Source organism: Emys orbicularis, chromosome 24, assembly GCF_028017835.1.
Source record: "Emys orbicularis isolate rEmyOrb1 chromosome 24, rEmyOrb1.hap1, whole genome shotgun sequence".
Classification (NCBI taxonomy): Eukaryota; Metazoa; Chordata; order Testudines; family Emydidae; genus Emys; species Emys orbicularis.
In genome coordinates this window covers 9,687,917-9,760,005 of record NC_088706.1, presented here as the reverse complement: position 1 = coordinate 9,760,005, position 72,089 = coordinate 9,687,917, and positions in this window count along the sequence as shown.

Below are 72,089 nucleotides of genomic sequence, written 5' to 3'. Positions count from 1 at the left end.
CTTATTAGGGAACCTTTGAAGATTCATAAACTACAGAGGATGGAGCAGTTTGACCTGAACTAGGGCACAGCTCTAGAGCTGAACTTCACAGATCAAATGTCTCTCTCTACGGATGAGCCAGAGCGCTGGCAGCGAGACCTGCTTCTGTGCTCTCACTCACACCAGTTTTACACTGGACCTATTCCACTGCCCAGTTTCATGGAGTTACTCTCACTTTAAGCCTGTGTAAACAAGAGTATGATCAGACCTAGCAAATCCAAACAGGGAAATTTGGGGATGCTCCAGCCTGACTTAAGCCCACCATGTGTGTGAAAGCCTCGCAGTGTGTCAAAAGTCTTATATTACTTATAGATAGGATCAAGTTCTGAATCCTTCCCCGTCTGCCACAGAGTGGCTGCAAAGCTTGTCATCACTTCAGCCATGAGTCTTAACATGCTCCTCTGTGGAACGGGAGGACATTGGGTCCATGCCGTGGAGGGGCTTTCCACCATCTTTGCAGCTCCCTCATCTCCTATCTTACACATCCCCCGTTGGCAGGGACTCTACTGTAAGGTCTCATATTGGTAACTCAAGGAGGTGGGGCTTATTTTGTGGGTGGAGCTTAGAGTACCAGTGCCCCTACCTGGCCAGAGGGGACTGTTACATCCATGGAGAAGTAACAGAAATTGCCCCGCTGTTAATAGGAGTACACTCTAAAAACAGTAATGAAAGACACAACCCAGAGATGGGCTCTAGTCAGATTTCTTAAGCCAGATCCAAACTTTTCCAGAGTTTCTAGCATGCCTAGATACCAGTTTTCAGGTCAGGGCCATCCTGAATAAATTCACCAGCTACATCATAAAACTTGCACAAACCACCTTGCAATGAATTTAAACCACATTAATTAACTAAGAAATCAAAATGTATTAGTCTAATTTAGAAGGCTCTCCAATCGCAGCTACCTGTCAATCACTGTGACTGACACAAGCTGCCTGTCTCCAATCACAAATATCCAGTATACGTTTTCCCTGTCGCTCTTCCTGCATTCTCTTTCTGCCTTGCCATCACTATGTATGCCTCTGTTTTGTCAAATCTGTGGCTTTCTTGTGACTCTACATGGCATTTAAAGTCCCTGTTACACCAGCGCAACTCCAGAGAAGACAACTGAATTGCGCCAGTGTAAGGGGAGAATTTATCCCAGTTGGGTTCAGAAAGGCAAGGTACAGCTGCAGGCTGTAAGATGAGTTACTGGGGTGAGATTGCTTGGTGGGACACAATCCAATTTCTACTAGACAAAAATCCATCATCCCAATTGGCATTTTACTGGCCTCTTTGTTGGCAGGCCCAGCAGAGAAGTCAGGGATAACAGGAAACTTAGAGACTTCACTCCCCTATAGAAGTCAGGTCAAGATGGAGGCACATTGTCCCACCAATGTATGGAAGCATGCCCCGCCCCTATTCTGTGCGCAAAGGGCCACAGTTCCCAGGGCTCTGCAGTCATGGCTAGCTAGGTTTTAAACATACATAGCTCCTATATAGACAGGGCCTTTCATCCATAGATCTCAAAGTGCTTCACAAAAGAGGTCAGTATCATTGTCATCCTCATGCAGATGGGGAAACTGAGGCACAGGAGGGGGAAGTGACTTGTCTACAGTCATCCAGCAAACTAGTGCTGGGAATAGAACCCTGGTCCAGTGCCCTACCCAGGAGGAAATACTGCCAGGAGGAAGGAACCTGCACAGAATCGTTTTTGCGCAACTCTCTTCCAAGGATTTTCTCTGTCACCAGTTTGCATCACAGACAGGTCTCCTCTTGGCCCTGCATTTGCTCCGCGCTTTGTAAAAAAGGGACAAAATAATCACCACTCAGCAAACAACACAAATGAACCAGCTGCGTATTGGGGAGACCTGCAGAATCCTGTGCCGGGAACAGACGACAGGAGCAGCCAGGAACCTCTGTTGCTGCTACACTTCCGCTCCCTCTCCAACTTAGTGGATCCATTAAATAAGTTGGTATTATGGTCCTAAGTATAGTACCAATAGATCCACCAGTGCAGAGGGGCACATTGGGAGCAGGCTATGGGGGAGGTCAACAGAAGGGCTTCTGGGTTCACTGGTTCACTCTTCTCCATGCTGCTTGACCCCAGACCCAGCCTAACCATAGAAAATATAATTATGTAACAAAATGTAATGGATCCACTAGGGTTTCTAAGTCAACATTCATGTAGACCCAAGGGGGCTAAATTCCCCACACAGGGGTGCAGAAGGACTGCAGGCCCTATTCCAGCCCAGAGTCTGGATGAGCATCTGCAGACTGGCTATGTCAGACGCACGGTGCTTCCCTGCAGTTTGGGAGTGGGGGGGGGGGGATCATTCTCCCAACCACACCCAGATCTTCATGGAGTTCCCTGCACTGATTACTCCGCCTTTGTGCTGCGAGGGGAAGGGAAGTAGCAACCTTCATCCTTAATTCTCCCCTGAAATCAACCAAAGGCACCCAGTCACTTCCCAAGGAGTGAAGGAGCAGCCCCCTGGCTGTGACATTTTCAATGCATTAAGTTTAAACATTTTCAATAAAGAAAAACAATCCATTCAGACCTGCTTTATGATTCATAGTAATTGCAAATAGAAGCAGTTAATATAATTGTCCAGCTGAGACCAGCAGGCTGGGAGCATGCAGCAGTGAGATGTACAATCAGGGAAGGTTAGGAGGGAATTTAAGTGCAGGTTAAGCAAATGAATTGCTTTAATAACATACAGAGACAGCCCTTGTAGTTCTAAAGAGGACAAAATAAATATTGTACCAGGAATCGACAGAATGGGAGGTTTTATCACTAAGAATTGCCCGCTTGCTATTTACTTTCAATTTAGATTTTCCGAAAGCCGCACTTGGCATGTTTTTCCTGTACAGAGGAGAATGACTCGCACTGAAAAATGACGTTATTTCTCCACCCGTTTTAAAAGGGAGCCTCAGTTTCTCAAAGAAAAATAATCACAATCACCAGCATTTGTCCTGGAGAGAGAGCGAGAGAGAGATGCTCTTCCCTCCAGTAAGAGAATAATTCAAAAAGGAGATGGTGCCTCTGATTCTCTCTCAGTCTCTGGGAAATGGGCCAATTTCTTTGACTTCAAGCCTTCTCCCAATCATGGAGAAAGAAGCATGCTGTCTCTCCAGTGGCTTTCAGTCAACCCATCTCCCCAGCTTCTATCCATCTCTCCGCTTCTAATGCGGCCAGAACAGCTAGGCAGGCTGGTGACATTCAGCCCCGTGCAGAGGACCAGCACAAGGTCTATGCACCTTTTAAGGCCCTATTCAGCCCCCAAAATAGCAGGGGTGCATAGGTGTCATGCCGGCTCTCTGCAATGAGAGCAATTCCATCCTCACTGCATAACTCAGGCACACCGTGAATACTGTCTGAAGCAGGACCCCTTCCTTTCCTTTAGCTATTGGTAGCCAAACATTGCTGGGCTGTCTATCGCTGTAGATGTGGCAAGACTTAGCTTCATCCTGATCTCCACTAGCCTAGTAAGAGAACAGCCTAGATGCAGCATAGTGAGCTCTCTGGTGGACACCATCTTGTGATCATCTACCAGCCAACATAAACTCTGTAATGACTCAAGGCCAGGCTTTTTTTGGCTCTGAAGATGCACGAGACCCAGTTTCTTCTTGGTGGGACACAAACTTCCCCCCGCCCCTCCAATGACCTGGTATGAACCATCACAGATCTCTTCCGTTTTTGGTGTGAGGATGTGGCGGTGCCTCAGTTTCCCCACCACAGTGGGTCAGTTTCCCTACCTCAGTCTTGGGTGGTTAGGTGATTTAGCCCCCTGGCAAAGCTTCTCTCCACCCTTGTGGAAGAGCAGGGAGTCCAAACAAAACACAGTCCTTTTCCCTCCCTGGCCCGCAGTTCTCTTTCCAAAATCCAGGTGTTCTCTCCCCTTGATGAGGAGTGTTTCCTCTCACCCCATCTGGAAGCTATAGGCAGGAACCCCCCCTACAGGAGGAGGCACTTACACCAGGCCCCAGGCCCACACTGGTTTTCTCATGCTAGACCAGAGAGCCCTTCTCCTGCTTTCACTGCTGATCTCAACCTTCATCCCTTAGCGCAGTGCTCACGAGCCATCTCTTGCTCCCCTGAACTACGTTGCCTCATTTGCCTCTTCAAGCTTCCTTCTCCCTGGTTCTTCACAAACAGCTTCCTCCTTGGCCTTTCCACATCCCTCCTCCAAGGCCTTCCGTTTCTTGGGCCAGGCCTTGAGCCACCCCCTGGCTCTTTTGCACAGCCTGTCCTGGGCTACTTCCTGGCTCTATCGGTGGACTGCCAGGTCTTGCCTCTCCTTGGTCTCTGTCCATCCTCTAGCAGGGCTGCTCCTTATATTCCTTGGCATGCCTTGCTGCCAGCCTGCAATCACATGACCCCAGCGTGGGTGACAATTCCCCAGGTCCCTCTAAAATCCACACTGTCCAGAAATTCCTTGGGCCACCGCCTCTCCCTTAAAAGGCCCGCACCTCATTACAGACCCCTCAACCCCACCTAGAAGGTGGAACTGTGGGGTTTAACCCACTCCCGTTTGTCAAACCCTCTCCTAGCAGAGGAAACCCTTCCGACTCCCATCCCAGACATGATCCTTCTCCCCCAGTTGCTAAAAAAAAATAAATCTTTACATCCCCCTGATGTGAAACACCCCCACCTGCCACGTCACCAAGCCCTCCCACAGCAAGGTGTGCGACATAAATCTGCTGGGAGCAGTGGGCAGCTTACTCTGTATAGAGCCCTGCAAAGAACTGGAGTGCAGAGTGTGACACCTAGCTCCATCCAGTCATCCCGAGGAGCAGCCTTCTGGCTCCCTATTGCTCTCACTGCACTGGCATTATTCCCAATGTCACCACTGGGAGAGAAGAAACAGTCCAACCATAATTATTTATACTGTTGGTAGCCCTGCTCCACCCCCTTATTATGCCAACCCTTATAAACCCCAACCAAGAGCAGAGCCCCATCTGTGATGGGTTCCCCCCCTCAGGGTGCCACTTGGAACTGGGGTACCACTGAGCCTGCCTGAGCCACCAGCCTGGTCTCCATCTCACACTATGCTGCTGTGAGAAGTTGCTACGCTGTCCACACTTGTTCTTTCATCAGCAAGCACACAAGTAGGGATACACCCAGCTGCAGCACTACACACACACTCTTCAACCAGCCCCTGCTTAGGAAGGCACAGCTAAGGCACCCCCCAGTCCTAAGTCATGCAGTCCCCTTCGGAGGATAAACCCAAAATTGTACCATCTTGCACTGCACAGGGAACTGTACAGCGTAAGCGCGTAAAATTTGCCCCCTCCTCAATGTGGAGAAAGAGATGCAACAGCTTTCTGCCCCCAGTTATAATTTACACACACCGGTTTTAGACAAAACAAAAACAAGTTTATTAACTACAAAAGGTAGATTTTAAGTGATTATAAGTGATAGCAAACAGATCAAAGCAGATTACTTTAGTAAATAAACTCAGTTTGCGGTTTTGTTTAACACACTAGATAGGTAGGATATGAATTAGCAAATTCTCACCCTGCGTGATAAACAGGCTGGCAGATTAAGGCACAAACCACCTTGGTTTAGCAGCTTGGCTTTCCTAGGTTCTCTTTCACAGGCTAGCAATCCCTTAATCCAGGACCATCACTACCCACTTGTTCAGGCTTTGTTCCTCAGGTGTTTCCAGCTGTGTTGTTGTAGGGAGAGTGAGGTACTATCATGTCATCATTTCACTCCTTTTAGATCTTCTTCCCAGTTGCTGAAAAGCTCTTTTGCTGTGACCTGGGTCAAACAGTTCCCATTGTATAGTGCTCTCTCTGAGAGGTTTCTATTGTACACAGTTCCTGGGGTAATCCTTGTGCTTGTGTGCATTTCCTTAATAAGCCATTAAAAAGGCCAACCTATGTTAGTGTTGTACCTGAAAGGCTGCATGTGGGTGTTTTCAACCTCACAACATGTTTCAGTAACACATACGTAGCCAAACTTCATAACTTCACATACGCTGGTAGCACATACAATCCAATGAGATATTAATGTCTAGCAGATCAAGACTTTTAGAAGGACACCTCACAAGGCATACGTTGTACAAGACATATCCTAATTACATGACAGTGGTGAATAGTGGGGTGCCGAGGTGTCACACCATTATTATTATTATGGAGCATTTGTATTACTGTAGTGCCTAGGAGTTCCATCAGGGACCAGGAGCCCATGTTGTCAGGCACTGCACAAACACAGAACAAAGGGACAGACCCTGCTCCAAAGAGCTTACAGTCTAAGGGCTTGTCTTCACATACAGCACTACAGCAACACAGCTGCACTAGCTATGTCGATGGAGACGTTCTGGCATCAACAAAGCGATGTCTACATATTGGGGGGGGGTCAGTCGGTAAAACTGCATCACTCAGGGCTGTGGATTTTTCACCCCTTTGACCAATATAGGCCTCTAGTGTAGACCTGGCCTAAATTGTGTTAGGCGCTGTATAAACATGTAGCAAGGGAGACAAGCGAGTAGAGCAGGGACTATCTAAATAGATAGACAAAAGGTGAGAGGGGTAGACAGCAGGTCAGGGGTAGAATGAAGCCCAAGTCTCCTGGGTTCTTCCTCATAGTTCTTGTTTCTATTACTCATTGCACTTGTTTTCCACAGCTGTCCATCTCAAAGGAGGATTGAGAGAGCATTTACACCTCGTTAGCATCCCCTTTAAATAATTAACTCTGGACGGTTGAGTTTTAAGCATGTCCAGGGGCGGCAGGGGGTGGGGGTGGGGGGAGGGGGAGAGAAGAGAAGCTATTGAAAGGCGTCATCATTTTTACGGCCTAACCAACGCCTGGCTCTCCAGAGAAGAACGCCAGCGCTTTTATTTATTAAAAGATATTTCCGAGGGCAACATTATCTTAAAGTATCTTGTTCACAGCCTCCCAACTTAACAACACATAAACAGCTAAACAAAACAGAACGTCGGCTCATTACAACCATTTATAAAATATTAAAGGATTGAAAAATAAATTATTCACAGGCACCTTCCACTAGTTTATATGGGGCATATTAGGATGCAGAGGATGGCATGGGCCACTGACAACTCTGGAAGAGAAATATCATCTCGCAGTGGGGAACTTCTGCTGGTGTTAGCTGGAATCCCCGGATTATTCTGCTGGAAGATGGTGTTATTAGTATTGTTCGTTGCTATTACAGCCCACCTGAAAGGCGACATTCACTCCTGTGCAGAGCGCCGGGGCACCACTGAAGGCCTCAAAACAGGGCCAACGCTGGACTTAATTGGTGCAGAGACTTACTACGCTGCTCCTCTGTCCAGGACTGAATTTCACCTACAGTTCATGTCCACACTGCAGAGTTAACCTCGGCTCTAGCCTTAACCCCGCTACTGTCCACAGAAAGGCCTTGGAGGTGCCTTAAGCCAAGGATCGCTTACCTGGCTGGAGGTGTGGGTTAGACCCGGGCTCGGCTTTAATTCAGGCTGGGACCTGCTCCCTTTGCAGTGAGGATACAAGCTAAACTACTCAGTGCCCTCCACAATTCCCCCGAATTCTCCCAGAGCTGACAGGGAAAGAATCCTAGTGCACAGAGCCATGGGACATGCCCCCAGGCACACACACGGGGGGCAGGAACAGTGAGGACTCAGTAACCCAGCAGATGCTCATCCCCAAGCTAGGCAGACCCAGGTGCCAATCACCCACCTTAGCCATGCAGCCGTAGCCAAAGTTCCCAGGACAGGATCAAGGCCCTGTTGCCACCCATGAACTAAGGGCCAGGTTTGGACGCCCTAGATTGAGTTGGATCTGCATGAAATCAACGAAAGCTCTGCTAGGGTGACCAGAGAGCAAATGTGAAAAATTGGGACGGGGGAGGGGAGGGTTAATAGGAGCCTATATAAGAAAAAGACCCAAAAATCAGGACTGTCCCTATAAAATCAGGACATCTGGTCACCCTAAGCTCTGCGGAGTAAGCTGCTTCTCAGCACGAATCAGGGTTTCACAATCCAGCCCTTAAATCAGCACAAAATGGAGCCTTCATCACCTCACGTGTTAACCAGAGCTAAACACCAGGGTCAAACTCTAGGTCCCACTGCGCAGCCTAAGGAGCCAAATTATACTCGAGGAAGTCCTGCAGGTTATGGATAAAGGATCCTCCTTCCTCCCCATGCCAGCCAGGTCTTGGAGTATCAGTGCAGCCATTTCACAGCGGTATCTCCAGCAGGAGTCCTGGACTTGCCACAGCTTAAGCCAAGGAAGGGAAAAGGGATCCCGACAACAGGGTGTTAACTGGCCCCTCTCCTGCCTCTCCCACAAATCCCCACTGCATGGTGGCATGCCCAAAGCTGGGTTCTACAGTGCATAGGGAGTGTACCCCTCCTCTGCAGCCTTCGCCAATCCTTCTTCCGCACAGACAGTGGAAATGCAGCAGGTCTCGCTCCTTGGCAGCCAGATTGGAAATTAGAGGATTTACCCTTAGCTGGGTTCCCTCAGTTCCCAGCAGGTAACCCGATGACCCTGATTCTCCTCTCACATGGTTGAGAAATTGGAGTAACTCCAGTCTCCAAAAGGAGTTGTCACTGGTGTAAAACCCATTGAGAAATCAGCTCATATCTTCCATAGCCACCCTAGTATGGAAGTCCTCTGATGGACCGCAACCTCGTCGTGGTGAAGACCCTCAGAGCTATATCGTCCAGAGCTTTTATACTCCTAGTAGAGTCCCCCTTGGCGAGCGGATCTGAGGCGAGGCTCCAAACTAACTGGGGTCCAAACTTCAAAAGACCCCAACGGTGGATCGGGTGCATACAGAGGACCTTCTAGTGCTCTGTGGCCACGAAGGCGGGTGAGGGCTGCAGCATAAGGGAGACCCCTGGTTGTCTTGGATCTCCTTGCCACTGGGTCAGGGTTTTCCTCCTGTCAAGTTTCGTGTGGTTACCGCCTGCGCACCGGTTTCCTCAGGTTAAACGATTTCACACCCGCACAAAGTCCTGTGGTGACAGACGAGTGGCGGGGAAGACAGGAGCAGTGATCGCTGAGAGTCTTTAGTCACAAATCTGCACGCAGGCAGCAGCCGCGGGATGGTCGTCTTGGGCTTGGTTGAAACAGAAGTGCATTTCGGCAGCAGCGTCTGTGACTGAGCAGGGCCTTTTCAGGATCCCCTCTGCTCACCCCAAACGGGGAAGGGGCTAGAAAAAGGTGCCCCAAACATAGGCTGCCTCACACTCTTCCGACTGGATGGCCATATCCAGTGGGATCACTCTACTCCGCGGCCGAAACAAGAGCTACAAAACAACGAATTTCTCCACCTGGAAAGTCCGCACCCTTATGGACTCTCAGCACGGTGAATGCCCAGAAAGAAGAACTGGCAGAGAACTGGCAAGACTCAACATTGACATTGCAGCACTTGGTGAGACCTGCCAGGCCAATGAGGGCCAATTAAAAGGATGGAGGTGGCTTACACCTTCTTTTGGAAAGAACGCCACATGAGGAGAGACGCAGTCATGGGATTGGCTTTGCCATCAAAAATAAGATCGCCAGTTGGCTTTTGGAGCTTCCCGTGGGGATCAACGAGCATCTCAAGACTCTTCGGCTCAAGCTCAGCAACCACCAATATGCCACAGTCATCAGCGCATCCGCCGCAACACTCGATGATGAGGAAGACAATAAGGAGCAGTTTTATAGCGCTCTCGATGCAGTCCTCACAATCACACCCAAGGCAGACAAACTCATCCTCCTGGGAGATTTCAATGCCAGAGTCAGACGGGATTCCCAACTCTGGAGAGGCACAATAGGCAACGAAGGGGTGAGAAATGTAAACCCCAATGGTATTCTCCTCCTCAGCAAATGTGTGGAGCATGACCTGCTCATCACAAATACCATCTTTAGGCAGAATAACAAATTTAAGACCATCCTAGGTCCAAACACTGACACCTCCTTGACTCGGTTATAGTCAGAGCCCGAGACTACACCGACATCCGTATAACATGAGCTATGAGAGGTACCCATCACTGTTGGACAGACCATTGATTAGTAAGATCAGTCATGTACCTGCAACTTGCTGCACCACATCGCAAACACTCAAGGACTAAGCGAAAGCGGTACAACGTCAAAGCACTTCAAGACCCAGCCAGCTGCGAGACGTTCCAGCAACATCTGTTGGAGAAACTCTCTAGCCTGCCGGACAACATCATTGACATTCGAGAGCACTGTGATCAACTTAAAAACACCATTCACAATGCATGTGCTGAAACCACAAGTTATTCCACTCATCGGCACCAAGACTGGTTTGATGAAAACAACGAGGAAACCCTAACATTAATTCAACAGAAAAGAAATGCATTTTGTAACTGGCAAAATGATTCCTCTAACAAATGAGAACATGAGGCCTATCACCTGCTTAAAGCCAAAGTCGGCTACGTGCAAGAGAAGGCGTCTGAGATCCAGGGTTTTGTAGACCAGGATGACATGAGAAGCCTTTTTCAAGCAACAAAAGCTTGGGCCAAGCTTCAAAGGCCCAATCCCCTTACGTTCTCAGGATGGCTCCACCCTCCTCAAGGACAATGCAGCCATTAAACAACGCTGGAAGGAGCTCTTTGAGAGCCTACTAAATCACGAATCCACGGTCTCTGAAGACACCATCAAGTTTATTCCACAACGCTCAGCAATGGAAAACCTTGCTGGTCCCCCATCTTCTGAAGAAGTCTGATGTGACATCACTCAGACAAAAAAAAAAAAAAAAAAAGCACCAGGCCCAGAAAGCATCCCAGCTGAAGTTTTTAAAAGCTGGTGGAACAATGTTCTAGCACAAAATTTTGCCAACTCCTCGACAAAATCTGGATCTGCAAAGAAATTCCACCTGACTTTAAGAACACCAACATTGTTACAATATTCAAGGAAGGGGACAAATCTTTGTGTGGGAACTACAGAGGTATTGCCCTCCTCTCCATCGCAGGGAAGATTCTTGCCCGGATCCTACTAAACTGCCTCCTCCCCCTTGCCAAGGAACTCCTCCCCGAATCACAGTGTGGCTTCAGGCCATCCCGAGGCAAAACCGACATGATCTTTGTGGCACAACAGATTCAGGGAGATGTGCAGAGAGCAACACCGGGAACTGTTCATGGCATTCATTGACCTAACCAAGGCCTTTGACTCTATCAACCATGATGCCCTGTAGGTTTGGCTGTCCACAGAAATTCATTTCCATCATCAGACTACTCCATGATGGGATGACTGCCACCATTTTGTGCAACGGCTCAGAGACCGAACCATTCACACTGGTGTCAAGCTGAGTTGTGTCATTGCTCCAACAATCTTCTCCGTTTACCTTGCCATGATTCCGATTCTCATTCGCGACCGCCTTCCCGACAGAATCGGGATTGAGTATCATATGGATGGCCAACTCCTTCGACGTCTGCAAACAAAATTTAAGATCAGGAGAATTGGCATCACTGACCTTCAGCATGCAGATGACAGTGTCATTCTTGCACACACACACACACACACACACACACACACACGCTAAGCACCCTAAATCTTTTTGAAGATGCCTATTACAGCCTGGGTCTCTCTCAACATCCAGAAAACCAAGGTACGCTACCAGCCCAAACTACTCTTCGTACTCCACAAATCACCATCAGCGGAGAACCCCTAGAAAATGTGGACCATTTTCCGTACCTTGGCAGCCACCTCTCCCAAACAGCCAACATTGACACAAAAATTGAATACAGGATCCACTGTGCCAGCACATCTTTTGGAAGACTACTCAAACGAGTCTTCAATGATAGGGATCTACAAACAGGCACCAAGATCTTGGTTTACAAGGCAGTTGTCATCCCCACCCTTCTCTATGGGTGTGAGATCTGGGTAACCTACAGACAACATCTCAAGCGGCTGGAGTGGTTCCAGCAGCGCTGCCTCAGGAGGCTTTTCAGCATCAGCTGGGAAGACCGGCACACTAACATCAGTGTTCTCTCTGCAGCCAACATCAGCAGTATGGAAGCGCAGGTCACGAAACACCAACTCCACTGGGCTGGCCACTGTGTACGTATGCCTGACACTCTCCTCCCGAATCAAGGACTCTTCTCTCAGTTAAGTCAGGGAAGAAGGGCTCGCGGAGGGCAGCGGAAGCATTTCAAAGATGCATTGAAAGTACATCTTAAAAAGGGAGGCATCAACCCAACAAACTGGGAGGACTCGGCCCGGAACAGAACACGGTGGCGCCACGCCATACACCAAGTCACAGCTCACTTTGAGGAGAAGCGATGTGTTCATGAGACAAAGACGTGACAAAGGAGGAAAGAAAGGGCACAACACTCCAGCCAACAACAACGTCTCCTCCAAGATCACACCTGTCACTTCTGTGGGAAGATCAGCGGGGCACGAATTGGGCTCCTCAGCCACTTAAAAACTCACCAATGAGCATCATCCTCGCATCGACTCTGCTCTCAGTGACAGAGATAAATCTGGAGTCACTCCATTGCCTTCAGTAGGGTGACTCTGGATTTACACGAGTGTAAATAAGAACATAAGAATGGCCATACTTAGTCAGACCAAAGGTCCATCCAGCCCAGTATCCTGTCTACCAACAGTGACCAATGCCAGGTGCCCCAGAAGGAGTGAACCTAACAGGTAATGATCAAGTGATCTCTCTCCTGCCATCCATCTCCACCCTCTGACAAACAGAGGCTAGGGACACCCTTCCTTACCCATCCTGGCTAATAGCCATTAATGGACTTAACCTCCATGAATTTATCTAGTTCTCTTTTAAACCCTGTTATAGTCCTAGCCTTCACAACCTCCTCAGGCAAGGAGTTCCACAAGTTGACTGTGCGCTGTGTGAAGAACTTCCTTTTATTTGTTTTAAACCTGCTGCCCATTAATTTCATTTAGTGGCCCCTAGTTCTTATATTATGGGAACAAGTAAATAACTTTTCCTTATTCACTTTCTCCACACCACTCAAGATTTTATACACCTCTATCATATCTTAGTCTCCTCTTTTCCAAGCTGAAACATCCTAGCCTCTTTAATCTCTCCCCATATGGGACCCATTCTAAACCCCTAACCATTTAGTTGCCCTTCTCTGAACTTTTTCTAATGCCAGTATCTCTTTTTTGAGATGAGGAGACCACATCTGTACACAGTATTCAAGATGTGGGCGTACCATGAATTTATATAAGGGCAATAAGATATTCGGTCTTATTCTCTATCCCTTTTTAATGATTCCTAACATCCTGTTTGCTTTTTTGACTGCCACTGCACACTGCATGGACATCTTCAGAGAACTATCCACGATGATTCCAAGATCTCTTTCCTGATTAGTTGTAGCTAAATTAGCCCCCCCACCCCCCATCATATTGTATGGATAGTTGGGGTAATTTTTCCCCAATGTGCATTACTTTACATTTATCCACATTAAATTTCATTTGCCATTTTGTTGCCCAATCACTTAGTTTTGTGAGATCTTTTTGAAGTTCTTCACAGTCTGCTTTGGTCTTAACTATCTTGAGCAGTTTAGTATCATTTGCAAACTTTGCCACCTCACTGTTTACCCCTTTCTCCAGATCATTTATGAATAAGTTGAATAGGATTGGTCCTAGGACTGACCCTTGGAGAACACCACTAGTTACCCCTCTCCATTCTGAAAATTTACCATTTATTCCTACCCTGTGTTCCCTGTCTTTTAACCAGTTCTCAATCCATGAAAGGATCTTCCCTCTTATTCTATGACAACTTAATTTACATAAGAGCCTTTGGTGAGGGACCTTGTCAAAGGATTTCTGGAAATTTAAGTACACTATAGCCACTGGATCCCCTTGTCCACATGTTTGTTGATCCCTTCAAAGAACTCTAATAGGGCAGGTCCACACTGGGGCAGGGGATCAATCTAGGAAACACAACTTCAGCTACGAGAATAGCGTAGCTGAAGTCGACGTTTCCTAGATCGAACTAAATTTACTTACTGCAGGTCCACGCGGCGCAGGCAGGCTCCCCCGTCGACAGCGCTTCCTCCTCTCGGCGAGCAGGAGTTCCGCAGTCGACGGGGGAGCACTTCTGGGATCGATCTATCGCGTCCAGATGAGACACGATAAATCGATCCCAGAAGATCGATCTCTATCCGCCGAATTGGGCGGGTAGTGTGGACCAGCCCATAGATTAGTAAGACACGATTTCCCTTTACAGAAACCATGTTGACATTTGCCCAACAATTTATGTTTTTCTATGTGTCTGACAATTTTATTCTTTACTATTGTTTCAACTAATTTGCCTGGTACTGACATTAGACTTACTGGTCTGTAATTGCCGGGATCACCTCTAGAGCCCTTTTTGAATATTGGTGTTATAGTAGCTATCTTCCAGTCATTGGGTACAGAAGCTGATTTAAAGGACACGTTACAAACCATAGTTAATAGTTCTGCAATTTCACATTTGAGTTCTTTCAGAACTCTTGGGTGAATGCCATCTGGTCCTGGTGACTTGTTACTGTTAAGTTTATCAATTAATTCCAAAACCTCCTCCAGTGACACTTCAATCTATGACAATTCCTCAGATTTGTCACCTACAAAGGATGGCTCAGGTTTGGGAATTTCCCTAACATCCTCAGCCGTGAAGACTGAAGCAAAGAATTCATTTAGTTTCTCCGCAATGACTTTATCATGTTTAAGCGCTCCTTTTGTATCTCGATCATCCAGGGGCTCCACTGGTTGTTTAGCAGGCTTCCTGCTTCTGATGTACTTAAACATTTTATTACCTTTTGAGGTTTTGACTAGCTGTTCTTCAAACTCCTTTTTGGCTTTTCTTATTACATTTTTACACTTAATTTGGCAGTGTTTATGCTCCTTTCTATTTACCTCACTAGGATTTGACTTCCACTTTTTAAAAGATGCCTTTTTATCTCTCACTGCTTCTTTGGGTACGTCTCCACTACCTGCCGTATCGGCGGGTAGCAATCGATTTATCCGGGATCGATATATCATGTCTCGTTAAGATGCGATATATCGATCCCCGAACATGCTCACCGTCGATTCTGGAACTCCACCAGAGCGAGCGGCGGTAGCGCAGTCGACGGGGGAGCCGCGGCCATCGATCCCGCGCTGTGTGGACCCCAGGTAATTCGATCCAAGATACTTCGACTTCAGCTACGCTATTCGTGTAGCTGAAGTTGCGTATCTTGGATCGATCCCCCCCCAGTGTAGACCAGCCCTTTTACATGGTTAAGCCACGGTAGCTCTTTTACTGTGTTTTTTAATTTGGGGTATACATTTAAGTTGGGCCTCTATTATGGTGTCTTTGAAAAGTGTCCATGCAGCTTGCAGGGATTTCATTTTAGTCACTGTCCCTTTTAATTTCTGTTTAACTAACCTCCTCATTTTTGTATAGTTCCCCTTTCTGAAATTAAATGCCACAGTGTTGGGCTGTTGAGGTGTTCTTCCCACCACAGAAATGTGAAATGTTATTGTATTATGGTCACTATTTCCAAGCAGTCCTGTTATAGTTACCTCTTGGACCAGATCCTGCGCTCCACTCAGGACTAAATCGAGAGTTGCCTCTCCCCTTGTGGGTTCCCGTACCAGCTGCTCCAAAAAGCAGTTATTTAAAGTATCGAGACATTTTGTCTCTGCATTTCGTCCTGAGGTGACATGTACCCAGTCAATATGGGGATAATTGAAATCCCCCACTATTATTGAGTTCTTTATTTTGATAGCCTCTCTAATCTCCCTTAGCATTTCATTGTCACTATCACTGTCCTGGTCAGGTGGTTGATAATAGATCCCTACTGTTATATTCTTATTAGAGCATGGAATTACTATCCATAGAGATTCTATGGAACATGTGGATTCATTTAAGATTTTTACTTCATTTGATTCTACATTTTCTTGCACATATAGTGCCACTTCCACACCCCACCTTCTGTCCTTCCGCTATATTTTGTACCCCGGAACAAGAGCAGAGTCTGGCACACTCCCATAATATGGTGCTTATTGAAGATCTGAGCTGGTTTCTCAATGGCTTTTACACCAGTGATTACTCAGAGAGTGGAGTTACTCTGAATTTATACCAGTATCAGAGAGAGGAAAATGAGGCTTTATGAATTTGGATCATAGCAAAAAAAAAAAAAAAATAGGGGCACCTACAGTATCTGGTGACTGGACTCAGTGAGCCAGGAGTTCCCTTCCAGACCTACGTAAAACTCAAGTGAATAGTCTGCTCTCGCAGGGTACGATTGTGCTGTACATTACGGTGCCTGATTAGAAATCTAGTAAACCTCTGCGTGGAGGGTACAGCATGAGCAGCGCTAAGAGAGAGAGAATGTAATTTTAAAGTCACCGAACTGAGCATCAGAAGGTAATGGGACTGCAGCGGCTTTCCAGTAAATGTCATTGCTGTAATTAGGAGAACAATTATTGTCAACCAGCAGAATTCTCCCCTATCTGTCATTTGAGCAGTAACAGCCAGAACGACAATTAACACACATGCAGGTGGGTGGCCTTGTTAAAATACCTCTAAATGGGATCACCATATAAGAGTACAAGGTAAGCACAGCAGCTGTCTGGGCTCCATGAAACAACCATGAACGCGCCCTTGTATTTCAGCACCTTGGACAGGAAGGAAGCCCCTGCAACACAAGTTAAACGCAGGGTCTGATATTTCTTCAACTTACCGTGATTTTACACTGGTGTTGCTCCATTGACTTAAATGGATGGCTCCCGATTTACGCCAGCGTGTGGGAGCAGAATCGTGCCCCGTCTCTCTGGCTAAACACAGCAGAGACACAAATGATGGCGCAAGTCACACATTGAGGTTGATGCTCCATTGAATTGCACCCAGTGTCCGCATTTCCATCTGTGCAAAGAGGGTGGGAAATGCAAGCACCGGTGTAAGGGTGAACAGAATTCAGATCTGGCAGCTGCTTGCACTCACCTTCCACAGGTGTGTAAACAGTGACACTAGGGGCAAGGCAGAGGAGGATCAGACCTGTGGAGTGCAAGAGAACGGAGTGAGATAGAGTTGTATAACTTGCACCGATTTTTTACCCAGTGGGGAGAATGCAAAATAGGTAGAATTTGATATGCAGTGAGCTCAGATTAACAGGACAATATCATTCCCATGGAGTTCACTAGGCTTAGGCCAGAACTGCATTTAAAACCAGGAGCTCGGAGGAGGATGTGACAGAAGTTAAAGTAGGGAGGAGTCTGCTTTATAATTATTATTTATTTGGATTGCCATAGTGTGACTTTTGGGGGTCAACCCAGACCACGGAGGGGCTGTGTCATCACCTGCCCTGCAACTCTGGGTGCCTTAGATGCTGTGGCTCACCGCCCAGACACCAAGAGTCAGCAGATCTGCACACCGGTCACCCTCTGGCATCCACTGCCCAGTTTCCATTTGCAGAGTGACTCCAGCACCCACCCACCCCCAGTCCCGAATTTCCACAATGCGGTCTCCCTGCAGTCCTCCCCTGGAACACTCCCGTAAGCTTTAAAGGAGCGAGCGCACTTAGAGATAGAAACAGCAGCTTGTTATCTTGACCAGAGTTAACAATCACTTCAGTGCCATCGGAGCACTGGGTCGGTTTAGCTAAAAAGTAAAACAAGGCTGTCCAATTAAAAAGGCTTTAACTGAGTTCAGGTACGAGGGTTAGAGATCGAAAGGGTTACAAACAAACACAAGTAAAAATCCCCTTTCTAAAGGGGAAGACCTAACTTAACAAGCTGCAGTCTTTGTTCAAAGTAGTTTCCTCACCCGTCGTCCTCTTCCACAATGGCTGACTGTTCAGGATCCCGGCAGAGTCCAAGGTGCTGGGGGTTTTTTGGCTCCTCAGGTGATGGATAACATAGTGGTTCTCTGCCCCTCCCTTTATACTTGAGTAAAGCCTTGAAAAAAAGTCTCTCTCAAAGTCCATGGCCTCTGCCTCAAGAGGCAAGGCAGCTTCCTGAAGGTGCGGTCATCATCCGCCATTGAGATTGTTAAGTGATTACTTCCCCCCACACTTGGGGCTTGTCTACATTTAAAACACTGCAGTGGTGCAGCTGTTGTGCTTCAGTGAAGACGCTACCTATGCCAATGGGAGGGGGTCTCCCATTGGCGTAGGTACTCTCCCTCCACAAGAGGCCGTAATTAGCTGATGGGAGCATTCTCTTGTTGACCTAGCACTGTCTACACCAGGTCGGTGTAACAGCACCACTCAGGGGCAATGATTAATTTGTGCCAGGGATTGCCAGGCCTGAGCCCCGGCGCCTCTGGACTTGCTGCATCAGTTATGAATGGAAGAAAAAAAAGTTGCTTGAGCCCTGGCACCTCTTCCATGACAAAAGCAGCACTGCTCAGGGATGTGGGCACCCTGAGAAACAGTTTTACCAACCGAATTGCCTCATGTAGACCAGGCCTTGCTCTCCTGACGGCTGTGTTTGCCTGGCGCGCAAATAGGGTGACCAGATGTCCCGATTTTATAGGGACAGTCCCGATTTTTGGGTCTTTTTCTTATATAGGCTCCTATTGCCCCCCACCCCTTGTCCTGATTTTTCACACTTGCTGTCTGGTCACCCTACGTGCAAATATGCTTCTCTTTGGTCACAGCTTGCTCAATTTACATGGGAGACACATTCAAGCAGGTGGAACCACATTCCTTTGTCTGGAAAAAGGAACAACTGTGTATGAACTTCCCCTGACATGCCTGGTTTAAACACATTTCAGTCACAACTCCAGCATATCTGTATAAACCTTTGTGTACTGACCATGCATACATCATGCAAGCATTCAATGATCGGTGAGTTATTAGTTTTCCAAAGACATATTACAGGACACCTTTTAGATACAGACAGGGTGGATCGGATTTAAATCAAATTGATTGATTTAAATCACTAATCAGGAAGACTCGATTTAATCATGGATTTCTACATAGAAGTGCATTCTGGAATATGCTGCTCAAACAGTTTCACCTTTGTTTCTACTGCCTGTCCCTCCCTTCTCACATTTATCTCCAGACTTCTTCTCCTTGTCCAGATCTATTCCACCCCCACCAATCTTCTATCCATTGAACTTTTTGAAACTTTGCACTTTTAATGAGTGGGATTGACTCTGTGTACACAAATTTGCAGCGGGACAATAGGGTTGAGGTCTGTTATTTCTCACCTCTATATATTATTTATTTAAAACCATTGTTGCTGTTAACAAGCATGTTATCTCTGGAGACACAAATCCACAGTTTGAGAACTGCAAAACTAAGCATCTCTGATGGTATCTTCTAGACTGAGCACTGAGTCCCATTGGGTAGATAGAAAGATTAACCTAAATAATCTATATAGAAGCCCTTGGAACCCCATAAGATTGGGTCCCTAATCCATGAACTATTGGAACTCATTTACAAAACTTGTCTTAAACATTACATGAATATATTGTCCCATACTGTAGAATTAATAATCCCTATTCCATGAGGAGATATCTTTGAGCTATAATGTATCTTAATTAAAACTATCTTTAGATAGGGTTTTTCCTCAAAAAGCATTTGATCAAAAAAAAATCCGATTTAAATAAAAAAAATCCGATTTTTTTTTTTAAATCATTGATTTTTATCCACCCTGGATACAGATTATAGTGAGTTGGGGTACACTGAGCGGGTCAGGTCATCTGACACTCATTGCTGGATATCAGTCTCTTGCCTTCTGGTACAGGGATGCCCTTAGGGTCACACATGGGACCTAGGAGTCCTAGGCATGAACCAGTACCCCATTGGGCTCGGCGTTGCACAAACACAGAACGAAAAGATGGTCGCTGGCCCAATCAGCTTCCAATCGAAGTATAAGACAAGAGACGTGTCCAGACTGACAGATGGAGAAGCACAAGACAACCATGCTGACCAATAAATAAATAAACCTCGATGCCAACTCTGCCCACACATTTACACCAGCGACACCATCACAGGACCTAACCAGATCAGCCACAACATCACCGGTGCATTCACCTGCACGTCCACCAATGTAATATACGCCATCATGTGCCAGCAATGCCCCTCTGCTATGTACATCGGCCAAACTGGACAGTCCCTACGTAAAAGGATTAATAGACACAAGTCAGATATTAGGAATGGCAACATACAAAAACCTGTAGGAGAACACTTCAACCTCCCTGGACACACAAAGCAGATTTAAAGGTAGCCATCCTGCAGCAAAAAAACTTCAGGACCAGACTCCAAAGAGAAACTGCTGAACTTCAGTTCATTTGCAAATTTGACACCATCGGCTCAGGATTAAACAGACTGTGAATGGCTAGCCAACTACAAAAGCAGTTTCTGCTCCCTTGGTATTCACACCTCAACTGCTAGAAGAGGGCCTCATCCTCCCTGATTGAACTGACCTCGTTATCTCCAGACTGATTCTTGCCTGCATATTTATACCTGCCTCTGGAAATTTCCACCACATGCGTCTGACGAAGTGGGTATTCACCCACGAAAGCTTATAGTCCAATATGTCTGTTAGTCTACAAGGTGCCACAGGACTCTCTGTTGCTTTTTACAGATCCAGACTAACACGGCTCCCCCTCTGATACTAACCAATGTTCTCATTATTGGCATTGGTCCCCACTAGCCTAACCACTGTCAAGGTTTTTGCAGGCATCATGCAAAGGAGAGTTTTAAAGAGGGATTTGAAGGAGGACAATCCAATTAGTTGCTTTTACTGAGACAACCTTCCTCCCCAAACTCCAGTTCCCTCTGCTCCCTTAGCATGGAAATCACACCCGGTTTGCACATTTAGGCCCCATTCAGTAAAGCACTGAAGCGTCTTTAATGGTAAAAAATGGGGGGAAGGGCTTAAGTCCCATTGACGTGCTTTGCTGAATTGGGGCCTTGGAGCTAAATGCTGCCTAAACCTACATCGGCGAGAACCTGGAGAGATGCCACGGAAGTCGGTGGCGTTACGCTGGGAACAAATCTGGCCCAGGAACATGAGTGCTACTTCAAGACTGCCCCCCCGGCAAGCATGCGGCTTTATTGAACACAGAGCAGAAACAAAAGAACATCGATGAATAAAAGGAAGCTCTTGCAATACGAACTAAAGCAGGAGGTTGCATAAGTTCGAAGGCTCAGCCTGGAATTAGAAAGGCTCCTGAGGATCCTTTATTCAGGGGCACATGCCTGCCACTTCCAGGTACGTGGGCCTAAGCACCAGAATCTCTCTCTCCTGCACTGTACAACCAGAGATAAAAAGGGATGTTGTTTTTCAGCTGCCATGCAAATTAGGCTCTGTAGGGCACAGCCCTTCCCTGATTGCATTGAGGTGTCATCGCAAGAGAACTCAATGTAGAAAAAAAAAAAATCATGCCTTTAAAGATCTCCACCAGGATATAAGAGAATTGCCTGCCAAAAAGGGGGTTGGGGGGAGATTACATCTGCTAAAAGCAGTCCCAGCATCTCTCCAGCTCACCATGATTAACCGTGGCCGGAGTGCTATTAGCAGGCTGGTGCACATGATTAACAGGCTCTGCTAATAGCTGTTTTTAAACCTGCAAAAAAAAAAGGAACGTAGCCGGGGAGGATGAAATCTCCAAGGAAACCAGAAACGAAATGGGCTTTGGCACATCGCGAAACCAGTTGGGTAATCAAAGATTACAACCGTTTTTAATTTAACGTTAATTTTTGTTTACTCCCAAGAGGCCACCTAATCTTAAACCCGCAGTATGCATGACCTTCACCAACACATAGCATGTTTCTGCCCGCGCTCTCTGGAAGCGAGGGGAGCCCTTAAAGCACATCGCCCAGCGAAAGAGAGGGGGGGAAAGAACCAGTAGCTGTAAAAGGGGAGATTGCTTTTTTTTACTTCCCTCCCGCCCTCCATCAACAGGAGAGCTAGAGGCACCATGAGCGGAGATGAATCCCAAACCCGATGCACAATGAAAAGCTTCATTCAGCTTTATTTAAATGGCCACCTCCATTGCAGACACTGTAACTAATATTGGAGTGCTATTGATTTCCCATTCAGTGAAATCACTCTGGTATTTTCTCATGAAAGCATCCCCATTTTTATCAATGAAAATCCCATGTGCATGTGTGGAGGACTCTTCCCCTAAATGAATTACCATATATACCCATGTATAAGAGAAAACATTTATGCTAGCATGTCTAGGTCAGGGTTAGTGAGGGAGTCCAGTGGGTCAGCTTAGTGGGTTCAATACTATGATTGGGCTGAGTCGAAAAAGGTGAGGGTGTAGGAGAAACAAGAGGGAACGTGAAGCCATGTGAAATGTGGCTAGGCTAAGGGAAGCAGCACGGGGAGCCAGAAAAAGACATGAAGCAGTGTCTGAGCAGAGGCTTAAAGAGGCAGGGCAAAGTCCCAGGTCTCCATTATTACTTAAATTAAAATGACACCGCCACGCGGATCAGGATCTGCTGCACAGACACCTACGGCGTGTCTGTACTGCAATCCAAGGGGTGAGTGCAGCTTGGATATACACAGCCATGCTAGCACTCCTAAAAGAGCAGTTTAGATACAGCACCCTGGGCTGTACCAACTCTCCTGCAACCCTGAGTACATATTCCCATTCCTGAAGGGGGGAGGGATAGCTCAGTGGTTTGAGCATTGGCCTGCTAAACGCAGTGTGGTGAGTTCAATCCTTGAGGGGGTGATTTGGGGCAAAAAATCTGCCTGGGGATTGGTCCTGCTTTGAGCAGGGGATTGGACTAGATGACCTCCTGAGGTCCCATCCAACCCTGACATTTTATGATTCTATGAAGCCCCTGCCACCACATCTACGCTGCTATTTTGGGGAGTGATAGCAGGAATGTGTCTATCCAAATCACACCCTCATGATGTCTATAGTGCAATTCAAGGTGGGAGAGGCCCCTACCCCAAAGGGCTCACAATCTGAATAGACAAGACAAAGGGTGAGTGAAAGGAAGCATCAAGCCAGTTGGGAAACAGTGACCCAAGAGCTCAAACAGCTTACCCAAAGTTACAAAAGGAGTTGGTGGCTCAGCTGGGAACCGATCCCAGATCTCCTGAGTCCACGTCCAATGCCTTAAATCACCAGACCATCTTTCCTAGTCAAAGTTGCACAAATGACAGACTGCGTGGAAGAGAGTGTTTTAGGAGAGAGGGCTGGTCAATCCTCTTAATTGTTTAGAATAAATGAAGGGAGTCTGCTTATATGGCACTCATGACCGCATGGTCATCATATGGAGGAGTACATCTAGTACCATAATGCACAGCCGCTGACTTTCTTCTTTCCGCGTGGGTGCTCCACCCCAAGGCCCTGCCTCCACTCTGCCCCTGCCCCCCAAAACACCACCCTTGCTGCGCCTCTTTCCGCCCCTGCTCCTCCCACCCACCGCCGAACAGCTGATCGGCAGGGCCCACCGAGCAGCTAATCGGCGGGTGGTTGCTGAGCACCCACTATTTCTTCCCCCGGGGGTGCTCCAGCCCCGGAGCACCCACGGAGTCGGCACCTATGCCATAATGAACCCGTGGGCTGGTTAGTGTGCAAAATCTCCCAGTAGCAGCAGCGAACGGGGGAGAAGCAACCGTCTCTACTGCTTGCCTTTGGTTAGATGGGAGCAGTTTCCAGCGCTCCTCGCCTTCTTCTCTCCTCCTCCTCTATCTAGCAGATCAGATGAGGCCATTATCAGAGAGCTAGCCTGAAACGCACCGAGTTCAAAAGTTGGAATCGGCTTTTAAACCACTCCAGGGAGGTCTGAGATTTTTTTTTTTTTTTTTTTTTTTTTTAAGAAATGCCTTGAGACGTGACGTTTGGGCTTTAATCCTGAACACACACAAACCCACAAAGCTGTTCCTCCTGCCTCCAGTTAACGAGCTGAAAGGCAGGAACTCGAGGACTTCCTAGGGAGGAGAAAAGGGGCTGGCAGCCTCTCTGTAAAAGTGTCCTTCATTCTTCCCGAAGACAGGCAGTTCCATTCTGTGCGTTACACCAGGCAGGCCGAGCCTCTGCTCGAAACAAAGTGTCCTCCCTCGTTAGACTTGAAACGCTGGCCTCCCCGCCTTCCGCCCGCCAGTGTAACCTTGCTAGCAAGCAGCCGTGTAGCACAATAGGCCCCAGCTGGGGTCTGAGAAGTAACAGCAGCAAATAAAAGGAACTGGGAGTCTTCTGAGGTGTTGGTGAACTCACGCTACACAAAGGACAGCTCCTTGCCATGCCACTGAATGTCAGCGTTCTGAACCAAACGGAAGCGAGATAGTGCTCAGAGCCTCAGGTGCTGGCTCCTCGGAGCCTGGGCTCCGGAGGATGAGCAGTGACCCAAGCACAGCTCCTTCTGCTATCTTTGGTTGTCATTTAAGGGACACTGCCAAGTTAAAATAAACCGTGTTCTTTAAAAAAAAAAAAAGAACACACCACACGCTTTCCTTACCTGGGTTAAAATAATGCCTTTTGTTATTGTTTTCCAGTAGCACCTAGAGGCCCTCGCCAAGATCAGGGCTTCTCTGTGCTAGGTGCTGTACATGCATATGGTAAGAGAGAGAGCACCTGCCTCACTGAGCTTCTACACGCTAAGCAAAGATGGGTAATGGACGTATTATCCCCAGTTTACAGATGGAGAACCGAGGAACTGAAAGAGGAAGTGACTTGCCCAAGGTCACACAGTCTGTGGTACAGCTGGGAATTGAGCCTAACCTTTCTTAGTGCTAGCCCAGTGCTTTAACCACAGTCTCGTTGAACCCAGATTTTCTGCGATCCCAGCCAGTGCATTAACCACAGTCTCTGTAAGGTTAGAGGTTTAGACTGTGGTTGTGCCCTGAAAAGTGACTCTAAGTATGACAAAGTAGGGCTCCATGTTTATTGTCTCGCAATGATTTCCGACTCTACTGCGCTCACTTTACAAGTAAGATGAAAGGAAGAAGGCCTCAGCTTGACTCTCAGATCCCAGGCAGTTTTCTTGATCACCATCACCATCACCAGCAACAAAGGTGCTGCTGGCCAACATATGCAACCTATTACAGGAGGCCTTCTCAAACACCAGTGCGACCCCACTGCTTTGAGGGGGGGGGGGAAGAGCAGGGGAAGTTATACAGGTGAAATTTGACTAGCTCCATAATTGGATTGTAGTGGACAATTCTCCTGTGGCACAAGAGGGTACAGGTTCCCATTTATCTTCTACTGCAGTAGTACCTAAGGACTCTGTACAGGGATCAGAGCCCCTTGATTTACACAGCATAAGGGAGAGGGAAATGAAGTCTATACTGTGACGTAAAGAGACATTCACTCCTGTGCACAGAATTAGCCCATGGCTTCTGCAGCATATAACGCTCAAATTAGGTCTATGCACCTGTAGTGAAGCGGCCTGGCTCCCGACGGCCCCAGAGGGAGAGGAGCCAGAACAGCCACCCCAGTGGGCGGAGCCAACCCCAGAGAGGGAGGAATTAGAACGGCCACTCAAGTGGGCAGAGCCACCTCCACCTGTTCCCGCCCCCCGGAAGTCAAGGGGCGGGACAGGAAATATAAAAGCCAGGCCCCAACACTCAGTTGGAGCCGAGCGGCCGGAGAGGACAGACGCTCCTGCTCGGGCTCCTGCGAGACGGAGCCTACCCCGAGCCCGGTACTTGGACGCCAACAGACCGAGCCTCCCCAGAACCAGGCGCCCAAACACCCAGCGCCGCTCAAACCTCCCGCTCGGCAGGTACCCCGAGGTGGACTGGCCCAGCCTGCCCCGAGCACGGTACCCCGAGGTGGACCGGCCGAGATTGCCCCAAGGAAGGTACCCCGAGGTGGACTGGCCGAGCCTGCCCCGAGCACGGTACCCCGAGGGGCCCCCCGAACCTGAGCCGGACCCGAGACCGGAGGAGCGGCCCGACCTAGACAGCCCCCAGCAACCCGAGGAGCCCATGGTGTGGGACCCCGCTGCCGAGCCCAGCGAGGAGCAGGTACCCATGGAGGAGGAGATGGGAAGTAGCCCGGGGATAGCAGACCCCGAGCCTATGTCAGTGTGTTGCGGGCAGGATCCCCACTGACCCCGCGGCAGACGGACTGCTGCGGATAGGGCCCCGGGCTGGAACACAGTGGAGTGGGTGGGCCTGTGTTCCCCCCTGCCACCCCACGCCGGGCGTGAGCCCTGAAAACTGCTGTTTGCCGCCCCGCCCTGATTGAGGGCCTGGGCTTAAACCACTGACTTTGTTACTGTGTGCTTGCTCAGCCCCTACCTGAGGGCCTGAGCCTAGAACTGCGGTTTGCTGCCCCGCCCTGATTGAGGGCCTGGGCTTAGACTACTGACTTTGCTACTGTGTGCTTGCTCAGCCCCTACCTGAGGGCCTGAGCCTAGAACTGCTGTGTGCTGCCCCGCCCTGATTGAGGGCCTGGGCTGAATTACTGACTCTGTTGCTCAGCCCTGACTGAGGGCCTGGGCTGATTGTTTGCTGCCCCGCCCTGACCTAGGGCCTGGGTTGCCATTACCTGCCTGCTCACTCCCTGACTGAGGGACTGGACTTACTAACTTTGTTGTGCTCAGCTCCTCCTGCAAGGACCTGAGCCCCCCTGAACTATTGGTTGTAGCCCCGCCCTGACTAAGGGCCTGGGCTTCCTGAGTTGGTTAGTGCTCAGCTCCTCCCGCAAGGACCTGAGCCCCTTTCGAACCCTGGGGTATCACCCCGCTCTGAGCTAGCCTTCGGGCTTATTTAACAGTGTAAGTCCCCAGCTCCGGCTGAAGGAACCGGAGCTTAGGACTGGTACACTGCCCCGCCCTGCCTGAGGGCTGGAACTCCTTGCAGCGGCGGGGAGCCTTTTGTTTAGCCCCTGCCTAAGGGGCGGAACCCTTAGACCTCCCGGATACGAGGTCTGACTTGGCCGTGCAGTGAAGCGGCCTGGCGCCCGACGGCCCCTAAGAGGGCACAACCCCCGCACCGGACTATTACAGCACCATTTATGCTTGATCCTCTGCCCAGGAGCAAATTTTGTCCTAAAAGATGGACCTAAACAGCAAAGTTCGGATCTCGAGCCAATCTTTCCCAAAGTTCAAGGTTGTTTGAATCCTGCCCTTTGGTTTGGCTCATTCTAAAGATAAGGGAACAGTTACAGTTTGGATCCAGATGCAGAGCGGAGATGTGGAGTGGTGGAGGGGTGTCACAGCTGTGGGTTTTATTTTGGGTCTATCTGTATTTCACACTGAAACTTCCACTACACAGAAGGGATGGAATCCACCATGAGCAGAAACTACATCATCCAACACCAGAGGAAGAGACACGCTCCTTAAAAGAGAACCAATAAAACCCAGCGAGATGAGAGAGATAAATGAAAACATAAGAAAAGGGATTGACAAGTGGCCACACCGAGAGCTAATTGGATCCCCTCGCATCCATTTCCCCTCCTCACCTAAACCTGCGCTTTGGACATTAGTAAAGGGTTTGGGTTTTTTTTCCTGTGCACTGAACAGAATGAAGTTGTCAAAACCTTTTCACAATTATTTTTATACCTGTCTTTCTGAAGTCCCCAAGTGCTAGAAAGCAGATAAAAACACAGAGGGAATAAACCGCAGAAACTGTCTAAACAAGCCCGAACAGATTGGGAACTCAAATCTCAAAAACGGTATGCGGCTTCACGCTTCAAATCACCGTAAGTATTTGCAACGCACATTAGGATCTCCTTTCTATCATAATTAAATAGGTCTGTCTTTGCACACCTGGAGGGGAGCTTAGGAGAAGTTGTCACCATACGTAATCATAGTGTTGCTGAAAAATGGCAGCTATCTGGAAATCAAGGAGGCAATGGGGAGGCGGGCGGTGGGAAGGCAGGTCCCAATCCAGAGTTTCAGAAACATCTTGATGTCTTCCTTCTGTATTTGGTTTTTTCATCAGAAGGCTCCCAAGCCTTTGGGAAAATGGAAGCATAAGGGGCAATAACCCGAAGAATGGGGCAGTTTGGGGAAAGGTCTGTAGGGTGACCAGATGTCCCAATATTTCGGGTTTGTCCTGATATTTTGTGGGGGTTTTTGCTCCGCTGGCGACCCCCCCATGTGTCCCGATATTTTCTTCCTCTGATCTGGTCACCCTAAAGGACTGGGATTTGCCATAGCAACTAAAGGAGTGAAACATCCAAATGCCATTGATTTTCAGCCCCACCCCATCCTGAAACTGGGCAAATTAGCAAAACAACAGAACAATCTGTTACTGTTCTTTATATCACAATGGCACGTAATAGCTCCACCTGAGATCAGGGGCCCACTGCGCTGGGAGCTGTTCACCCAGTGAGACACAGCCCATCCCGGAAGAGCTTACAGTCGACATAAACAAAGGCAAAGGACGGATTGTCGTTCCATTCTACAGACGGGAAAGGTAGGCGGAGTCAAATTTTGAAAAAAGCCTGTAAGTGATCGAGGCTATGTTCTATTGACAGATACCAATGCCTCTCTCTTACGTAGCACTTCTCATCAGTAGATCTCAAAGCGCTTCACCGTCTTTAATATATTGATCGTCACAAAACCCTGTGACCATTATTTTCCTCATTTCACAGATGGGGAACTGAGGCGCAGGCAGGGTCACACAGGCAGCCCATGGAATTGAATTCACATCTCCAGCAGCCTAGGACAGGGGCCTAATCCCTGGACCATCCTTCCTTGCCCAGTGGGACTTGGATGCTGGTGGGACTTAGGTGCTTTTGAAAATTTTACCCAGAGAAGTTAAGCAGCCTGTCTAAGTACCCACACTGAGTCCCCTGAGTCACAGGGCAGCTCTTTAACCACATGAACATCCTTCCAAGATGCTGCCTCTTGCTGCAAATCATTCTGAAAGGGCTTCTTGTCCAGTCTTCTGAGGCAGCTGGTCTTGGCCCCTGTCAGAGACAGGATATCGGTTTAGATGGAGCATGGGTCGGGTCTGGTTATGGCAATTCCTCTTATAATAAGTCACAGGTCTGAAGACCAAGTGGAAGCTTCTGATGGTGCATTTTCATAGAGTAATGTGCTGCCTATACCAGCGGTTCTCAAACTTTTGTACTGGTGACCCCTTTCACATAGCAAGCCTCCGAGTGAGACCCCCTTATAAATTAAAAACACAGTTTTATATATTTAAAAGCTGGAGGCAAAGCAGGGCTTGGGGTGGAGACTGATAGCTGGCGACCCCCCATGTAATAACCTCATGACCCCCGGAGGGGTCCCGACCCCCAGTTTGAGAACCCCGGCCTATACATTCCACTCCCTTCTACTGGATGGAATCAGAACTGCTTACCCATGTGTCATAAGTCCTATATTGCTGACAGCTAGTGGTGATTCTCTGTTGGCTCAAGCATCAGCATCTGTGATTTGTAGCAGCAGGGGGATCTGAGCACTGTCCCCGCCTTTGCCATGAAGTTTCAAAAGGCCACAATGTGCAACACAGTAGCGACCATGGAATCCTGGTCTCCTCTGAGTGCAATATATGCCCAGTATTGAGAAAATGCTCAGTTGTATGGTAAATATGCTCTGTTATTCCCAAGGAAAAGGGGAACCCGTAAGGATGGGCCTAAGCCACAGAGTTTGGATCCCAATTAGACCAGCACACCAAGTCTAAACTGCAGTGAAGCTCTGACCCATTAGGGTGCTAGCCCTAAACCAGGAAATTTGCATTCAGATCTGAAAGTTTGAGAGCAGCTGTTTGGGTCTCTTTCTGCCCTGAGTGAGCTGTGCTAATGTAACACCGACAGATCCTAGTTGTCAGCGGGCGGGATCGAACCTGGGACCTCTGGAGCTAAATGCGTGAGCCTCTACACTGCATGAGCTAAAAGCCACATGGCTCTTCACTAAGGCTGTAGCAGACTCATTAAGCTCTAAAGTGGTCTCAGTGCCACTAGAGGGACAGACCACCACACCCAGGAGGTGTGTGGGTTACACTAGGATACCCTGCAATAATCTGAATGGAAAAGCAAAGCCATTCCCCATTATCCCCACGTAGCACATCCAGCGTATCCCACGTCAGGCAGTACTTCCCATCTCAAACAGGTTATTGTCCAGCCGTGCAGTTAGCAGGTGGCATCAGAAGGAGGATGCGACCAGTGAATTCATTAGCTGTCTGGCAGCATGGCACGTTAGTACTGAGCTAGCAGAGAGCAACATAGCGGTTTGCTTTGGATCGAGGCGTGAAATGACTGACGGCAGATTTCAGACGTAGATAAGGACAGTTTTAGATCCTGTGCTGTGTGAGGCATTGCTGGCATGTGAGAAAATACAATGAATGACTTGCTGGTGTTAATATTTAACAGGGGTTTCAAATTATTAAACTATAAACACCTCAGAAATGGTCTTTTAGAAAGTCCCTATCGATCAGGGGTATTTACCTAGCCACTACCACGGCCATATCTGAACACTTCACAATCTTTAGTATATTTATCCTTGCAATACCCCTGTGAGGTAGGGCAGTGTTATTTTTCCCTGTTCCCCATCTGTAAAACAGAGGCATGGGAAGGATAAGTAACATGCCCAAGGTCACAGAAGTCTGTGGTAGCGCAAGGACTTGAACCCAAATCCTAAGCGCTTGCCAAGCGCTGGATAATCCTGCCTGCTCTCCCAACTCTGCAATTACTGATAACACACACACACACACACACTCTCTCTCTCTCTCTCTCTCTCTCTCTCTCTCTCTCCCTCTCTCCAGGAGCCAACATGAGGCTCAGACACCATTTAAATTCCACTTCAGCCCTCTGGGCCTAGGCCTTGTGGGGTGTAAGTGGGGCTTAATGGGGTCTTGGCCCCATGATGAGCCCCTGCACAGAAGGGCATTCTCCCTGCAGTGCCCACCCCATCTTGTTCCTCCAAGTCCCCTCACCCGCCTCAAAACTCAATCCTGATTGCCTTCAAGAAGTGATTTACTCCATTTTTAAAAAAATCCAACCACCACCCCAAGTTCTTCCCACTCTGGGCTTTGCAATGCGTCCGCCCTTGTCTGTGGTGGAGACTGTAAGCTTCTTGGGGCGGGGATGATCTTTGGTTTGTGCTCTGAACAGCACCGAGCGCGTTGTCTGCATTTACCAAACAATAATCATGAGGTCTTGGGAGCAGGCCTCTTTTCCAACCTGCTCTTCAGCAAAGTGAGCACGAGGTCTAGAGTCCAAACTCACCCCCTTCCTGGGGTTTGACTTTACTCAATAAAATAATCTGAGCTGAACGCTCTTCCTCCCCCAGGCTTGCCTGCTCCTAGGGCTCCTCCTTCAGGACTGCACAGCACACACCCTAGGTCCTCTCTCCCCAGTGATCCCTTCCCACCTCCCTCAGATCTAGGCTGGTTAACAAGTCACCTTACTCAGTGGAACCCACATAAGGGTTACATGGGAAGAGCCACACCTGCTACCAGGGTGGGGTGTTTCAGTCAGACACTGCCTGTTACCAAACAATAAGGCCCAAGTGGTTCCCTCGGTTGGGTGATGTAGAAGGGCGCAATAATTACAAGATGGCCACCCCAAAGACACATGAGTCCGCCCACGTGCAGTGCTTACAGGGTGGGCCTCGAAGTCATTAGGTGCTATAAAATAGAGGATAACAATCTGAGATGGTCTCTATCCTAAAGAGCTTACCATCTAAATAGACAAAGTAAGGAGTATTATCTTCATTTTACTGATGAGGAAGGGTCCAGAGATTCAGCCATTTGCCCAAGAAGCCTGCAACAGACCTATGATTCAAACACAGATCTGCTGTGTCCCAGTGTAGCAATTTAACCACATGTCCATCTTTCCTTTCAGAAAGCATAGAGCTATGAAGTCATGTCCTATTTTGTTGCAATGTTATTTTACCTTCATTTTCAAAGATGGGCTCAGTTAAAGGCAGGTGCTCTGTATTGACGTCACTAAGCAGGTTTTAAGGTACTTAAAAATATCTTATAGATCCCCTCGGTATGCTGTAAACACATTTCCCACAGGGATCTGTTGTGCTTTCCTAGAGTAGTGTCTATAGACACCCTATTAAATTTTACCGGATTTTCATTATTTTTTCATACGGACCTGCCATGATTCCTTAGATTAGAGCGTCATTCATACTGAATTCTGCAAGAGTTGACCATGACTATGACAAGTCCCTGTGTTCTGCAAATTCAATCAATCAACTAAGGACGGAAGAACATAACCAAGCAGAGATGGGAGACCCTGGGCTCCTCCCAAGGGAAAAGAGCCAGGCCTTGGTCATAATGAATATGAGACTCAGACACACCCTGTGGCTCTCTCTAGCTCCCAGGGTGTATCACTCTGGCCCTGAACCTGCTGGCTTATGTGTAAACAGATGGTTGGTACCATTGGAGTCGACATACGTGCTTAACGTTAAGCACGTGCTCAAGTGCTTTGCTGGATCGGGGCCGGAGTGCTCAGCCCGTTTGCAGGACTGGATGGCCACACTGCAGTGGACGAGGGTTGCCAACAGCCCCTTTTATATGGGACATCCCTTATTTAAATAAAAAAAAATTGTCTGTACTAAATCAGGATGGGACGCCTTTTAGCCCACATTTCTAGGGCCCTGTGGAAATCATGGGGAGGCGGAAACAGGCAGCTGCCTGTGGGGGGGTTAGCAGGCCAATTCCATCCCAAAGGGGCAGCAGGCCATCAGGCTAGGCCTGGGGGGTTGTCTCACCCATGGCCAGAGAGATGAACCATGTGGTGCCAGCGGGTCGGGCCCTGCCTGGCCCGGGGCAGGGATTGGGGCCCAACTCGCTCCAGGCTCAGCTCTGGCCCAGGCTGCTACAGCTGATTCCTGTCCAGCCAGCGGGGAGAGAGGGGCAGCGTTGGCCATGTGGCAATTAGGAGCCCCAGCCAAGGGCGGGCGGGGGGGTGCTAAGAAAACTGTCCCGTATTTTTGAAATACAATGTTGGCAACCCAACAGTGGACAGATGCCCTATGTGGTTCCATTTCAGGACAGTGTATGCCTACTACTTGAAGAGCGGCATTCCCATACATCAGCTGGGGAGGCAACCAACAGAAGCACAGAGCCAGCCTCACGTACCATGACACCAGCGTGGGTTTGAGAGCCGGGCACCATGGAGAGGCAGGGAGCCAATGGTCCTAGCACTGCAGAATCTGATCAAGACTAGCATTAAAGACTATAATAAACAGCTATTGACTTTGAGCCAGCATTTTGACCCAACTGTAGGTGTTGACTGAGGTGAAGCCAAGACCAATATTGTCCCTGGGAGGGGAGGGGGAAGTAAATCTTAATATTCTCAAAATCCAAGAAGTCAATAATGTATAACACACAGACTGGGCTAAATCCTCCCCTCAGATATGCACATGCAGCCTCCATCAAACCCACAGGGGGCTGCTCACACAGAACTCCAGCTGAAATCTGAACTTTTCTGACTGTCTAATCCAAAATCGCTGGACAATTGCTCTTCATCACAGATTTCCCTTTGAAACAAATATTTTGAAAGGACAGCCAGAAAAAGAAATACCGACTACCTAACCCCATGGAAAGTGAATTATTAAATGGCTAACTGCAGCCAGTCAGGAGACACCATTTGCAGGTGCAACCAGGTTGGCTAATATTATACTATTGGCCTCAGGGGAGTTACCTGAAAGTGAGTTTTTAGCCAATCAGACTGCAGTATTTCTCTTCTCTATGTAACAATCAAATACAGGCAGAGTGGAAGTCTTTTAGTTTATAGTTTTCTACTACAGACCTCAACTTCAGTTCATAATATTTATACCCCATACCGTCAGCAATCCAAAAAGGGCAGATAGCTGGTAAATCCAACTACAATAATAAGAAGGGTTTACATTTCTATAGCATCTGAGACTCACAAAGTACTTTTTCCAACATTAGTGAATTAAGCTTCACCACACTTCGAGATAATATGTATCTGCACTTTATGGATGGAAAACTGAGACTCAGGGGGTAAGGCCCAAATATTCAACAGCGGCCTCTAAATTTGTGTCTTAGTTTCAGATGCTCATGTTTAGACACCCAAGGCCTGATTTTCACAAGGGCCAAGCACCCACCTCTCCATCTGAAGGCAATAAGAGCTGCAGGTGTTCGGCGACTCTGAATCATCAAGCCCTGAGGATCTAAGGCCGGGCTCCCAAGAACTGTGAGTCAGTGACAGTCATAGAAAGAACCCAGGCATCCTGACTCAGTGTCCTGGGCATTAGCCACAACAACACCCTTCCCCTCTTCATGCTGTGCCGGCGTCGAGTGCCCAACAGTTCCACATGCCCAACGGCCGAGGGGTCACTCACCGGCCAGTGCACTCCCTCGTGGCCAGGCATGGTGCAGCAGCCTCTTCCGCTCTGGTGCCCCGTTCGACGGTCCCTCCGAGCCCGTGGTGCTTTGCCCTTTCTCACCGCTCAGCCCTCCAGCCAGGCCGCTTATAATCCCCACCCCTTCCGGAATAATGGAGAGTCCAATGGAGCTGCAGTCTAGTGACCTTACCCCAGCCTTCAGCCCCACGCTGGACTTGACAGTCCTTGTCCCTCCTTGCAGGGGGCGGGGGAAGGATTTACATCCCTTTCCTTGGGGGTCAGTTGGGGACCCCAGGTCCTTCCTCTACTCTGGGCTCTGGTCTAGGGACCCTGTGTAGAGAAGCTAAGGGCTGCTTCCTCAGACTCAGTGCTGGTTCCCTGGGCCACTGGTTCTTTCCTCTGCCTCCAGGCCTCTTTCACAGAGCGACTCCCTCCAGTGAGCTCTCTCTGGAGGGTCTGGCTCCTTGTGCCGCTTCCTGTCAGCTTGTGTCTGATGCAGAGTCCCCTCGGCTTCCCTGGCAGGGCCTGCTGCCGCTATCTGGGCTACTCTCCCTGGAAGCTCCTCTCCTTACCCACACCCAAATCCTGCTCTGATGGTCTCTTATCAGGTCCAGGTGCTCATTCGCCAATTAGCTGCCAATCAGCCATGCAGGCAGCTAATTTCTTCCAGGTGGGCCACAATGGGCTCACTCTCCCTATAGAAGCCTGTGGCAAGTAGACTGAGCCCTGGCTCCCCTTAAAGGGGCCTGCCAGGCCATGACACCCCCCACATATTTGCACATGCATATACCTGTATGTGCAAGTAACTGCATTGCACCCACACAGAAAGGTCAATATAACTATTTTCCATGGATGAAGCACCTTCCCTCTGACAGACCCCAGAGTACTGTACTTTACACACCACAGGCATCCTGGTGATGCAGAGGGAAGCTGTACACGTAGACGGGAGGAGTTCTGTCTCTGTACCATGCAGCAGTCCTCCTCCCGCGCCCAAGGCACCTCTTGTCCCTTAACTCATTTTAAAAAAGAGAACACGGAGTGCATCTCTTCTGCAATAAGCTGCAGCCACTCGGAGAACAAAATGGCTGCTGGACACAGCAATTTAAAGGTACAGCACAAGGACAAGAAACCAATTGTATAGAGACACCCCCCACGCCCCCACCTAACATGCAGGCTTGGTTGGTTAGCTAGCTAAGTGACACCAATTATGCCTTCAGTTATTTACACCTACTAAATGAAAGATGCAAAATGAAATGCAGCTTCTTAAAAGTTTGGCCCAAAGAGACAGAAAAAGAGGGACGGGGTTGGGGGGGAGAGGTTGTAGGGGGAGGGACTTTTTTGGTTTTGTTTTTTAAACAGTGGTTGTGCATCTCCTTGTTGTCAACCTGAGCTCTGTTGCCATGGCAGCAACAGAGAGGACGGTACGCTGGCAAGTTTCGGAGGCTTTTCAAAGCAGACAGAGCTTGGTGCTTTGCTAATCAGTTACAGACATCAGGCCCAGATCTGGTCCAAGTTTTCTGACTAGACATTTTTTCACTGGAAAATTCCAATTTGTTGAAATTGAAATGGTTTAAGGAAATGTATCAGGTTGGACTGTTCTGATTTGAAACAATTTTGGGGGGAAAAAAGTTTCTGAATTGTCAAAATGGGACTTTTAGACATTTTCTAAATGAAAAGTTTCATGTTTTAATTTGACTTTTTGTTTCAAAATTTTAGTTATTTCATACCAAGAGAAAAGGTTAAAAAAACAACAAGAAGTCAAACCAGAAATAAAACATTTTGAAATTATCTAAAAGAAATATTTTGATTGACCTGCTCTGAAATGTTTTTCATGAAAAATTTCAAGATCTCAAAGTCTGAGTCTGATTCAAGACTGGAAAACTGCTTCCCACCCACCTCTATTTAGGACCCCACAAGCTGAGACATTTGGATTTCAATTAGAAAACCCGGGATGCCAATTTGAAAAAATTCTAGGCATGAGCTAGATGCACCATAGTGGCTCACGCCTGCTGTCAATCACACCAGTGATTCCACAGTAACATTATTGGTTTCAGTGGAACCAGGATCTGGTTCTTCATGCTTGTGAGGCCGTTTGAGATGCTTAGACGGAAGGCTGACTTTCAGTGCAAAGTGTTCTTACCCCATATGCATATGTGTATGATTAACACACACCTAACATATGCACAGGAAAAGGCCAAGTTAGGCAGAGAAAAGGTCGGCCATATGGGGTGTGATAAACCATGCTAGAGATGGCGCTTGCTATTTAAATAATCCTCTTAAAATACTACCGGGTCCAACTTGCCTCCCTACACATTTATACTCCTCTAAGTTCTTCGACCCACATTTAGAAGCAGTGGGCGGAGTAGAATAAAATGTGATTTGATTCCAAAGTTGCAACCCCAAAAAGGGAGAAGTGCCAGAGACACCCTGAAGTCCACCAGAGACTTCGCTACTGTTATTGATTTTCCATGGAAGGAATTCAGATACGGTGACAGGCAGCAGGATGAACCCCAAAGCTACACAGAATCCATTGCCCTTTCATATACCCCAGAATAGCTGATGGTCATAAGATACTGGTTTCAAGTATCAGAGGGGTAGCCGTGTTAGTCTGTATCCACAAAAACAACAAGGAGTCCCGTGGCACCTTAAAGACTAACAGATTTATTTGGGCATAAGCTTTTGTGGGTAAAAAAACCACTTTTTCAGCTGCATGGAGTGAAAATTACCTAAAATAAGATTACCATAAGATACTGGTTGTGCCTGTATGACAGCCCCATGTAGGCTGACACACTGGGATTGAACTGGCGAATCTCCCAACTGAAAAGCCGGAGCTACAGAGGGTTACACATAGGCTGGGCGGCCATATTCTGATTTAAACCCTGATGAGCATCTGGTCCAGGCAGAGCTAAAGGCAACATTCTACCTCACTCCTGCAGTAGGGTGCATTCAGGCCAAGGAGAGTCTCCTGCTACCATTCCCCTGCCCACCCATACAGCACTAGCCCCCACTGAGCTCTGAGTAGTATTGAGTGCCTTTCTATCCCAAGAGGAAGCATGAAAGAGGTTACAGGGTCTATTACAGGAGTGGGTAGGTGAGGTTCTGTGACCTGCAATGTGCAGGAGGTCAGACTAGATGATCATGGGTAATGACTGCCTAGGAAGGAGTACTGCAGAAAGGGATCTGGGGGTTATAGTGGACCACAAGCTAAATATGAGTCAACAGTGTAACACGGTTGCAAAAAAAGCAAACATCATTCTGTGATGTATCAGCAGGAGTGTTGTAAGCAAGACATGAGAAGTAATTCTTCCGCCTACTCCATGCTGATTAGGCCTTAACAGGAGTATTGTGTCTGGTTCTGGGCGCCACATTTCAGGAAAGATGTGGACAAATTGGAGAAAGTCCAGAGAAGAGCAACAAAAATGATTAAAGGTCTAGAAAACGAGCTATGAGGGAAGATTGAAAAAATTGGGTTTGTTTAGTTTGGAAAAGAGAAGACTGAGAGAGGACATAAAAGATTGTTACAAGGAGGAGGGAGAAAAATTGTTCTTCTTAATCTCTGAGGATAGGACAAGAAGTAATGGACTTAAATTGCAGCAAGGGAGGTTTAGGTTGGACATTAGGAAAAACTTCCTAACTGTCAGGGTGGTTAAGCACTGGAATAAATTGCCTAGGGAGGTTGTGGAATCTCCATCATTGGAGATTTTTAAGAGCAGGTTAGACAAACACCTGCCAGAGATGGCCTAGATCAGTGCTTCTCAAAGTGGTGGTCCGCAGACCGGTGCCGGTCCGCGAGCCATCAGCTGCCGGTCCGCGGCGAATTTCCTCATAAGAGTGTCAAATAGGATAATAATATGGCACCGGTCCCTGGCACATTGGGAAAAAAAATTGCCAGTCCCCCACATCAGATAGCTTGAGAAGCACTGGTCTAGATAATACTTAGTCCTGCCATGAATTCAGGGGACTGGACCAGATGACCTCTCAAGGTCCCTTCCAGTCCTATGATTCTATGATCATGATAGACCCTTCTGGCCTTAAAGTCCATGAGAAACTATGAGTCTCGGTCCATTACGTGACAGCATCTTTCCCTTCTATCATCCCCTTCCTCCTTCCCTTCATCACCATCGCCAGGTGGCACCGAAGGGGAAGAGATGAGCATGCCCCCTATCAGTTGTTAAGGAATCACATCAGGGAGGGGGTCAAAGCAGGACCCAGTCTCCATCCAAGTGGCTGTACAGAGCTGCTCCCCGAAGCTACATCTGTTCCTCTCCATGACAAACCAGACAGAGCTGTCACCTAGAGGATGATTTATTTCTATCCGGGCACTATTCCCCTGCCACCGGATGTTACTCTCCACAACACCACACCTGACTCTTCCCCGAGTGATGATTTCCTTCTGTCCAGGAGGCCACGCAGGGCTCCTATCTGATTGATGCTCCACTTCCTGTCTTTGGGAAAGGCAACGACTGGGTCAGATGCTGAGATAGATTCGTCATCAGCCAGTTATGGATCATAACTGAAAATTCTGAACAGATGTGTCTTCACCATTTGGCATTAATGTCCTCTCTCCCTTCTGCCCACTCACGGCAGAAAGCAGAGACTCGGTGGCCAGATCCTTGAAGTCAAAGGAGCTGCACTGATTGACACCTGCTAAGGATCTGGCCCTCCGATCTTCTTATTGATCATCTGTATTACAGTGGCACCTAAAGACACCAACTGAGATGAGGGGTCCATTGTGCTATACATACAAATAAGAAGAGGCAGTCCCTGCCCCATGCAGCTACACAGATAAGTGACAGGAGGGGAAATGGAATTTTACTCAGGTACCAGAGCAGGGAACAGAACCTAGGTCTCTGGAGTCCCATTCTGGACCATTAGACTACAATGGACCACATTGCATCTCTGAGTAGAGTGCCCCTTCGAGCTGCAAGTGTAATTTCCAGATCAGCTAGACATACCCACACTAGCCCCGATCAAGCTGTTTTGAGCATGCTAGCTTGGCCGTCTACGTGAGCTGCAAATTCCACCTCCAGCTCAGTGTGTTGATGTACCCTCAGCTGCAACACCTCCATAACCCCCCCCCTCCTGACTTTTCCTTGTAGTATTTACGGCACCTCTACCCTCCCGTCTTTATTTATCCGAAATTCTTCCTCTCATTCCCCCCTTTACCTTGAGAACTTCTCTCTATTGTCCTGTTTGTCTCCTCTTCACAGCGTAATTTTATCTTGTTAGAGTGACATCTCTCCGTGTTTATTTTGTTTTACTTTTGTGGGGCTTTTTATTCTAAAATCTCTTCATCTGGGAAGCACTTTATCTGTCCGGGGAAGCTATCTTTCATCCTTATCAAGCTCCCTTTCCCTTTCATTATCTCCTGCACGGCTCCGGAGCATCAAAAAGGGCATCTTTGTTCTTGCAATCTAATGTAATTTAGAATATAGCAATTCAAGCCTTTTGAGAAAATTATGTACGCAAACACACATCCATTACCGCCTCCCCACAGACATGCACGCCTCTGTTAGATCCAGCCAAATGTATAAAGGCTACTGCAAACAAATTGGCAAGTGTTTTAATTGAGACAGGCAAGGTGTGGGTGTTGTCTTGGGATATAGCCACGCCATGGCTGTAATGTTAGGACCCAGGCCAACGGCAGAGCGCTACAACTACCCCACAAGTGCAATGCCCCTCCATGGGACACACCCTACAGTGTTATACTGGGATCAAGCAGCCCTGAATTAATATCATCTGAAGCAAGAGTTGGCTGCAGCTGGGGGTGGCCTCCATCAGGGTAATTGCCAATGATATTACTGTTATTGAGTCAAGTCGTGCCCCCTAGATCTGTGCACGGTGGGGAGACCCCATGCAAAAATGGGAGCTCAGCTGCTTCCACAGCAGACAGCACCATCACCTGCAGCGACTTCTCCATACAGCCCGTGCTGAGGGATGGGCAGAAACTCTGTGGGCCGAGTGTAGGAACTGGCAGGATGGGGCAGGGGAAAGGGGACCCACGTTTTCCCCTCCTCATCCCTGCAGAAATTAGTCAGAAATGATCATCCAGCCTGGGGCTCAGTTCTCTTTCCTGCCTAAGGGGGGAATATCCTGATGTCCTTGCTCTGTCTGAACCTGATAGGAGTTAGCACCAAGGGAACTGGCTCTGATACAGCGGTGGCCTTCCTGCTGGCAGGCATCTCCAGAAGCAGATCAGCTCTGTGTGACATGGAGGGGGCACTATCGGATCAGGATGATCACAGACAATGTGGTCCATGCCCATCCAGGCTCCGGAAAGCCATCCAAGTCAAGCACAGACTCGTCCCAGCAATGGAAAATCCAGTCTGAATCCCACCATGATCCATCCAATGATTAGGGCAGGTGCAAGCTGATGGTTTCTGCAGACCACTCAAGTGCATGTGGCTTCGGGAAAGAATAGAGATGAGCCTGCATCAAAACCCTGGACCCAAATATCCCAAATGTGGGGGAAGTTTTGATCCGCATCCTGGCCTTGTGACTCAGGCCCACCTGTAAAGAAGATATCTGAAGAACAATTCTGTGTAGCTCAAAAGCTTGTCTCCTTCTCCAACAGAAGTTGGTCCAATAAAAGATATTGCCTCACCCATCCTGTGTCTCTCACATTTGTTTGTGTCCGTCTGGGGCTAAGGCGACAAATGAACACGGACACAAGCTGCAAACTTTGGACGCATGTTTGAACTTCAGCAGCAGCCAGGAGCGTTTGGATTCAAGGTGTCAGGCCTCACTCAGATCAGCCAAGAACATAATCACATCTCATTTGCTGGATCACAACCTCCGTTTGGGCTCCATCCCTGATTCCAAAGAGATTTCACAGCTAGTAAAACTGAACTCCACTTGCTTTCATATAAGTCCATTATCCCAGGGTTTCCTTTCTCCCCACCTGCTAAAGGAACTGCAGAACAAAATTACCCAACAAAGCCTTCCATTGGAGGGAAGCCCAAAGCGTCCACCCAAAACACACACTAGATTCTTGAGCCCCTCTGCAAAAAGAGACTCCCTTCCACCCAAGTGGCTGGGGAACCTCGTGGAGAGAACAGAGGACACCTTTACAACCCCCTCAACTCTTGATTTTTTCTGATCCCCACATCCAGGACCAAGCAATTGCCTCAATCCAAGCAAGGTCAGCTGGGAGTTGCTTGTGGGGACAGCAGATGGCACAACCCAGGAGCTGGCACTGGGCAGTTTTTCTTCCGCTAATGTCACCGCACTCCGTTCGAAATGCAGCTCCATGCCAGATGCCTGCAAGATTGCCCAGATGTTTTATCCCCGCTACATCTGCGTAGAAGCCTTCTGAAGTAATTGATCTCATTTTGTCTTTGACACTAAGAGAGGCAGCTACACATGGGCCGGGAGCTGGGAGTGAGGAGGGAGAGAGGGTAGAGAAAATAGCTAGTGTTGATCTACGCCGCGTGGAGAAGCAGGGAGAGCCAGCCACACTGGCACAGGGACGTTCAGCTCTTTTGTTGCAGACAGAAAAGGGAGCAAGGCAGGAAGCCAAGAGGAGCTGGAGGAAGCAGAAAAGGCGCCCGGGCTGGGATTTCTGACAGTGTTTTCACTGGGGATGTGTCTTTGGGGAAAGGATTCGCCAGCTCAGAATCATCTGAGGCCTCTTTTCCAGGCCATCAGCTCACGTTGTTCCAGTGTTGGGTCCTTCGATGTTATAGGAGCAGAACACTCTCTGCACCTGCTGGATACCCCACGCAGCCCATGGGACACATGTGCGGCTCTCTGCCGCTGCCTCGGATGAAATTCACCCTGGTGCAGCACGGCCAGCACAAGGCTTCTGCAATACTCAAGTCCCACTTAAGCCATATTGTGGGGGGCCAGGGGAAAAGGGGCCGTAACATGGTATATAGGCCTCATCCTGGTGAGTTTCAGCCCCTAGGGCTTCATTTAAAGCTCAGTGAAATCACTGGAAAGGGGGGTAGAGTTGCTTATATAAGACAATGCCCCTAATATCAGGATGGTCCCCATAATATAGGGACGTCTGGTCACCCTAATCCAGAGTAAGTCAGTGGAGTCACTCCAGATTTATACTGATACATCTCAGAGTGTAATTTGATATTTTCTAGAACTGGGTGAACACTGCAAAAGAAAACATCCCCAACTTCATCCAAACACATATGGAGCCCCTCCCCCCGCTTCTGTTTTAACCATTAGACTGCACTCCTTCCTATAAGCAAACATAGAACCCAGGAGTCCTGTTCTAAGCACTAGACCACATGTGTTTCTAGAGCCAGATATAGAACCCAGGGGTCCTAGCGGCCCTGCTCTTGTTCTAACTACTTGACCACGCTCCTTCCTAGGGCCAGGTTTAGAACCCAAGAGTCCTGGCTCCCCAGCTCCTTTTCAGCCACTAGGAAAAACGGAAAGACTTGTAGCAAAATGCCAGTTACAATTAAAGTCATAGCAATCCTCACTGTGATCCCTGTCGCTCTAATCTTCCTAGAGCAGTGACACTGGGCTATTCGCAGCCTGCCTTTCTGGTGAGTTCTCAAATCTATTCATCCTTCCTCTCTCCAGTCTTTTTCTCTCCTCCTCTCCTCTTATGGTGCAATCTGGCCAGATGCAAAGCACCTTCCACTCCTCTCAAAGTCAGGGGTTAGCTGCGGGTGCTGACTCAACCATGTCAGAACTGAGAACAACAAAACAACTTGTCTCCCGTAGCTCCACTCACACACCCTCCCTGCCCTGTCCACTCCCACCTACCACCCCAATTCCCAGCCCCTCCAGCTGATCCCCGGCTCATCCCCCTGACCTCTCTCTGCTCTCTCACATTTCAAAGATAACCAAGTGTGAAGGTAGAAAAGCATTTTAAAGCTCCCGGAATTAAGGAACATGAGGGTTTTCGATAGGTTTTGGAGTAAATTGCCCATGAAAGTGCTGGGGAAAACCTATCTGGGGAAAAAAATATGATGATATATCTATGGAATGAAAAAAAGAGAGAGAGAGATTAGGAGGCTGACTGGCTGATTGTTCCATACGCACCTCTTAAAAGCAAACACAATAGACATGAGCAGTTTTTAAAATGACAGACAATACAATGGGAGATAATATATTTAAAACCCATATCAGTTGTTAACAGACCATAAAAACGCTGGTACATTAATCTACGCTGTCTGTCATAGACTCATGAAGCAGCTGTGTTATTTTATAGTTTCATTCCTGAGGGCTTCTCTGACACTTCCACAAATACATCTCAATTTATTTGGATAAGAACAAATAGAAATATTGAATTCTTCTTTCTCTGCCTTTTTTCCCCCCTTTTCCCAACCCCTACAAACAGCAGACGACGCGCTTTATAGGCTTGTGTGTGTTTGTGTGTATTTTTATCTGCCAAGCTGATTGTTTTAGAAGAAATCCACCAGGCACAGGCTTGCACTGGCATCCCTTATATTTGGACTATGCTGAGATCTTTTCCCGTCTTCAAACAGCAAAGGCCGAGGGCCCTGTTCTCACAGCTTTTTCAGATGCCAAACTTCCGCTCAGCCTGAAATGCTACAGCCAAATGAGCAACCCCCTAAGACTAACAGAGGGGAGCAAGCGTGGGTGGGCGAAAGCAGGCACAGACTTGACTACTACCGAAGTGACAATGAGCTGCTATAAATAGGACCCGTGCCATCTTCAAGGTTTTTCTCACCACTCGTGGAATAGCGTCCCCAGTAAAACACCGTTCCCCCCTGCCCTGTGAATCTCCCGTTTCCGGGCCATCAGCAAGGGTAACATTTGCCAGGGTGGAGGACTCTCCCTGAGAGAATACAAGCTTCCACTGAGGTTGATGGCAAATCTCCCGTTGACTTCCAGGTGTGAGGGCCAAATTGAAGGGCCAATCCTGAAAGCGGAATGGAAGAAGCAGGCTGGGATTCAGGAGACCTGGCCTCAATTCCCAGCTCTGCTCTGGTCTGCCTGGGTAGCCTTGGGCAAGTCACTTGATCGCAATGGGAGTTAGGCGCCTAACACCCTCTGAGGATCTGGGCCTTAATCCCTCTGCGTCTGAGTTTCCCCATGTGTGAAGTGAGGTTAATGGTACTTCCCTGCCTCATTGGGCGGCCGTGAGAATAAATGCCTTTGTGACTGGGTCACTATGGTGATGGCTTACATGCCATCGAGCGACTGCAAGAAAGGAATCTATCAGGAAGGATGAAAAATAAGCCGTTTAGCACAGGGAGTGGTGCTCCTTGCGGTGCATAGCGCCGCTGGAATCACTGTGGGATGACGCAGCTGTCGGCATTCCAGCCCCAGTCCCGCTGCCCTGGAATTCAGCAGCAAAACTCCCCCTTGATGTCCGTGGAACCAGAATGCAGAGACGACATGAGGCTCGACCCTGCAAAGCGCTCAGCACCCTGATCTCCCAGTGAAATGTGAGAGCGCTCAGCTCCTCAGAGGATCGGGCCCTTGTTAGGAATGACTTCATTGCTATTTCCCGATAGCACCGGCTCATACAGCTATTTCCCTCTAGAAACTCCACTCACATTAGTGTCACCTCCCCGCCCCCCAGGAGTTTGCCAGCTCTTGGAAACCTGGGCTGAGTCTCGAGGGGGTACGTCTACACGGCATTTTGGAGCCAGGCTCCCAGCCTGAACGGACAGACTCGAACTAGCAGGGCTCGGGCAAACACTCTAAACACAGCTATATAGACAGCAACGTTGTGGCTCGGGCTCCAAAGACCACTCCCCTGCCGGGTTCGGAGCCCAAGGTCCTGCTTGAGCCACAGCTTACCAGCGCTGCCTACACAGATGTTTTTAGAGCCCCGCCAGCGCTGGTTGAGCAGCTCACGCCAACATGCTGTTTGGACATACGCCAGTCCCTTAAGGCCGTGGTTCTCAACCAGGGGTATGTGCACCCCTGGGGGTACGCAGAGGTCTTCCGGGGGGTACATCAACTCATCTAGCTATTTGCCGAGTTGTACAACAGGCTACATAAAAAGGACCAGTGAAGTCGGTACAAACTAAAATGTCATACAGACAATGACTTCTTTATACTGAAAATAAGTATGATATTTATGTTCCCATTGATTTATTTTATAATTATATGGTAAAAATGAGAAAGTCAGCCATTGTTCAGCACCAGTGCGCTGTGACACTTTTGTATTTTTAGATCCGATTTTGTAAGAAAGTAGATTTTAAGTGAGGTGAAACTTGGGGGTACGCAAGACAAACCAGACTCCTGAAAGGGGCACAGTCGTCTGGAAAGGCTGAGAGCCACTGCCTTAAGGGAAGGGGACAGCCTGACGCAGAGACAAAGGGACTAGTTTTAGCCCAGGTTTACACTCAAAAGTTAGACTGACCCAGCTACATCGCTATGGGGTGTGAAAAATCCACACCACTGAGTGATATAGTTAAGCCAACCTAACCCCCCATGTAGACAGCACTAGGTCAATTCTTCCATTGACCTAGCTCAGGGGTCGGCAACCTTTCAGAAGCGGTGTGCCGAGTCTTCATTTATTCACTCTGATTTAAGGTTTCGCATGCCAGGAATACATTTTAACGTTTTTAGAAGGTCTCTTTCTATACGTCTATAATATAGAACTAAACTATTGTTGTCTGTAAAGTAAATAAGGTTTTTAAAATGTTTAAGAAGCTTCATTTAAAATTAAATTAAAATGCAGAGCCCCCCGGACTGGTGTCCAGGACCCGGGCAGTGTGAGTGCCACTGAAAATCAGCTCGCGTGCCGCCTTCGGCGCGCGTGCCATAGGTTGCCTACCCCTGCCCTAGCTACCGCCTCGCGGGGAGATGGATTAACTACGTGGCTGGGAGAACCCTTCCCATCACTACACTGAAGCAGTACAGCACAGTCACAGCATTGTGGCATTTCAAGTGTAGACAAGCCCTAGGTTTCACTTTGGAGGTTTTGCCTTTGGAGCTGAGAAAGAAGCAAAACCGCTCAGGGTGTCTCGGCTTAGCGCCCGATACCCACAAAAGGGAGACTTTGACCTTCTGTGGGCTCTAGTGCGTGGGCCGGGCAGTTCCAGCCCTGCAGAGATCAGCATCCAGAATGGCGGAGATCCAGCCGCTACCTGGAGCCAGCTGAGACCTCCACTGGACTCCAGAGCAAGGAGCCAGGAGAGGGACCTGCCCTAGTCGGGGTGAAAACACTGTCAGAGGGCCCCTTTCGTTCTCTTCAAGCTGGCCAACATTTGCAGCGCTGCTACACACCCGTCTCCAGACTCCTCCTTGGCATTTCGGCTGCCTGGGCCGCTGCCAGGAAGGGAGCCGGGAGTTGTGGGAGGTGGGGAATGGGTCACGTTGTCGATGTGTGTTCGTATTTTGGTTAAGCTTAGCCCATTCCTTCCCGAGAGCCTCTTTCTCCTGTCCCCAGTAAAGTCCCCTTGGTGACACGGCCATTTCCGGGTGTGGCATTTCATTTGCTGGGGTTTGCGTTACCGTATCTTGTTTCTTGGGGACTGGGTTATGCTCCCTTGTTAAGAGGGACGGCATTAGTCATTTTCCCAAGGGACAGCACCCCTTGTGTCCCAGCCACAGAACGGAACCTTCTTGGGTGTGGGCATCAGGCATTGCAACGAAGAACCCAGGACTGATTCAACCCATGCAAGGAGGGGGAGAAACCCCTCCTCCGGACAGGAGCCTTCAGCCAGATGAATTTGGCCTGCTGCTGCTGCTCACCTCTTTCTGCTGAGACTATAATTCAGTCCTATCCACCACCATCTTCTCTGCTCAGGAACACCCATTGATCCAGCAATAGTCAATATTTGTTATTAGAGACAGTCCCTCACTCGTTGGCTTACTACACGCAGGTACTGTCTGGCGGATGCAAGGATCACAACATACAAATATTCTACTGAAAAAAAGAAAGAAAGATCGAAGAACTGCCACTGCCGGTGGTGCTGAGCCCGCTGTATTTACACCAGACACTTCCCATCGTCTTTCTTGGACGTGGTCAGATAGAGATTGGATTGGGAAGCGAGACAGACAGGTATGATGTTCCCCACTAAGGTTGCAAAAATCAAGGAAAGCCCAAAGTTAAAGCTGCCCATACCCCTTTAACTCTGCCACTAGGGGGTAGACATTTGAGTAAAGCCTATAAAGGCATAATCACCTGCTATTACTTCCAGAATACGCCTGCCTCATTCAAAGTCGAATCAAATAAATAAAATGAAACAATTATTGGGTCTTTATCTTAAATAATAATAATGCTTCAAACCGTTGCCTCTGACTGTGCCTGCAGGAAAATATAACTACAGGGCTTTCGTCAAACTGAAAACAGCCACTCAGGGCACGTCTACGCTGAAATGAAACACCTGTGGCTGGCCCATGTCAGCTGACTCAGGGTCGGGCTTCAAAATTACAGTGTAGACATTCGGGCTTGGGCTGGAGGCCGGGTTATGGGACCCTCCCGGGGTCTCCGAGCTCAGGCTCCAGCCCGAGCCCAAATGTTTACCCAGCAATTTTACAGCCCCACAGATCCAGCCCCACGAGCCCAAATCAGCCGACATGCGCCAGCCACAGGGGTTTAATTGCACCGTGGACATACCCTGAGTGAGCTTTTAGTGCTGGCTTGTAAGTCTGGAGAGACCTTACTAAAGCAGGTCCATCATGCTGCCTTGCTGTGATAATGCAGAGGGCTTGATTCTCGGTTCCTCTGTACTTTGTCTGGTCACGGATGCCAATGCAAGGGATGTGCAAAGCGGGTGGAAGATATTACCAATCCGATTTCCTTTGCACTCACTTTGCCCTGGGGTAAAGGCTTGTGTAAGGTGCAGGGCCACGGAATCAGGGCTAGAATCTTTTTCAAATTTAAGGAAAGCAGGTGAGGCACTTCCGCCCAAGCAAACTCCCCAGAGAAATATAATCACTAGGCTACCTACCCGCTGCTCGGGTGTGATCTGCATGCTAATCTGTCCTCAGTGTACTAATCTGATTTCCCTCATGCCCCTAAGAATCCGAATCAACTGATAAACTAGACACTGTCTGCACACTAACCAGATAATCTGTATTCTGCTATTTGGCTAAACGTATAATCTGCTCGCTGCCAGAGCCTTAGTGACATGCAATGCCCACTCCCCCTTGGCACCTCTGTTGGGTGGCCTCAGCAACAAGAGGTGGCAGTGCCACCAGTTCTGCAATCCACAGAAAAATTATGATTCTTCTGCCTCCACCCTGCAAGCTGAGGTCACTGCAAAATCCAAGGGCCATGCCAAAATCCACACGCAGCGCAATGCTGCGTTGTGACGTGGCATCAGTATGTGATGTTGTGCCATGACGCAACGGTGCAGCGTCCTCGCACATTGATTTAACACATGTTGTGATGACATAAGCATCAGCAGTGGGCTGGGTTTGAGGGAGAACTTTTCAGGGACTCACAAAATCCTAATAGTGGTGATGCTAACCAGACCATCTATCCACTCCACTGTCCATTTGCAGCTCAAGGCTGTAAAGCACCCAGCACTCTGGCCCTGTCCAGTAAATCCCTTAAGTATGTGCTGAACCTTAAGCGCTTGTGTAGACCTATTCTCTTCAACAGAGCTACTCAGGTGTTTAAAGTTAAGCACATGCTTTAAATTCTTTGCTGGATTGGGCCAGAATGCTCATCATCTTGCAGGATTGAGCCTTTATACAGCACCTTGAATCTGTGGATCTCAAACTCTTTCCAATGGTGGGTCAGTGTCATCATCCCCGTTTTAGGGTGGGGAAACTGAGGCAGAGTCGGGGACTAGATCCCAGTTCTCCTGGGGTTCTGTGCTTGAATGGCGAGACAAGCTGCCTCTCTGCCGGCATTCTCCCGCACGCTAATTTGATAACCTGCATGCAATTTGCACACCGATTTGATGCTCTACATGCTCACCATGTAATTTCTATCGACTTGCATTAGGAGCACCCAGCAAAGATCTCTTGAGCTATTAAAATACCCTTACATGTGCAGTTTAGGCAGAATACAGAGGACTGCAGGGACAGGGCAGGTCACTCTGTCTGTTCCAAATGGAGAAAGTTGTTGTCAGAAATACCTGGACCTTTAATTTTTAAAAAGATAAATACAGTTATCAGCATTATCATATTGTAATTAACGTGGGGGGGGGTGTATATCACTGCCCCCTACTGCGTGAGACCAGAACTGCTCAGCCATGTGCCATAGACCCCATACTGGTAATTGCAATTCTGTAGCTTCCGTGGCAGAGTCCTGGGCTTTTGGACCAGAGCATTTGAGTTCTGCTGTTGTGCAGCTGAGTACAGGGCCGGCTCCAGGGTTTTTGCCACCCCAAGCGGCGCAAAAAAAAAAAAAAAAAAAAAAGCCCCGATCGCGATCTGCGGCGGCAATTCGGCGGGAGGTCCTTGGCTCCGAGCGGGAGTGAGGGACCGTCCGCCGAATTGCCGCCGAATAGTTGGACCTGCCGCCCCTCTCCGGAGTGGTCGCCCCAAGCACCTGCTTGGCAAGCTGGTGCCTGGAGCCGGCCCTGGCTGAGTAACAACCTGAAATCCTTGGTGACTCTGGGAGGCACAACCCTGTGGTTGGGGCAAGTGTGGCTTTACGCCCTCCAAATTCTTGCCAGTCATGTGATAACCACATGAGCTATCCACCCAACCATGGGTAAAGGAGGGAGTGGGCTTATTTGCCTTCAAGGAAAAGCAGCGCTTGATGATAATGCACTACTGCTCAAACATTTGGGAGGTCAGTGCCTTGTCTGATACAAGAAGCAAGTCAGGGTTTGTCAGACTGAGGGCCACGTTGCGAGATATGGTGCTCCAGGCACTATATTCACCAACAACAGATGCATTCAAGGAATTTGCATGCAAATGAGAGTTTGACCAGGACACTTTCACCCCAGGATACTCACAGAATGGTGGTAAGGTGGAATCAGCTGCGAAAACAGCTGAGAGACTGTTACATGATGCTGTTTCTTCTGGTTCCAGACCCCTTGTTAGTATTTTTGGCGTGCAGGAACATACCATCAGAGGGATGCCAAAATAGTCCAACACAGTCACTGACGGGACAAAGAACCAAAAACCTACTGCCCGTGCGGGGAGACCTGTTACAGCCAGAAGAACGGAGACACCATGGATCGGAGATGGCCACCAAGCAAAGAAAGCAGGCACAGAGTATAGCAGCCAAAGACCTGCCAGTCCTGGAGACAGGCAGTCTTGTGGGGATCCAGCCATTAGAGGAACACCAGAAGGAGTTGGTCACTGGCACTCAGGTCATACGAGGTGACTGCAGAAGAGGGACAAATGATCTGAAGGAACAGAAGCCGGCAGACAACACCCAGAGAGAGCCTACAAGGATCATCACAGAACGGAGACAGAGAACCACCCACAGGCCGACCCGACAGGCCAGGACGAGACTCCACAGACTCAGAGCCAGGTGACAGGGAGACAGAGATAGGTCACTCCCGGTGCAGCGAGTGCCTGTAGAGGAGACCAAACTATCTCAGAGACTATGTCCCCAGCTGAGTCTGTGGTAAAGACATGACTCCAACTTGGCCACGTGGAGCAACCTCTGGCCAAAGGGAAACAGGGTGGGGGCTGTGGGCGCCAATGATGGGTTTGCAATGTTTCTATTCAAATGTTTGTAAAATAGGGAAGATACATCATGCTCTGTGGAACTGGAGCCGGAGGGCCCATGAGGGAGGGCTACCGAGGGGACGCCAGGGAGTGAATAGCATTAGGCTGGAACCAATTCAGCCACAGGGACAGAGCGGTGCACCGTGTTTAAATAAAATCCCACTTGTTCTGGTTAACCTGCATTCAGCGTCACTCTTTGCAAACGAAACGTAAAGGAAGTCACCTTCAGGTACTTATGGCATTAGGTCCCTAATTCTGCCTACAGACCTGCCACTTAACAGGGTCAGATCCCAGCCAGTGGAGCATCCACAGGTGAGAAAAACCGCTGACCAAGGGAGAAATTCTGCCTTACGTCTTTTTCTAAACCTCATCATAAAAAGTTGCTGCTGAAAGCTGAGATTTTGAAAGACACCTAAGGGATATGGTTACGCAGTTTCCATTAAAACAAACCCTCTGACTCAGTAGTTCTCACTCTTTTCCATACAGGGAACCCCACACTCCCATGTAGCCCTTGTGGTTACAGAGAAAAACTTTAAAACGTGACTTGAGTCCATCCTAAAGGCTCAGAGACCAGAAGGCAAAGTAAAATGCACCCAGATTTATTATTATTTTTAAATCTCATGATTTTAAGACAATTCTCATGATTTGGGGGGGGGAGACCTGACTCCTTATATTTGAATACTTGGCAATGCAGCAGCCTGGGCCGGGGAGGTTGATTGTAGCCCCCTGGCTTTTGTTCAGGTGGGTGTTGACCCATCCGAGGCAGCTTTGAAAAACCTCAGCCAGCATGATCTGAAGTACCAAAGTGGGATATGATTTCTGCATTTAATAAACGTTTCTTTTTTCCCCCCTTTGGTTTCAGAACCTCCCCCCCCACCCTTTCCTTTTACTTCTCTTGCACTGTGGAATCAGCGCGTCACTAAACGTGCAATTAGAGCCCCTTGCATTTGCTGCCTTTTACCTTTTTGCTTTTTAAAAAGGAATGAAATGACCTTTTGTTCCCGGGGAAGAGAGAGCCCGGATGATGCAGGAGCTATTTGTCCGGAACTGCGATTCTGTTTTCCCTTGAAAGCTGGATCCAGCTTTTCTTTAGAGAGAGAGAGATTTGAATGATAAGTGATTTTTTTCCTCCCTGAAGCGAAACACACAACATTCTCCAGAGAAGCTCTTTGGTGACAGAGTCGTTATTAAAACGGCAGATCCTCCTGGCCTGGCGTTTACCACCCCCTGCGGGAGGGTCACTCAGAGCTGTTCACTACTGATGCTGCTCAGTGGGCTTCTGCTCGGCAGCGATACCCCTGCCTGATGCAATACGACTCCGAAAGCCTGCCTGGGCTCCATTTTTCACACTGTTTACGCCCAGGAGCGGAGAATATGGCTGACCACGTTCTGTCCTCAGGGGTGGGAGAGGTGGCTGCATTCGTGGGAAGAAGAACAGGATACAGCAGGGCAAATACATTGCACCATCCTGCTCCCAGACAGCTAGCAATGGCCCCAGGCCAGATCTGCTCATGGCCAAATCCTCCCTTATTCTGCGTCCGGCAAAACAAAGCAAGGGATGTTCTCCCCCTGCTCCTGGTGCCATAGAAGGTCCCTGTGTGAGCACGTGAAACAGTCTCCAGGCCCAGCTGTGCAACCTGTGTTAATTTTTGTGGGCTTACAATTCTCAGGCCAGACTGTGGCCGTCCACAAGGAGGGGTTCTAGACCTCAGGGCTGGGCAGTGGGGGGAGGGAAAGCAGGCTCAGTGCACCCACCACTCTCCTGTCCCGACCACGTGGATGGAGAGGGGCAAGCAGCCACCACCCTCTCCCATGTGCCAGCCAGCACAGCTAAAACAGTGCAAAAATTGCTGGCCACAACAGTCCCGTGGGAAGAACAGCCACTGGACTCAAGAGATCTGGGATCAGCCACAGACGCCTTGTGACCCCTTGGGCAAGCCACTTAATCTACCCCGGGTTTCTGTTCCCCATCCGTAAAATGGGATAATACTCCCCTGCCTCACAGGGGTGTTGGGAGGATAGAATCTGAGACTAACAATACAGGGCATTATCAGATTGCTATCCCCAAGGAGCTTCAGAGAGCACTTCATTCACAATGCCTGATATTGTGCACATCATTTGACCAGCACTGTGCCTCAGTTTCCCCTACTGTAAAAGGGGGATGATGACACTGGCCCTTCCACGGCTTGTCCAAGGGCTGGGCGTGCCCAACTCCCTTGTGCCCTTTTGAAAATCCCAGTCTAACCCCGCAGCCTTCCCCTCATCCTCCCATATTTTTCTCTCTCGCCTGTCACCGTGAGAAAGACCCACACAAACAGCAGAAGAAACAGACGTCGGCCCCGACCCTCCCAGGTATTCAGGTGGTGTAGCAGTGTGGCTATTCGCGAGGCGCCCTCTTGCTCTGCTCCATCACTTCAGGGGCCATTGGGAGCGGCATATAGTCTCTCCCAGCGCTATCCCAAGCCCTCCCAAGCTGAGTCAGGAGCCCCAAATCACTCAAAATAGTCCTCGGGGTCCCAAACACGAGCTCTATCACAGTAGTCCCATAGTTCAGACCCATCTCTAAAGCTCCTGTCGTCCACGGAGCCCTTAACTCACTCAGCAGAAGCCCTCGGAAGACCCTCCTAACTGGGCCTAACTGACTAAGCAGGGGACGAGTGAAACAGCCGAGCAAAGCATGTCCCTGGTGCCCACTGTGCTATGGGGCAACCCTCCTTTTCAGCCCAAAGTCGCCTGCGTTGCCCTTCTCCAGGTCAACGGTCCTAAAGGTATTTACGTCAGAATTAAAGCCCTATGGAGCCACAGTCATAGAAAGAGCTATTCAGGCCTTGTGTACACGCAAAAGTTGTATCATTTTAACTATACCGGTTCAGTAAGTGATGCAGCCCCCGTCCCCAGAGTGGGTGCAGCTAGACCACTATAAAGATGCTTTATACCCGTATAGATATCCCCATACAGCAAGAGAAATAACTATATTGGTATCAGTCACCTTGATACTGGTATGACTGGGTCCACACTTTACTGCTATAATTTATTTAGGTAAAAAAATATATATCACACCCCTAACTGATGTACTGGGAAAACTAAGTCTAGACCAGATCCAAGGGAAGGAATTCCCCACCACTTTTTAATGTACCCTGCATGAATAAGTCTTGTGTCTCTCACTGTGGGTGTTTGGCTCTGTCTATAGACTTCTGCCAGAACAATACTGTCAGTCAGGAGTGTAAAGAGGTGTGATCCCTGAATGACTTAGCTATGCCTGCAGAAGTCCCTCGTGTAGACTAGACGCAGTGGAGTTTTTAGCGGTATAGCTTTTTTCAGTCATATAGGAATGGTTTTACCAGACTGGTACAACTTTGCTGGTATAGCTACATCTGCACAAGGAGCAATTTGCTGGTACAGTATACAGGTACCGTATTCCGATAGTGATCAAGCGCTTCTAGGGTAGACATGGTATTTGTCCCACCTGTGAGAAGGAGAGATCTGCACGGAGTAGAATAGAGTGAAAAAAAGAAATAAAGAAAAAAACCTCTTTTTCCCCTCTAATTTCATTTCCTTTCATTTCCAGTCACTATAGTTGTTATTTGTAATCCCACTTAAAAGGTTTTCAGACACAAGGTCCCTTTTACCTCGCTTTGTGCCTCAGTTTCCCCATGCCCAAAGCTGGGATAATGCAGAATACTTCCCCACCTTTGCAAAGTGCTTTGAGATCTCAGGATAAAAAGCAATTTACGTGAGTGTTGAGGATGATTATTATGGACAAAACATAACAACCACCCTTTGCTTTCCCCCGCCAGAGAGGACACAGAAGGAAAACAGAACCTACGTCTTCTAAGTGGTGTCCTTAGCTGCTGCAGTCGCACCAATTGGGACACAGAGCTCCCGTCTTCTCCATGCTCCAGGTCCACAATGCACCAAGAAGCCGGGAAAACTCCAGCTCTGCTCTGTCTACCAGCAAACGTTTCGACATTAGTTATTCTGGGTGACGATGCATTGTAGATTTCAAAGTCGCCGCACATCCTTTGTTGCGGTCCTTTCAAAGAGCAGGCGTTTTGCTCTGGTCCCAGCTGAGAGTGGTCGGGGGTAGCTTAAGAAACTGCAAAGCGCTGCGCACACACCTTTAATTAAGGCTGAGAGACAACATTGGCAACCAGCTCTAGGGAAAAGGCCCGAGGAGGGCTGACATGACTAGAAAGTACCTGTGACTGGAGAACAATAGTAAATAGCGTCTTCATGTCTTACTTGATGGATGCTTTGCTCTTCCCTCAGATGTGATTTAAACCTGTCTCCTGCTCCTGTCTGCCAACTGAGCGCAGGGGGGAGTCGCCGGTGCAGTTATCTACACAGCAAAACTGCATTTAATCCAGTCTGCAAAGCTCAACATGAAAACTGGTCCCAGCGTAACCCCCATTCTTCTCTGCACGGGGGCTGAGTTTGATGCAGCGTCCTCTGGGGTGGGGACAAGGGTGACTTGACCCCGCCTTTGTGGCCCCGGAAGCAGTCACTATTACAGGTCAGGGCATTGCTGGGGACATCACCCCTAGCTCCCCCCTGGTGGCGACTTTCTTGCCCCCGCCCCATGGCCTGTCTCTGTCCAAAGTGTTCCATGGTCTGGTTGTCTTAAAAGTGCAGCCCCTTTCTGGGGTAACAAAAGGTCCCATTGTAAGTCTAAATGACTAAACTAAGCATTCTTCTGCCCCTCTTGGGCTACACTGAAGTCCCCTGCTTCTTGGCCACCATTCTCAGGCCCTAATGCAGAGCTTCTCCTACAACTGCTTCCTCCCAGCAGGTTCCCCCCCCCCCCTCCCCATTGCATCCCTTCCTCAGTTTTTGTCAGGGATCTGCCTGCTCCTTCTGGGTGGATCACAGCCAGCCAGCTCCTCTGTTCCACATCACCTCCCTAGAGTTCACAGCTCCGTCAGTCGCCCTCCCACGGACCCCTCTCGCAGCTGGGGTCAGTCATTGTAATGAGATCACCATTATACTAGGCTGAGGGATAGCTGTCTGGTCACAGGCAAGGCTGAACCAGCTTGCCATAAAGAGCTAGTCAGCCTGGGAGGGGCATAAAACCTTGCTTGCCCCCTCCAGGCCTTGCATCTTGCCAGCTCTCTTGTCAGGGGGGTCTATTTCTATGAGCAACGGGGCTTGTAAATAATACATCAAGACAACAGTGTGAATGATCCTGTATTAATTGACACTTCACGTGGCGTTAAGCATCTCAACTCATGCCACCAAAGCATATAAGTGCAAATTAATGCCCTGTAATTACATTCAAACTCAGGCGTGTCTTACCACGGCTATAACATTTTCTTTTATATCTGTCTCCATATGCCTACATATCTCTGTACAGAGATAGAGGTTTGTGAGGGGGGTGTATAAACCCCACTGGCTCTGAAGGGGTAAGGGTGCTGGAGAGCTTGGTGCACCTGGAAAATGGGCCAAGCCCAATTAAAGAGCAGGGGGATGCTTACTAGGAAGCCCAGAGTAGGAGTGGGTTGTATGGAGATAGGGGAGGCGTTCTGAAGTTCTTCTCTTGTTAATAGTGAGAGGAAGAGAGACAGGGAGAAGCTTTGGGGTGGGGCAAGCTCTGGGGGTGAGCCTTGACAAAAGGGTAGGACCCCAGTCTCCAGGGAGGTGCTCAAGTGAGGAGTGGCCAGGGCCAGCTCTAGGCACCAGCAAAGGAAGCAGGTGCTTGGGGCGTCCAATGGAAAGGGGCGGCACGTCCAGGTCTTCGGCGGCAATTCAGCGGCGGGTCCCTCAGTCCCTCTCGGAGCGAAGGACCCGCCGCTGAATGGCCACCGAAGAATGAAGCAGTGCGGTAGAGCTGCCGCCGAAGTGCCACCGATTGCGGCTTTATCTTTTTTTTTTTTTTTTTTCTGCTTCGCCGCTTGGGGCGGCAAAAAAGCTGGAGCGGGCCCTGGGAGTGGCCCACTGGGGGAATGGAACAGGGGTGAAAGCTCAAGCCTAAGGAGGGTGGAAGTGGTTTCGGTTGATGTTTTTGTTTGGGATTTGGGGGATGGACTCTAGACCAGGGGTGGCCAACCTGTGGCTCCGGAGCCGCATGCGGCTCTTCAGAGGTTAATATGTGGCTCCTTGTACAGGCACCGACTCCGGGGCTGGAGCTACAGGCGCCAACTTTCCAATGTGCTGGGTGGTGCTCACTGCTCAACCCCCATCTCTGCCCCAGGCCCTGCCCCCACTCCATACCTTCCCCCAAAGCCCCTGCCCCTTCCCCCGAGTCTGCCAGGCTCTCACTCCTCCCCCCTCCCCCCCAAAGCCTCCTGCGCATGCGAAACGACTGATTGCGGCAGGCGGGAGGCGCTGACTGGCGGGGCTGCCGGCGGGCGGGAGGCGCTGGGGGCTGGAGGGCGGGAGCTGATGGGGGGCTGCTGACGTATTACTGTGACACTTTGACAATGTACATTGGTAAATTCTGGCTCCTTCTCAGGCTCAGGTGGGCCACCCCTGTGAGACCCAGCCCCGAATGAAGGGGGAACCTCCAGCAGCCTGGGAAGGTAGCGGGCTGAGGAGAATATTGCTGAACAGCGGCCCTAGGAAAGGGCTGAGAAATCTGTGGCTACACTGAGGTAGGAAGAAGCCCAGGGAGGCAGCAGCGGTGCCTTGCCTAGACAGGCCCAGCCTACGTGCTGCTGGGCTGGAATCTAGAGGCCAGGGAGTGCCTGGGTTCCCCTATGCAACACTGGGGAAGGTGGTGTGAAGCCGTCATGATATAAGTAGGCACAGACTCTAGAAAGCCCGGAGACAAGAGGATATAAGGACTACGGGGCCCAGGGTCAGGGGCTGAAGACCTGATGTAAGGACACTCGACTACTGGTGCTGGCTCTGTTACCCGAAAAGCGGGGAGCTATACGTGACCTGGCCCACGGCTAAGCCATAAGAAGAGGCAGACCACGCGCAGGGCCAGAGTGGCTCTTGGCTGGGGCGCTCCGTGAGGAAAGCCTGCTACACCACACTTCGCCGCCAGCGGTGAGTCAACTCTCTGACCATATATATTGTTTATTAGAAATGAGGATGAGGCTAATAAGTTGCAAGCCGTGAATGGTGGTGCATGGGTTTCCTTGCTCAGTGCTCCAAATTTCTATTCACCACTTGGATGCTTTTGCTTCACTTTATAATGTTGCTGATAGTTACATTCTGGAGGATAATTCTAGCTGCAGATTTTTTGCTGTGTTTTCACTGGAGGTCAACTCAAGATGAAAGAGGGAATGAGGTCTTCTGGTCAAATCAGAAGACTGGGATTCAGGGTAGCAATCTGCCTGGAACTTGGAGGGAAGGGCACAAGTTGCAGAAGGGAAGCGTTTAGAGGCGGCACCAGGAAGGCACTGTATGTGCACATGGCTGCAATTGAAGCATTTCTGTAAATAGTTCTCTCCATAAAGAGCCAATTTAGTTTTACAAGCTTGGAGTCCATTCATGTTACCCAGCTTGTGGTCCATGAAATACTCAGGGCTCCTGGCTTCCTTTCCCAGCCCTGCTACCGACTTGCTGTGATATCCACTCCCCTGCCCTGGACAAATCACTTAATTGTTCCGTGCCTCAGTTTCCCCATCACTCCAGGGGTGAGTGGTGCAACCGTATTAATTTAGACTAGGATGTCCAAAATGGCACAAGGAACAGAGGCATCCAATTCCCGCTGAAAGTCAGAGGGAGCTGGGCACCAAATTCCCTTAGATCCCTTTGGCATTCTCATCCCTGTTAATTCTGGGATCATCAGAGGTAAGCAGTGCTTAATTTGTGCCAGGGCAGGGCTGAGCACCGGCACCTCTGGGCTTGCCACGTCATTTATGAAAGTGTGTTTTTAAAAAAAAAAAAATTCTGGAGCCTTGGCACCTCTTTCATTACAAATTAAGCATGGAGTGTAAGGTACTGGGCCATGGATTAAATTCACCCCCTAGTACTTTCATCCAAGGATCTTAAATGGCTACATTCTCCTACCCGGGCTTTAGTCAAATGCAAATTATCCAGCTCAATAGAGGGGTATCTGGTGAAATTTAATGGCCTGTGATATACAGGAGGCCAGACTAGATCTAATAGTCCTTCCTGGCCTCAAACGCTATGAACACTCACATGGACAGCAGCTTATTCCATTAGACTCAATGGATTTATTAGTGGGGCAACAGTACTATTCAACAGGACAGCGGGTCAGGATGTAGCTGGGAATTAGCTGCTGCCCCGAGGGTGGCCCATGTGAGGGAGGGGGTGAATCCCATCCCTCCCAACTGTAACTGGGTCCCCTGCACAAAACCTAATTGACCCAGATCTTGCTCATGCCAGAGGGCAGATTCCACCTGCCTATTTGTCTACAAAGTGTTATTCCAAAGCAAAAGAATCAGGAAGGAAATGAGCAAGGCCCCAGCCCGTTTGGCAGCATGGAGTGGACACCAAGTTACAAAGCAGCTGACTCATCTTCCTATGGAATTTCCCAACCCCCTACTCTTATCAGGGTTCATGAGGGGTCTCTCCAAACTGAGCCTAGGGAGGAACAGAAGTGGATGGGAGAGGAGGGGCAGGAGGTAAACTTAATCCACTCTGCCTACAAAAAGCTTGGCAACTGTTAGGCAGACGGAGTTCTGAGGCTGCAGCCGATCATGCTGACCAGTGTTTTCTTGTGATGCTTCTGTCTTCGCCTGTGGACTCTTTTCTTATATAGTAGAACCTCAGAGTTACGAACACCAGCGTTACGAGCTGACCAGTCAATCACACACCTCATTTGGAACTGAAAGTACGCAATCAGGCAGCAGCAGAGATTTAAAAAAAAGCAAATACACTACTGTGTTAAATGTAAAGTACTTAAAAAAAAAGCAGCCTTTTTCTTCTGCATAGTAAAGTTTCAAAGCTGTATTAAGTCAATGATCAGTTGTAACCTTTTGAAAGAACCACCACAACGTTTTGTTGAGAGTTACGAACATTTCAGAGTCACGAACAATCTCCATTCCCGAGGTGTTAGCAACGTCAAGGCTCTATTGTACTTTGACTGTAAGCCTTTCTGTTCTGTATTTGTACAGCACCCAGCACAATCGCCAGCTGGCATATGCCTGGGTCCTCCGGCACTACTGCAATACCGATAATAACCCATAGAGACCTGGAAAGGGTGGTAACGAGTGCATCTGTTGCAGATAAAGGGCACAACTACTGCATAATCATACACACACTCTTAGGCAACTAGGACTAGAATCTTCATCACTTGGTTCTAAATATACACAGGTCCCTACCACCAGAGCTAAGGGAAATTGCCTTCAGCTAGAACAGTATCTAATCAATTGCACTCACTTCTGGCCCAGCCCTGAGTGGTTAATATCAATCACCTGCACATGTTACAGGCATGCTCTAAAGCTGTATATATGTAAATAATTAGTCAAGGGGCCAGTAGGTGGTGCCCAAGAACACTTGGTATAGCTCTTGGGTTTTGTAGAACCCCTAAAACTCGCTGTTGCGTGCACTGCAAATGGCTTGCTCTGTGCACCTCTTTACATGAGCGCTTCGCAGCGCACACAAGCGTACGTGTACGCTGGCTACAAAGGAGGGACTGTGTTGGTGCAAGGAGTCCGGCTGTCCGCTGAGCGTCCTTGCTGTTCTTGTAGCTCGGGCATCGTAAAGGGAGTTTTGGAGACTCTTTTTCCTTGCAGCAGATTGTATCGATTGAGCCAAAGTGCCCACATGGGTGCCATGAGTCCTCCAAACGAAGTCCGAGCCCAAAAGAAGGACAAATTATTCAAGGTGAGTGGCTCATTACCTGGCATCAGACCCACGGCATTTCCCGTTGCCCCTAGAAGAACCCCCTTCACTATTCTCAACTTATTTCCCCCATGGGAAATACTCTCACACGAGCTTAGAAATAGCAAAGTCCTTTGCAAACACTGATTTCTCTCCTCCCTTCCCTGAAACAAAGTCCATGGGCCTCATATTCCTCTCTTTAACTCCAGTGTAAATCAGGAGCAACTCCATTGAAGCCAATGGAGTCACACTGGTGTAAAAGAGAGGGGAGTCACACCTCTTGTTTCCATCGCTGGCAATGATGTATTTGTCAGCCTTAGGGCTGTGAATACTATTCCACAGTATCTTGGTGTTTGTCCGTACTTCTCTCTTGTGGGGGTGGGAGGGACTTAGCAATTCACAGGAGCCAAAATAGTGTGTGGGGGGGGTTGTTACATATTTTCCAAGGGATTTCAGGCCCTGGATGATGGAAATACTCCTGAGAAGCACAGGGGCAGAGCTGTAACAAGGAATTTTTGCGCCCGAGGCAAGGGCCGGTTCCAGGCTCTTCGGTGGCAATTCGGCGGCGGGTCCCTGAGTCCCTGTGGGAGGGAAGGAACTGCCGCCGAATTGCCGCCGAAGAATGACTGAAGCGGCGGGGGCAATTCGGCGGCAGGTCCTTCCCTCCGAGAGGGACTCAGGGACCCACCGCCAAATTGCCGCCGATTGCGGTAGAGCTGCGCCCCTCCGCTTTGCCCGCCCGAGGCAAGTGCCTCACTCACCTCGCCCTTGTTACGGCACTGCGCAGGGGGTCTTAATCCACCCCCCCAAATACCTCTTTGTGCCACATTTACAGAAAAAGAAGTCCTCGGGGAACAAGATCTGATGGCTGGAAGTTGAAGTCAGCAGAGGTCAAACTGGAAATAGGTACAAAGATTTAACAGTGAAGGTAATTAACCCTTGGGACAGATTGCCATGGGAAATCAAAAGCCTCCAAGTGAAGGAGGCTTTACTAAAGACTGCAATCAGCCAGAGGCTGTTAAACTAGATGCTTGAATTAAGGGGGCAGTTCTCTGGTCAGACTAAATGATCAGAATGGTCCATTCTGAACTTAAAATCTGTGAAATCTTTGAAAACAAACCCTTGTGAATTGATATTCTGTGCTGCTTTGCATCGGATGAGGCCCACTTTAACCATCTACTTAAAATGATAGGAACACAGCAGCCACCTTCAGGTTTTCTGCAGAGACAAGCAACTTAATAAAGGAGGAGTTTGTTGCTAACCTCCAGCTGCTGTGTCCTTGTATTGATATGAGTCTGTTTAACTCATGCTGCTACAAAGAAATGCATACAGGACGCCACCGTACAGATGCCACCACTTGCACATCTCTGGTAGCCTGCAGCAGAACCCTTAAATGGAGCTATCTGAAAAATAGGATTTTCCTTCTGGAGGAAATTGCACCATTTTGCAATCACTTTCCCTTCTGTGTTGGAACAAGGCGTTGAACTAGTGACATTTTTCACAAAACAAGATAACTGGGAAGAGCTTAAGAACATAAGAACGGCCATACTGGGTCAGACCAAAGGGCCATCTAGCCCAGTATCCTGTCTTCTGACAGTGGCCAATGCCAGGTGCCCCAGAGGGAATGAACAGAACAGGTAATCATCAAGTGATCCATCCCCTGTCGCCCATTCCCAGCTTCTAGCAAACAGAGGCTAGGGACGCCATCCCTGCCCATCCTGGCTAATAGCCATTGATGGACCTATCCTGCATGAGCTTATCTAGTTCTTTTTTTAACCCTGTTATAGTCTTGGCCTTCACAACATCCTCTGGCAAGGAGTTCCACAGGTTGACTGTGCGTTGTGTGGAAAAAATACTTCCTTTTGTTTTAAAGTTTCAATTTGGAAGTGCCCAACTGAAAAGTGTTGACATTGTTGATTGAAACAAAACATTTCAGCATAGACTCGTAAAAATGTAGGGCTGGAAGGACCCTCAAGAGGCTACCTAGCTGATCCCTTTTCTCCTCTCTTCCCCCCTCCCTCCCCCCGGCCATGCTGATTCAAAATGAAATGTTTTGTTTTGATTCTCCTGGTTGTGTCAGAAATATCACATAATTGAGAGGAGGTGGCTGAATGGTTAAGGGCTGGGCCTGCTAATTGGTTGTGCTGTCTGTGAATTCAAATCCCACCTCAGCAAAGCCTTTCTTATTTCAATGAAATTATACAGCCTAGAATCTAATGGTCCCTTCTGGCCTAAATCTTGTCCGCATCTACATTTTCCTACAAAAATTGATTTTTAACAAAATTATATAATCTGAGGGGAGAAGGGGGAACTTTCTGGTGGAAAAATTTTGACCAGCTCTGCTCTTGGGAATAATGGGCTTGGCCTGGCAGCCATGCATAGAGACCATAGAACTCCAGCGGACGTCACTAATGGGTTCTGTATGCAGTATGGCTGCAGGCTAAGGGTCGAAAGGATGTCGGCCAGTGACGGCTGCAGAGCCGGCAGGAAGAGCTTGCAACATTGCACATGGGGCACAGAGACTGTTATGGCTACTGGGTTATTGTTTTATGTTTACTTGCCTTCTGATGGGGCGGGGCCAAATGTTGAGATGGGAGGGGGAGGTTACATTTGCACTCAGACTCCCACCCCCTGACCAATGAGTAAGAAAGTCTCAGTGGGTGTCTCTGACAATCAAAAGCATAGGGAAAAGGTGTAACAAAAAGCAGACCGTCTACTTTAACACCCCCACCCCTTCTTACTTACAGGAGGGTGTTCCTTTCTGGGTTACGCTACTCCTGCCGGCTCTTTGGCATCAGAGGTACCATCTTAACTTCCCTGACACTGTGGTAGCCTCAATAGGCCGAACTTGGAGTTCACGTGTATGCCGTAGATGTACGTTCTATGGGTGTGAGTCTAAGGACCAGATTCTGACACCAATATGGCTATTCTCTGCTTCCCAGCTCCCAGAAGGGGCCATGGGAAGCGGAACATAAGCTAGAGCAGCCCCCAGGCTGCCCTGATTTACAGCAGAAATTGACAGGCCTTCAACATGGCCCCCGAATACAGGGAATGGAAAGGTGGCTTAAGCTGCCACTCTGTACCTGCCTTTAGCTGAGGAATGCGGGAGCTGAGAATCAGACTCACAGGGTCTGGTTCTCAGTTCCACGTGGGGCCGCTTTACACCGCTCTGACAGTGAGAAGGAGCCGTAAAGTGAGTGTGAGTGTAACTCACACCCCTTTGCACGGCCAGAGCGTGCAAAGCAGCCTGAATGTAAATGAATGAGAATCTGACCCCCACACTTCTTTTTTCCTGCTTCTCTGAAGCAAACCTAAACTCTGCCCCCTTTGACTGATGTGCCCGTCCCTTTAAAAGGGCTGCCCTTTACCCTGCCAAGCCAACACCATTACTTTCTATTTAAAAAAAAAGATACAAATCAACATCTGTCATGAGCATGTAACCTTTTTATTTGTCACTTGAAATACGATCAGTGTCTCCAGTGTAGTTTTAATGCACTAACCCAGCACCATCCCTGCTGGCTCCGGCCCTCGGGACTGTCAGTCCTAGTGAAATTTCCTTCTCCTGCCCTGGGGGGAGGAGAAACTGTGAACCCTCCGGCACTGTCCGGATAGCGTTAACCTTTGCTTTGGATTTAAATGGTCTCGTCTTGTCAATTCAAAGCTGGGCAGCCATTTGCTTCTGGCCTCCTCGGCCTCAGCCCTTTGGAGCCGCAAAGGTTTGTTGGCGCATTGTGTTAACTCTGTCTCATTGCAGCTGTGCATACACAATCACACAGCGCCCAAACGCGCACCCACCAGCTTTGTCACTGGCCTCTGAAAGTTCTTGCTTCATTTCTGAGGACAGAAGCCCTACCCACAGGCTGAAAGGGGATTTCCAGAGACAAGGCTCCATCCTTTCTCTGTGATGAGTGAAATTCACCCAGAGAAGGGCCCACATGGTACCTAGATCTATTGCTAGCTCGGTGCAGAAAACTGAACATCACCCTTATTTCCTGTAAACTCCTCCTATCTGAACTAGACGTGGTGCCCCCGTCAGCACTCCAGAAAACACACACATGCTCACGTGGCACTTTGAGAAACGTCAAACCTAGATCCAAACGTTGCCACTGAGCCCCTGGGTCTACACTAGCCTGAACCAAAACCCCAGATCCAAACACCACAGCGCGGGAAAGTCTAGCTCATCTTGGGGCTGTCTCTCACCAAAACACAAGCGAACTTGTGCCTCCCACCCAGGGCTAAAATGACTCATGTAAGGCCTGGTCTACACTGTGGGGGGGGGTCGATCTAAGATACGCAACTTCAGCTACGAGAATAGCGTAGCTGAAGTCGACGTATCTTAGATCGACTTAGATTGACTTACTTCGCATCCTCACGGCGCGGGATCGACGGCCGCCACTCCCCCGTCGACTCCGCTTCCGCCTCTTGCCCTGGTGGAGTTCCGGAGTCGACGGGGAGTGCGTTCGGGGATCGATATATCGCGTCTAGACGAGACACAATACATCGATCCCCGATAGATCGATCACTACCCGCCGATCCGGTGGGTAGTGTAGACATACCCTAAGTCAATGCAGCTTGCCCCACCCCTCACTTCAGCATAATTGGATACTGCTTAAATGTTCCCTTCTTCAGCACCAGCTTTCAGAGAATGTCAATTGTAGCACAGCTATGGGTGTTTGCTCTGCTTTTCCATACCCAAGGACTAACCATACGCTTTCAGTTTGAATAGATTTTAGTTCAGATGAAGGAAAAACAAACAAAGAACAAAAGTCATCTCTACAGGAGAGGCTAGTCATGGGGGCCGTGTTAGAGGAGAGTGTATGAGGATGGGCAGACATGAGACTAACCCATTCATGGTTGTGGACTCATGAGTAATGCAGTCATCTCAGGTTTCAGAGTAGCAGCCGTGTTAGTCTGTATCCGCAAAAAGAACAGGAGTACTTGTGGCACCTTAGAGACTAACAAATTTATTAGAGCATACGTCAACGGAACGAGGCTAACCTACACCGTGTGTAACAGCCCTACGCACACACTTGTATGCTCTGTGACGGTTCACCTACAAAACATATGGTACTGATTTAGTACTTGACAGTTCATTATATGGTGACAGTCTTGTCAATCCCAACCACCCAAAAATCATGCGATTGGCTTAAAACTCATTACATTTTATACAAACGGTACATTTTGGGTGCTTTTGATTTGCCTTGCTTTTGAGTCTTTAGGTGCATTTTGGTCAATTTTTCAGCCTTTATCTGTACCCAGGAGGGGTAGAAACTTCCCTTTCCCCGCCCCCCCATGAAAACTGAGATTCTCAGCTAATCCTGTGAATCCAGGAGCTGGAGCTTTAATAAGTACACCACCTATCCCGAGAGTCTAAATCTTTACATTCCAAAAGTCAGATACACCATATCAAAAGAAGGATGGGAGGGTTACATTCTGCTCTCAGCTATTCCACCGTAGGTGCCTGATCCTCCACTATTGAAGTGAATGGGAGGTGCGCTATTGACTTCTCTGGGAACAGAGGTAGACCCTAAGGGTTTGATCTTGACAGGCCGAGCATTCTGTTCCCAATCCAACACATGCTTAACTCTAAGCTGATGAGTATTTCCATTGACGTCAACGGGCCAGATTCTCCACTCCCCTGCACTGCGTACAGCCTTGCCCACTAGTGCAAAGCAGGCACGTGATTAGACCACGAGGATTGAGTAGCATTTTACATCCCCTTTGCACAGGTGTGAACGACTGCACAAGGTGCGGACAACGGTGACTCGGGCCTTCACGTGCTTTAAGTTGAATGTGTGCTTAAGACCTTTCCTGGATCATGGTGAGAATACGCTGGGTCTTGCAGGACCGAGCCCCAGTCTCACAGTCACTCCACTGAAGCCATCCGGAGCTGCCCACCAGGAAGTGAGAATTTGGCCCGAATGATCTTGGGTAGGCCCCTGAAAACAAGGAGATTGAAGTTTAAGACCCACATCCTGACCTTCACGAGTGTTCTTGTGTCTGGAAATTGGTACACATCTGCTACCGGCCATTCTGTTTCCAGCGCTCATGGCAATTTGCAGGCGCAGCTGGGTACGTTAAGGACTCAATTTCTGCCTGAGCTCGGAATTGCCTCCCTTTTGTGTGTATAAATTAGACCCTCAGTGCTACCTTGGTGCGCTTTTTTTTTCTCTCTCTCTCTCTCCCCACTTTTATCTTGATTTGTTCTCATTGCCCCGAGCTCCCGATGACAAACCCAGCTGTGGAGGCAACAAATTTCCAAGCCTCCAATTTGTTGTTTTTCCCCTGACTGCCCCTATTTTTCTCTCCTCCCTACCCCCATCCATATAACTCTTTTAATTACGCGGGTAGTGGCAGCTGGAGGAAGAAATTGACCAGGAGCATGAAAGTAGGACTCAGTTACAAACATTGGCCTTTTCTTCCCATAAATCACTCCTGTGTGTTAGTGTTTTACCAGGGAACCAGCAGCAGGACGCTGCTGACTAGAATTGCAATCGTCCTGCTGCTATTGAAGAGATTAGTTTAGCTCTGGAGGTGTCACTGAAGCAGCAGCATCCTTGACCCAAAACCAGGTACTGAGTGACTCTCCTCTGTTGGTGTCAAAGGAGGCTGGGAGCGTTGCTGGCGCAGCCCTACACCAATCAGAGCAGTGGCTGTGAGTGATGAACCCACAACCATTCACAGAGCTGCACGGGTCAGGAGAACAAGCGCTGAGGCGGTGGAGAGCTGTCAAAGCAGTTGCCATGGACTTCCAGCGGAGCGGCCGATGCTCAACACTCCCTGAAAAGCAGACCCAGAGTGATTCAAGTCAGGCACCCAAAAACAAAGGCAGCTAAAAACCAGTGGCCACTGTCGAAAATGTTGGGCGAAGTGATGTGACCGCAGGCGCGAGGCGACGTGAAAAAGGGAAGGGAACCCAGGAGTTGTGACTGCCGCTCACCTAGTCTTGCCACTAGACCACACCATCTCGTGTTTGTACACGTAGGTTAGGAGCCTTTTGCTGAACCAGTCATGTACTTCAACCCTTTCCTCTGGGATTTGGGGGAAATAAGTGGCAAGCTTTAACTTGCAAAGCTTGGTTAGTGATGAGCTAGGGGCATCTCTTTGGAGAATGGGTGGTTGGGTTGTGCTGCGTAGGCGTTATTCATAGAGTTTATGGCCAGCGGGGTCCAGTACAATAATCTAACCTCATCCCCTACATAAAATAGGCTAAAGCACCTCACCTAGACATTTCTGCCTCAAGCCCATAGCTTCTGTTTGAGCTAGAGCATCCCTTTTAGAAAAGCATCTGGGTCTTGATTGAATTTATAGGAGAGTCTCCATTCTCAATCAGGTTGTGTAAGTTCTTCACCTCTCAGGGTCCCCCTGCAGGTTTAACAGGTGTCGCTGCTAACAAGGAGGGTATCGAGCATGTAAAATGAGTGATTTTTTTTCAAAACCCAGGGGGAAGCCTGATTTTTCTGCCACCTTTCACCTTGTGCAGTCACTTACACCGGTGCAAAGTGGTTGTAAAATGGCACTGCTTTGATTTGGTAGCATGACACCGTGCCTCCGGGGGGGTCAGCAGCAGCAGCAGGGGTTGAATCTGGGACCTGCAGATCTGAACTTCAACTGCCTGAGCTAAAACACCCATCTCAGTTAGGCCTGGTCTACACTGGGGGTGGGGGGGGTGTCAATCTAAGATACGCAACTTCAGCTACGAGAATAGCGTAGCTGAAGTCGACGTATCTTAGATCGACTTACTTCACGTCCTCACGGCGCGGGATCGACGGCCGCCGCTCCCCCGTCAACTCCACTTCTGCCTCTCGCCCTGGTGGAGTTCCGGAGTCGACAGGGAGCGCGTTCGGGGATTGATGTATCGCGTCTAGACGATACACGATACATCGATCCCCGATAGATCGATCACTACCCGCCAATCCGGCGGGTAGTGTAGACATACCCTTAGCCAAGACTGCAGCAGGCTCCTCAACCACTATCTATGGCCCAGCCACCACTGGTGGGGGATGGAGAGTCACCCTGAATGGTTGTGGGGCACAGCATTTCACACCCACTTTGCACTAGTGTGAATGACAGCACAAGATGCAGGGCACCTGAGAATCGGGGCCTCTTTCTCTCAGCACCGTATGAGGGTATGAGCGTCACGCTCAGCCTTTAACCACAGCGAGTTCCTCTCTGCAGCAAGCATTTCCTGGCTTTAAAACAGACGTGGCTTGAATGATCCGGAGGGATCAAGGTGGTGGGGACCGACTGGAGATGGATTGAGGTCCGAGAGTCACTCTATCAAGCTCCCAAAGACAGTCATTCTCTGAATCCTTTTTTAAAAAAAACAACTTTAGCAGCGATCAGATAGTGTTAAACTGCATGTATCAAATCACACTCTGGAGAGCTGGGAGCGATCAGATCTCATGGACAATTTAAAAGGCCAGGCGGAGCGTCCATCAGCTTCAGAAATTAATGGGGACAACCAGGAAAATGTTGCAAGGGCTAGAGATGGGCCGGGGCTTTGCAGTTACTTACACCGGTGCAAAGTGGTTGTAAAATGGCACTGCTTTGATTTGGTAGTGTAACACCGCGCCTCTGGGGGAGGGTCGTCGTCAGCAGTCTAGGAGAAATCACACCCGTCCTATGGAAAAGGCTGGACTGTGGCAGGTCCTTCTGGATCTTGTGTCATTAAAAATCCCCTTGATAATGGTGTTGTTCACCCTTGTGGTTAAGGCTGCTACCAGAGTTCCATTGTATACCGTATTCTCTCTCTCACACCCACACCCAAACTTGCACAGGACCTGTAGGCTCAGCTCGAAAATGGTGTGAATGCTCTAAGGGTAAGGTTGATTTTTTTTTCCTTCATCCCAGTCAAACACTGATGTGTGTCAGTAACTTTGACCCATATACCCAAAGGTATTTAGGCTCCTGACTAGCTTTGAAATCAATGGAAGTTAGGAGCCTAAATACCTTTTGAGGAACTGGGACTTTATGCCCATGAGCTAACGGTTGTGGGGTTCAAGTGGAGATGGCCCATCTCAGATCTTCTTGTCATGTGTCCAGTGCACACAGAGAGCTACCATCTGATAGCAGCTAGACAGTTGTGTAATCTCTGTTCCTAAACAGCTAAGAATTGTACACATTCTTTTAATTTTCTTACCCTATTCCCCACCCACCCTCCCTGGCTTGCTATTTTGTCTGATCTTTTAGACTGTAAGCACTTTGGGGCTGGGGCTGTCTCCCGCTACATGCGTGTACAGCGCCTAGCACAGTGGAGCCCTGATCTCAGTTGACTCTCCTAGCCGCTACCGCCCTCCAGATGTTACATGAGCATAAAATCTAATAAGGAATGAGGGAAGCAGGAGGGGAGGGTGACTAGCAAATCTAGGACAGAAGCCAAACAGTTTGCAGAGAACGTGTTTCTCTGAGTTTTCCCATGAGGCAACCACAGCTCTTTGAGCCTCTGCACTCTTTGGAGGGTTTTTGGTTTTGTTTTTAAATAAGGAAGCGAGATCTGTCTAGCAGAGAATTGTCCTTGCTCATTGGATGCCAAGCAGTTAAGTCAAGAATACACAAGTCTATAAAAGTTCCATATTTACCAAGGTTACAAGTCCCCCAGGCAAAGTAAATGTGACAGTGCCTTGGGAAGAGGAACCCAGGCGTTCCTTGGAACTATTTACTGGCCTGCGAGACTCAGGGGGATGCCCAGAACAGATGGAGAATCACGCCCAGTGAACTGCGCCTGATGTCAGCTGCCTTCCCATCTCTTCCCCCCAGGAATCTGGGGGCCTATGACTGCTGCTCTGCAGATACAGCCAAGCTGCCAGCAACACATCGCTCCGTGACATTCAGCATCCTTTTGTATAATGGAATCAAAGAATAATTACATACAGGGGGCGCAATTTCCATGCCTGGCCTTGGCGGTGAAACAGACATTTTGTGTGCTGATTTCCTCAACCAAACACACATGCGCGTGTGCGCACACGGTGCACCCACAGCATGAAAATCACCGCTTGGCAAAACAGCCTGGCAGATGAGATGATTTGTAATCAGCTGGGATTTGCTTCTTTAGCATCATGTTTCCCATCCTCTCCCATCCGATAATGGGTGTTTCTGATGCTGGGTAACATAACCAGGTCCATCTGGGCCAGACAGCCTCAGGAGGCTTGGGGACTCAGGCCGTGTGGCTGGATGGAGTTTGGGTACAGCAGAGAGGCGGGATCTGGGTAGCAGGTGGTGGTGCAGTTTACAGCTCATTGCAGCCTGCTAGGAGGCAGGGCAAGGACTCAGGTGCAGGATCAAGATAAGAGTCCATCCAGGGTAAGGGGACAGGGAGGGAGAGTCTATCTAGAAAAGGAGGCGCTAAGCCCAAGAGTGAGTCTGTCTGAGGTCTTGATGGAGGTGGGCTCTGTCCAGCCTCAATGTGATTTGGAGCCCAAAGTAGGGGATGCCCTACATTCCAAGGTGACGATGGTTATCAATGGAAGCGTGTCTTTTTCCTGATATTTGCCATCTGTACAAGCTTCAGGGTCCAAAAGGCAAGACTAATATATCTAACAAGCCAGGATGGGCCATGATCACTGACCCTGGCTCAGCTCCAGTCAAGTCACGGAGACTGTGTCTACACTAGGCTTTTCCTGACAAAAAAAATCCCACTCTCACACCATCAGTGCAGCTCAAGCAGCAGTAACAAGCGTGGGAGCCCTAATGTAGCCAAGACACTACTTCAGAAGCCATCATGTTGTCTAGACCTGCTGCGTTAGATGATAGTGGTGAGAATGCTGGTGACCACCTCGAAGAAGTGGGTTTTAGCCCACGAAAGCTTATGCTCAAATAAATTTGTTAGTCTCTAAGGTGCCACAAGTACTCCTGTTCTTTTTGCGGATACAGACTAACACGGCTGCTACTCTGAAAGGTGAACATCTCGAGTCCCAGTCTACATTAACACTCCACCATGGAGCTGACCCAGTAGCTCAATTATGAGAGAGTCTAGTGCAAACACAGCTGAGATTGCATCCAGGTGGCTGGGAACAGAATTTAGCCCAGATAATTTCCTTCCACTTCAATGCATCACACTCAGGAACAAGGCAGGTGGAACATAAGGATGCTAATGCTGGGGCAGAAGATGTGTAATGGGCATTAAGAGTCAGGATGAAGGGATCATAATAGGTGCGAACCCTAGGGCTGAAGATGCCCGACAACTGTTTGGTGCCAGGATAACGGAGGCACAAGAGCCACTGGGCACCAGTTTGCATGGTGCCTGTTAGGTACAAAGCCCCATGGCCGATGGTGCATCAGCGGCACTAAGATGGTGGACAAGAGGCACGAAAAGCAAAGCTGAATGGTACATAACAGGTGCAAATGCTGGAGCAAATGGTACATAAAGGGCACTAAAGCGGTCCATGCATAGCAGGCACCAACCACCAGGGTAGAGCAAGCGCTAGTGTCCAGAGGGGCAGGCATTCACGCTGCGGGCAGCAGTGCAGAATGGGCGCAGGCATGTAGCGCAGAAGGGGAACCAGCACAAATGACCTCGGTGGCTAAGATCTGGGTGGAAAGTGCATGGCTGGTGCTAAGCACTGGGATCACCAATGCAGAGCAGCGCCGCTGGCAAGGCAGAGGGTACAGAACTGTGCTAATGCAGAGAGATGCTACATGCTGACACATGTATATAAGGGGTGCTCGTGCCAGAGGTGAGAGGGAGGGGGTGCATAATGGGCGACGGC